At 49.2% G+C, this 59447-nt stretch overlaps 3 protein-coding genes and 1 pseudogene across 4 annotated transcripts; 3 read left to right on the plus strand and 1 right to left on the minus strand.

The window, feature by feature from the left end:
* Positions 1-1313: 1313 nt before the first annotated feature.
* GPR137C (G protein-coupled receptor 137C) lies at positions 1314-21290 on the plus strand (the record flags this gene model as incomplete). Its single annotated transcript, XM_084207635.1, has 7 exons — positions 1314-1646; positions 8755-8798; positions 9466-9694; positions 12074-12223; positions 12748-12870; positions 12965-13080; positions 20759-21290. The coding sequence occupies 7 exons, from the start codon at positions 1314-1316 to the stop codon at positions 20907-20909; spliced, it is 1146 nt and encodes a 381-aa protein (XP_084063761.1). The 3' UTR covers positions 20910-21290.
* LOC311155445 (splicing factor 3A subunit 3-like) lies at positions 16824-18520 on the plus strand (annotated as a pseudogene). The gene has a single exon. The product of its transcript is annotated as a splicing factor 3A subunit 3-like (transcript).
* A 3305-nt stretch (positions 21291-24595) lies between the features above and the next one.
* On the minus strand, positions 24596-44465 carry ERO1A (endoplasmic reticulum oxidoreductase 1 alpha). Its single transcript, XM_084207474.1, has 16 exons — positions 44338-44465; positions 36719-36838; positions 35380-35463; positions 33936-33974; positions 33000-33076; positions 32835-32908; positions 32069-32189; positions 31660-31697; positions 30836-30847; positions 29695-29721; positions 29433-29525; positions 27276-27522; positions 26312-26381; positions 26094-26180; positions 25676-25809; positions 24596-24964 (listed from the first exon to the last, which is right to left on the minus strand). Exons 1-16 carry the CDS (start codon positions 44434-44436, stop codon positions 24904-24906), a joined length of 1383 nt encoding a protein of 460 aa, XP_084063600.1. The 5' UTR covers positions 44437-44465; the 3' UTR covers positions 24596-24903.
* A 4179-nt stretch (positions 44466-48644) lies between these two features.
* On the plus strand, positions 48645-59103 carry PSMC6 (proteasome 26S subunit, ATPase 6). Its single transcript, XM_084207614.1, has 14 exons — positions 48645-48765; positions 49557-49636; positions 49820-49859; positions 50200-50252; positions 52099-52166; positions 52549-52663; positions 53185-53272; positions 54137-54198; positions 54276-54399; positions 54526-54587; positions 55536-55656; positions 55743-55823; positions 57992-58063; positions 58604-59103. Exons 1-14 carry the CDS (start codon positions 48681-48683, stop codon positions 58720-58722), a joined length of 1170 nt encoding a protein of 389 aa, XP_084063740.1. The 5' UTR covers positions 48645-48680; the 3' UTR covers positions 58723-59103.
* The last annotated feature ends 344 nt before the right edge of the window (positions 59104-59447 follow it).

Here is a 59447-nt window from a genome sequence, read left to right on the forward strand (position 1 = left end):
AAACCTCTAAGAGTCCAACCATTCCCCCAGCACTGCCCACCACTAACGCACGTCCCCAGGTGGTTTGTGAACACTTCCAAGGAAGATGAATCCACCACTTCCCTGACAGCATCGCCACATGCTGGAATCACCATCTGCAGGAATCTCCACCTGCTGAATTCCACCACTTCCCTGGTGGAACCAGCATCACCCGCTGCTGCTGCTGCCCCGTTCAGCCTGTCCTTGGGAACCAGCCCCTCGAAATCCCTGGAAAGCAGCCGGCACTGGATGCACATCACCGAGCAAGCTCCGGGCGCCTCAGGGCCGTCGCTTACCTGGTGTCCCGAGCGTTCAGGCCGATGTCCTCAGCCCTGCTCCGCGCTGCTGGGACCGCACCGAGGCGTCCCTCGGCCCCGGCCGCCCCTCGGCCCCGGCTGCAGGGCTGGAAAAGCCGCGATGCCCCAAGCAGCGCGGGGGGATCCGTGCCAGCCGGGGGAAGCGATCCCCGAGCCCAGCGAGGCCTCTCGGTATCCAGGGGCTCCGCCGGAGCCGGGAGCTGTTCGCAGCTGAGCCGCGCCTGCATCCACAGGGATGGCCGCCTGCACGGAAGGAACAGACGGTCCCTGAGCGTCACCCGGACAGCCCCAGCCTGCCACGGGGATTTTCCCGGTCCGTGAGCGACAGCCGGACAGCCCCAGCCTGTGACGGGGATGTTCCCAATCCTGTAAGCGACACCCGGACATCCCCACAGAGCCTGAAGCGGGGATGTTCCCGCAGCCCGACTCTGCCTGCAGGGATGCCCAGATGCCCCCGGCTCCTCCGTGAGGCCCCTCAGCGCTCCCCTCACGGCTCCTCTCAACCCTTCGCCCTCCTCTCTCATCTTTCTCATCCCATTTTCCTCTCTCATCCCTCCCTCATCCCTCTCTCCCCGTCCCTCTCACCCCTCACCGGCTCTCAGGGAAGGAGGGATGGCGGGCGGGCGGCGCCGCCAACCCAACAAGCAAAGCGGCGGCGCGGCGGGGGCGTCGCGCGGGTGATTGACAGGCGGCGCCGGCCAGTGGGCGCGGCGGGTGGGCGCGGCGAGGGGCGTGGCCGGCGGGCGGCCAATGGGGAGCGCGCGCCGCCGCCCCTCAAATCAGCGGGCTCAGCCGGCTGTCCCCGGCACGGAGTTGTTTGGCGGCGGGCGGGCGGGCGGTGCAGCCGGGCGGGCGGGAGGAGGAGGAGAGGGAGAAGAAGAAGAAGGGGAAAAGGCGGGGGTTTCCCCTTTGTTGCATGGGGGTGTCCAGCCGGGGCTGAGGGAAGGCAGGGAGGGGGTCGGTGCCTCCCGCTGCCCCATGGCCCTCGCTGAGGGGGCGGCCGTGCCCTACGCCGTGGAGCTGGGGCTCACCGTGCTCCACACGGCGCTCTACGCCGCGCTCTTCCTCTTCGCCTACCTGCAGCTCTGGCTGCTGCTCTACTACCGCGAGCGGCGGCTGAGTTACCACACGCTCTGCCTCTTCCTCTGCCTGCTCTGGGCAGCCCTCAGGACCACCCTGTTCTCCTTCTACCTTCAGAATTCCCTGCAGGCCCTCCGCCTCCAGCAGCCCTTCGCCCACTGGCTCCTGTACTGCCTGCCCGGCTGCCTCCTCTTCTCCAGCCTCTGCCTCCTCAACCTCTATTTCGCCGAGGTAAGTTTTGCCTTCTGGGCAAAACCCCTCCAAAATTCTCTTTCCCAAACCTCCACCCTGCGGGACACCGGGGCTGGAAGCTCCTCTTCAGCCGCCTCTCCAAAGTTAGAGCGCCCTGGAGCCGAGGCTTTGGGGTGGGATGGGGATGCGAGCGCCCAGGTGAGGGTGGGGGGCGATCCTGGGGGGCTGATCCTTCGGGACAGCCTGAGGGGATGCGGGGCTGTGCCCTCAATCCCGGCTGGGAAGGAGGCGCAGGGGTTGTGCCCTGAATCCAGCCCTCGGTGCAGACTTTGGGACAGCCTGGGGGATGCAGGGGTTGTGCCCTGAATCCAGGCTGGGAGGGGGAGGCACAAGGATTGTGCCCTGAATGCAGGCTTGGGGAAAAGCACCGGGATTGTGCCCTGAATCCAAGCTTGGGGGGGCGGGGTGGGATTTGGGGGGGATGGTGTGAGCTAAAAGTGTGCCCGGAATCCCAGCATCAGGGCTTTGGGGTGCAGGGCTGTCCCCTGACTGCAGACCCCGCATGGGGGGAACAGCCACATGCCCTGAATTTGGGATTTGGGGAGCAGGGGGATGCCCTGCTCCCAGGTGGGCTTTTCCTCTTTGCAACCCACGGCTGGGTGTTTGTGTGTTGGGGGGAGGGAGGGTGTCACTTGAGGGACTGTTTTGCATCTTTTTGGTTTTTTTAATTGATTCCCTTTCTGCAAAGGGGACCAGAAAGTGGCAGCAGCAGGGGCTGCTCTGGCCTGGAGTGATGCCAACCATTACGTCACCAGCCAGAGCCTCTTCTGCTATTGTTGCTGCGCTCCCTCCTTCCCTCCATCGCTCCGCTGCGAACCGGGCTTGTTGTTCCGCAGCTTGTCAGACAAAAAAACCCCGAGATCCCTCACACAACAGCCCGGGGAAGCCGAGGGGGGCCCCTTCCCAGCGCCAGCATCGCTGCTGGGACAGTGCGGAGCCGCTTGTTATTGTCAGCGAGCTGTGTCCCTGCTTTTCTGGGTTTCCCATCACTCGTGTGGTGATTTTTAGCCTCCTTTCCTTAGTCCTTCCACTTGCCTTCATCTCCTAAAGCCCTGGATCTCCCCTCCCCATCCTCCTCGTGAATATTTTGTTTCTGCTCCAGTTTCTCTAAAGCAGCCCTTTGCTCGCCTGCCTCCCGGTTCGCTGCCTATTTATGAAACAAGTCACCACTTTTTCCTTCCAGCTTTGTTGTTGTTGTTGGGATTCTTTGCTCTGCAGCTCTCAGCTGTTCCCCAGCCTCACAAAGGAATGGCTAGCACACAGAAATCTCTCCGATGTGTCACCCACGGGAGTTATGATTTCATTTTCCCCAGGACACCAACATTCACATGACACTTGGAGCGCTGGGGTTGTTCTGCTGTTCTGGTTCTTTTTCCCCCTTCCCCCACAATAAACACCTGGAGGCTTTGGGGTTGAGCTGCCTGTTGCAAAAGATGTTGTTGATGGAGTGGCAGTGGAATAACAAATGGTGCATAGAGTGCACAAATCCATCTTGTCTGCTTAAGGGAGCCTGACCTCCCAGTTGCTCCAGCCAGGAGGGGTTGGTGTCCCTTGAAAGGCAGGGATTCTGTGCTCTGCTCCACAGAGTGGCTGGATTTCTGTTTTCCTCTAGGTCACTGGATTTGACAGCAGATTTGCCTCTCTGCAGGCTTGTTTAAAGGTCCTCTTAAAGTAAATCCAAATAGATTCCCAGGCTTCTTCTCCTCCCACAATATCTGTTTTTCAGTGAACTCTGCATATATCCCACTTCTTTCTCCTTGAAGACCTAGAGCCAAGGGAAATCCTGTCTGAGGAAATAAGAGCTCTGAATCTGGAGTGGGGAAGGATAAAGTGACTTATAAAAATGGGTCTGCTTGCTCAGCTCCAGGGAGGGCCTGACACTTCCCTGGAACAACCTGGAGGGGTGTCCACCACTCCGTGGGGTTTTTGGGAGATCTCAGTGGTGAAGCTCCAGAGGTTTGGAGAAAAAAAAAATGGGAAGCCTGGAATTTTTCTGGCTCCCATGATCTAGAGGTGACTGGTGTGTTCAGTGGTGTGACTCCAGAAGAATGTGCCTATCCATTCCCAGTTTTTAAGGCCCACTTGGCACAGGCTGTGGAAGGACACTGAGCTTCTGCTGCCCTGGGGGTGGCATCCTGAGCTGAGATGTCCTGGGATAAAAGCAGGGGCTGCTGCTGTGCTGAGGGCCTGGCTCATTGTCCCTGTACACAGAGCCTCCTTTGTGGAGATGCTGGAGAAATGGCATCTGGGCTAGAAAATGGCCTGTGCTGATATTTGAGCTGTTCTTGCTTGATTTACAGAGCTCCTCAGGCAGCATAGAGACTGAGGATGGAAAGGTGGTGGAGAAGAAGCTCCAGGAAACAGATACCTGTGGAGAATTGGCATTACTTAACGCTCCAGGCTGTTTCGGGGCTGAAATTCAAATTTGCTAAACTGCCTGGTGCTCCTCCTTTCTGTGGAGACAGGTTGTCCTCTTCCTGTCCCATCTTGGCCCCTGAGATTCCTGAGGGAATGCAGAGACCTGTTAGAATTGGTGTGGGATGTGTATTTCTTTTTCATAGAGTCCCAGAAATATTTTGGGTTGGAAGGGACCTTAAAGCTCATTCAGGGACACCTTCCACCATCCCAGGGTACTCCAAGCCCTGTCCAGCCTGGCCTTGGGCACTGCCAGGGATCCAGGGGCAGGCACAGCTTCTCTGGGCACCCTGTGCCAGGGCCTCCTCACCCTCCCAGCCAAGAATTCCTTCCCAATATCCCACCCATCCCTGCCCTCTGGCAGTGGAAGCCATTCCCTGTGTCCTTTCATTCCATGCTCTTGTGCTTTCCAGCTCTCTTGTAGGCTACCTTGGGATACTTTTTCCACCTGGAACATCCCTTTAGTTTAGGAACATCTCTTCCTTTCTACTTCAGCTTGTACCAGAAGGAATCCTGTCCTGGGAATCTGGGGTTCAGGGTCCATCAGGTCAGAATTCCTCAGATCCACTCCCAGTCTTGCCTCAATAGCTCTGATGTCCAACCTAGGATGCTCCTTTGCCTTTCCTTTGGAATAGCTCCTGTGCTGCTTGAGCAATGCCACCTTTCCCAAGAGGCTGCAACTTCTGTTTTTCTCCAGGTCTTTGTCAGGAGCATGGAAATGGAAATACATGGAAGGAGCTCAGGGTATTTGGTTTGGAGAAAAGGAGGCTCAGGAGGGATCTTGTGGTTCTACACAACTCCCTGACCAGGAGAGGACAGCCAGGGGGGCTTGAGCTCTGCTCCCAAGGGTACAAGAGGAAATGGCCTCAAGCTGTGTCATGGGAGGTTGAAATGGGATATTTGGGAAAATTTATCCATGGAAATGGTTGTCAGGCATTGGAAGGAGCTGCCAGGGAGGTTTGGAGTCCCCATCCCTGGAGGTGTCTAAGGGACCCCTGAAGGTGGCACTCAGTGCTCTGGGCTTGTGACAAGGTGGGAATAAGCCACAGCTTGGACCTAATGGCCTTGGAGGTCTTCTCCAACCCAAATGATTCTGTGAAATGCAGCCACAATGACCTTGATCTTAAAGACCTTGTTGAGCCCTTGGCACCCCTGGTTGTCCTGGGAATCAGCAGGGATGAGTAAGGAATGCTGGCCTGCTGGGGCTGGTGGTGTGGCCAGAGCCCTTCACCTGCCTGGGTTGCTCTAAGTGCTCCATGTGAGGAGATGACATCAGCCCCTTTCATCCCTTCCTGCTCTAATTGCACTGCAGACAGGCATGGAGAGAGCATCCAGCCTGGGAGATATTTGTCTTCACTGCCCTGGATCTTCCTGCCTTCTCAGATGGAAAACTGGGAAAATCTCCATCCTTCATTTCCCTCTTTCACCTTCCCTGTGCAGCAGACACCTGGCAGTGCCCTGTGCCTCAGAGGGACAGCTGGTGAGGGATCTCTGAAACTCCAAACTGCTCCATCCCCTAGCTGATGGCTTCCATGTTTCCCAGATGAACAGGTGGCCCTGCTGGGGACCAGCTATTCTGGGAAAGGAGGGAACATGCAGAATTGCAGCCTCTGTTCAGGAGGGCATGGAATGATCTCAACACTAATAAGAGGATGGTGAGAGATCCTCATGGACAGTTCCAGCTTTTCCTCTGTGGATTGAAGCTGGGGTTTGCACACTTGGTACGAGGTGTGACCCCAAAAATAGTCTGTGCTGTGCTCCCATTATCTTGTGTGGTGAGGAGAGGGATCTGTCTGGGGATGCTCCAGCAGCTCAGCTGTGTTGGGGCAGGGCATGATTGTGTCTTGTGTCTGCAGAGCCCAAATTTGTGTTTATGAAGCAAAAAAAAAGATTTTATTCCAGTGGGCAACAACAAGTTCCTAGCTCTTTCAGGTTTGCTGAAAAGTACCTTGGTTTTGGTCCAGCCTAAGTGCCTCACTGTGAGGTTAAAGATCCTGCCTTGTGCAGGCACTGGGAGTGGTCCTTGGATTCATCTGTGGGATCTGAGACGTGTCACTTTTCTTCCCTTAGCAGCTGTGACACCTCCAGTGCATCTTCTAAGGGTGAGTGTGTCCCTTGAACACACCCTGGGGGCTCTCTGGGCTCTGATATCAGCAAGGAAATCACTTTTATGGGATAAACCCACCCAAAAGCCTCCAGCATCACGAAGGGCTTTGGGGTCTGTAGCTCATTTCAGCCTCACCTTCTGGCTGATGTGGAATGCTCAAGGGATCCATGGCTCTGGAAAGGCACCTGAGTATTCCAAACTGCTCTGAAAGATTTGTTCAGAGTAAATGTTGCTGCTCCTGCTGCTCTGTGCTGCTGAGACCTCTGTTCCCTGTTTTCATGCCTGATTTCTGGAGCTGGCCTCAGCTCAGATTTGAGGGAACTGTTCAGTTTGCAGGGATTGCTGCTCACAGCTTGGCCTAATGCACCTGCTGAAGCACAGGGGTCTGTTTTTCCTGCATTTCTGAAGAACAGGATTGCTCCTGAGCTCTCTGTGCTGGATTTTTCACAGCAGAACCCTCTGCCTGAGCTGTCCTTGGGCTCTGGGAGCAGCAGAGCCCCGTGCAGGAGGCTCAGATCTCATCTCAAGGATAAGAACCCAGAGACACCCTGTGCACTCTGCTGGTGGCACCTCCTGACCCAGTCCCTGGGAAGGAAAAGCAACCTTCAGATAACTTATCAGCCTTAATAACCAACACCACCAAAGCAGAGGTGGCTGTTCCTTTCCTGAAGTTATTCCTATAACCATCCAGGGGCTAATAAAAGTGTAAGGCTGGAGCTGTGGTCTCCCTCTGCTTTCCATGGCAGCAGGCCAAGCATGAGGCTCAAATTGCTGTTGCACTCTTAACCCTGACTCAGCTTTGTGTGCCTTCATCCCTAGGGCTGCAGGGGAGGGTTTGGGAAGAGTGTCCTGCCCAAAACAGCATCTTCCTGTGAGCCAGGGACACTTCCCTGCTCAGCTGAGGGGCTGTGCTCAGCTAAGAACACGACATTCCCAGCTGGAATACAAGCCAGGGACCGTGCAGGGCTGTTCAGAGGCTGAGGTTACAGCAGGAGTGCAGATTGCTCAGTGGATTTCCATGCTGCTGGAATGGGTGCTGAACCAGGAGTTTCCCAGCTGGATGTCACCAATGCCTGTTTTGACAGGACAAAAGGAAACATCCTCAAGTTGTGCCAGGGAATATTTAGATCCTAACTAGATGTTAGGAAAAAAATTCTTCACTGAAAGGGTGGTGAGGTGTTGGAACGGGCTGTTCAGGGCAGTGGTGGAGTCTCCAGCCCTGGAAGTGTTCAAAAAACTCGTGGATGTGGCACTTCAGGGCATGGTTTAGTGGTGAATGTGGTGCTGCTGGATTAATGGTTGGACTTGATGACCTTGGAGGGCTTTTCCAGCCTCAGTGATTCAGTGATTCCACGACACTCCCAAAGTGCCTGAATGTCACCCGCAGCAAACAAGGGAGGATTCAGGGATATTTCTGTTTTGGAGTCACCACGTGGCCCTTCCCAAGGCTCAGTTTCTTGTAGCTGAGGTGAGTTTTTGGGCTCAGAGTGGATTGTGCCACACTCCTGTACTTCTGTGTGCCAGGCCCCGGGTCAGAGAAGTTTGCTGAGGCTGCATACCTCCCTCTGCTGAAGAACCACGTCTCATTCCTCACTAAGTTAAACTCATCCTCTCTCAGGAAGAGGAGCCAGGCAGTGGAAGTGGCTCTTGGAAGAGAATCACTGAAGCTGTCCAATGTCCTTTGAAATGCTTGGAAGCACTGCAGTGGCTCAGACAGCCCTCAGATCCTGAAATGTCTCTGGAAATCCCCTTGGCAGCAGCCTGATTCCTGAAGCTCGTGTGCCATTTCCACCTCAGTGCTGACTTGGAAGCAGGAGCCAAGGAATCCCACCAGGATAAAAGCTGTCTGAGGATGACTGGGAGGAGATGAGTGATCCTTCACTGCTGACAGGGAAGGCTCCTTGTGGGAGAAGGGAAACTGAACCTCCACAGCTGTGCAGTGATCCCACAAGTGCAGGTGGGATCACTCTGGATGTGTCTGTGCCTCTTCCCAAGTTCCTTGGAAGTGTCCAATCAGGACATGAGCTTTACCTGTGGCTGAATGGGACCCCAGCTCTGGGATCCTTTCTGGTGGGGTCTGGAGCTGGACACAACCATAATCCAGTTCCTGAGCAGTGTGAGCACAGGTTCCCTGTGCCTTTGCAGCAGGAATTCACATCTGAGCTGTGACTTGGGTGTATCTGCACCTTCCTAAACTGTCCCTGCTCCTCTCACATGGAAATCCATCCAGGTCCTAAAATAGCCCAAAACATTGGGAAAAGGAGATGTATTTTTGAAGGACTTTGAAGTGCTAAACTCCCTTCTTTTCTTGAAGTCTTCAAGGTGTGGTGTTAACGTGCTTGTCACATATGGGGTGTTAAATATGTTTATGGTTGTTGGGAGCCTGTGTTTGGGCTGGGCATGTACAAAGAGAAAGTACCATTGTTTTGGGTCCAGAGCAAGACTTGGTGCTAATCAATAATCCAGTTTCCTTGGAGATGTCCAGCTGGATTCTGATTTCCCTGTTTATCTCTTGACAAAGTTGAAAGGAAACCTAAAGTAACTCTGTGCAAATCTTTCCTCCAGGTCATATTCAAAGTGAAATGTGCAGCTGAATTCAACAAGTACAAGTAAGTGCTGCTGTCCTGACCTTCCCTTCAAAGCTGGTGCCAGGGGAACTGGCTGGGAATGGGAGGGTCAGGCCCCACAAGCTGAACAGAGCTACCTGTGCTCTGAGAAAGGAGCAGAGTTGCACCTTGGAGCAGGACTGGGAGCTTCAGGGGTGCCAGAGGAGCTCAAGCACTCCAGTTCCCCTGGGTGGACTCTTAGGGTCACTCTGAGCTGTCCCAGCCCAGGAAAGATCTGCAGAACAAGGCTTGAGCAATGGGTGAGCCCCAGGTTTGTGCAGCCCAGGTGCTTCCCAGGGAAACCCAGGGTGGAAAATGCAAGCTCCAGTGGCTCTCAAGAAAGGAGTTGCAGTGGTTGTGATGACTCATGGCTTATTGACTGGAGTTAATGCAGAGCTGGAGCAACACTTAAAATCTGCAAGATAAGAACCTGACTGTCAGAAGATGAGTCTTGTAACTCATGACTGCTTACGCTGCTCATGTGTTATGAGAGCAGCTCCAACAAATCCTCTGCAGCCTTGGGCTGCCAGTACAGCCCCTGAAATTTGCTGGAATGCCTGAGCTTCCCAGCAAGCAGAGCCCTGGGAGGCTCTGCTGAGACAGGAGAGAGGTGCAGAATGAACCTGGGCTTGTGTCACTGACCATTTTTCCCCCCTCACCGTGTCTCCAGGGTCCTGTTGTACCTGGGCTCCATCCTCACCAGCCTCCTGTTCCTGGTTGTGAATTTAACCTGTGCGATGCTGATCCACGGCGAGGTCCCGGAGAAGCAGCTCAGGTGGACGGTCCTGGCCCGGGCTCTGGTCAACGACAGCCTCTTCATCCTCTGTGCCATCTCCCTGGCCTGCTGCATGTGCAAACTGGGAAAGATGTCTTCAGCCAATGTCTACCTCGAGTCCAAGGTGGGTAAATGCCTTGGGAATTCCCTCTGGGACTGCTCAGCTGCCTCTGGGTGTGCTCACTCAGGGCAGCACTGGCCTGGTGGCACCTGAGCTGCTTTTGCTCAAATTCTCCTTCCAGTGTGGAGGTGGCAACTCTTGGATTCCTCCCTTTCACAAAGTGCATGCTCCTGCTGTGGGAATGATGTTTCCTGCATGTTTTAGGGGAATACTTTGGCTGCAGCTTTGGCATAACAGATTTATGAGCTGCTTCTGCTTTTCAGGCATAGAAAATCCCAGGTTTGCCTTGAAGAGAGGGCTCTCTCAGAGGAGCAGATGCAGTTTGTGCTGTGTATTTTACCTGTAGCAGGTGTGTCATGATTCCCTGCTAAGGGGATCCCCCAGAAATCCAGCTTTAGCTGGACTCTGCTTGGGTAGGATGAGATGAACATTTTGGAACGGGAAGAGAAGTTGCTGTAGGTCCTGTCCCAAAGCAGGACAGGTGAGGATCTGAACACACACAGCTCTTTTCCAGCAGATAGAAAAGTGGAAAAGCCACCTGCAGTGTGGCAGGAGGCTGCAGTCAATGTCCACCTGAGTGCCTGGAAACATCTAGAGGAAAAACCAGAGCACCTGAGCACAGCCAGCTGAAGCTGAGGCTTTCTGTAGATGTCTGGCTCCTTAAGCAGCAGAGGGCATCTGTGACCTCCTGAAATCCAGGGGTGTGGGCTGGGTCTGGTGTCCTGCCTGGCTCCTGTGACAGCTGTCCAGAGGCTGCAGGTTGCATCCAGCTCTGCAGTGAGGCAGGAGCAGAGAAGCTGCTCACACCCCGCTGGCCTGGGCCTGGTGCCTGGCTCTGACTGGGTCTGGACGCTCATTAACTCACCAGTGCAGGAACTTCAGTGCAGGAACTTCCTCTCCTCACATGCCCGAGGCTGCCCCTGGGCTGTGTGCAGCGTGCTCCAGGGAATCCTCTGCTCTCCACTTGGATACTCACCCTGCCTGTCTGCTGAAGGTCTCTGCCTCTTTTACCTGCCTTGGGGACATCCTCTGATGTTGTGTGTGGGAAATTGCTGCAGAAACTGGGGCTGGGGATGAGCAGAAATGTTACACAGATGCCCCAGAAGGTTGTCCTGCCCCTGAACTCAAAGGCACACAGCAGGGCTGGAGGCTGCTGCCTCCACACTGAAGGTGGGAATGTTGGAGCTGTGGGAAGGAGGCTGGACTGCAGCCAGCTCCTGTCCTGGGGTCCTTGTGAGCTGTAAATTTGCTTCAGCAGCCTTTGTGCCTCATTGTGCTGGCCTGAGCACCACAGGCTCAGCTTCCAGTGGCAGCAGGATGTGTGCTGGGCTTCAGGGCTGTCACTTGTCTCTTGGCACCTCTCTCCTGCTGACTCTCTCCAGACACTGTCCTGAGCTCCAGATCTAGGAAAATAGAGCTGGGATGTGGAGCAGACCACTGGGATGAACTTCCCCAGCACATTCTCTGCTTAAACACAAAGGCAGCTCAGGTGCTGAAGGGTGTTTGCCCCTCACTGTGACTTGGTGCCTCCTAGCAGCCATTAAAGGGATTCATGGATGGATTTAACAAAACCTGGTTTGCCTCAGCATTCCTGAATGGTTGGAAGGGATCTTAAATCCCATGCAGTTCCAACCCCCTGCCATGGGTTCCCTTTAACTAGATCAGGCTGCTCCAAGCCCATCCAGCCTGGCCTTGGACACTTCCAGGGATCCAGGGGCAGCCACAGCTGCTCTGGGCACCCTGTGCCAGGGCCTCAGCTCCCTCACAGCCGGGAATTTACTCCCAATACCCCATCTAACCCTGCCCTCTGTCTGTGAAACCATTCCCTTGTCCTGTCCCTCCAGGCCACTGTCAGTGGTCTCTCTCCATCTTTCCTGTGGGCTCCCTTCAGGTGCTGGGGTTCAAGCCCTGGGTCTTTCTGCCCACCCCAAATATTTGCGCTTCCTTCTTAGACAAACACTGTGAGCAGTGTTGGGGTGCTGGGTGGCTGCAAGTGAAAGAGCTGGGTGAACACCTCTGCAGAGTCTGGACTGTGAAGCAGAAGTTGATTTTCCTGCTGGTTTGGTCTCATGGAGATTCCCAGAGGAAGAGAGGGGGTGGAAAGCAATCTCCCTGGACCCCCAGTTTGGAGCTGAGTGACAAAGTCCTGCCAGGGACACTCCAGTGCCTCAGATCCTTCCCTGCTCCCAGGCAGCTCTGGCTGTGTGGCTCCTGCAATGAACTCATCACATGAGAAAGCTCTTACCCAGCTCTGAATATTTTAGCAACAACATACAAATGTTCTGGGTCATTCTTGCCTGCACAGCTGCTCATGCATTTAAGGGAACAGGGAAGAACATCACAGCTCTGTATTAAAACTCTCTCTATTTCTTGCTGTCCTAGGGAACATCTGTCTGCCAGGCTATTCTGGTGGGATCTGTAGTGGCCCTCCTGTATTCCTCAAGGGCTTGCTATAACCTGGTAGCTGTGGCCATATCTCCAGACAATGTTCCTGGTCCTTTTAACTATGGCTGGGACAACCTTTCAGACAAGGTGAGTGTGTGACCCCCCAAATCCAGAGCCAGTGAAGTGAGATGCAGTCGCTCCTCATCCTGTGAGGATGAACAGGGGGCTCTGGGCAGTGTCTGGGTAGCTGAATCCCCCACATGAGCTGCCTTTCTGCTCTGCTTGCTCTCTGCACCCAGCCAACCTGAGTCCTCCTCTCCCCAGCCACTTCTTCAGGAAGGATTCCCCGTTGTGCTCTTCCCTTTCAGCCTGCCAACTCTTCTTTTGAGGGAGAGGAGGGACAACTCAACTAGAGCAGAACAGCAATGCTTAATCGGGCATGGCTGTGTGTGAGGGAGAGTCACTGGTGTGGGCAGGAGCTCCCAGTGCCTTGATGGCACCCTGTGAGCAGAACCAGCTCACCCAAACCAGCAGCAGCAGCCAGGTGAAGGTCGCTGTGCTGCTTTGGGCACCCCTGCCTTTGGAAAGGTTTCTCTGCGCTCCCAGTTCCAGCTTTTGGGAGCTCTGTGGGGGGCTGGGATGACACAGACCCCTCTGCCTTGTGCCCACAGGTGCACGTGGAGGTGAGCAGCGAGGAGTACGTGGTGTTTGGAGTGGTCCTGTTCCTCTGGGAGCTGGTGCCAACCACTTTCGTGGTGCTGTTCTTCCGCGCTCAGAGACTGAGCCAGAACCTGGTAGGCCTGAGCAAGTCCCCCTGTGTTGGGAGGATGCCTGGGATGACTTTTTGGGAATGTTTTGCTTCTGGCCTAACTCCTTTCTCCTTGGCAGACTCCAGCAGGGATGGTCAACAGCCACAGCTACAGCTCCAGGGCCTATTTCTTTGACAATCCCAGGCGCTACGACAGCGACGATGACTTGTCACGGCTCGGGGCCAGGGAAGGAGGGTAAGGAAGGATTGTGATGCTGCTCTGCTGCCCTCTGGGGCAGCACCAGAGTTCCTGGCTTCTGCTCCTTGGAAAAACTTTGGTGGAAGAGGCAGCTTGGGCAAGGTAGCTGGGGCAGGGAGCCTCTGACGGAGCTTTTGTTTCCTTGTGCAGCTCATAGGAGCTGTTTTTATTGGGCAGAAGTGACCAACACAGAGAGGTGGATGGTGCTCACAGGCAGTGATTGCAAACAGGAGACCTCATCCAGGAGGGCTGGGATCCGTTTCAGAGGGCTCTGAAATGATCTCCACAGGGGTTTCTCCACTGGGGAGAGCTGGTGGAGTTCTGGAAGGGAGTGGGGACAAAGCTCTGCAGGAAGTGCTGGTGTGGGGGACAGTGGTCAGGTATTCCCAGCAGAACTCTTACAGGGCATCCTGGCAGCCCTGTCACCTGTCTCCATGGAATGGTTTGGGCTGGAAGGAGCCTTAAAGCCCATCTTGTTCCACCCCCTGCCATGGGCAGGGACACCTTCCACTATCGCAGGCTGCTCCAAGCCCTGTCCAGCCTGGCCTGGAACACTTTGCTTCCTTTCTACTTCACTTTGGGGTCCCTCACTGTTGGAATAAGTCAGCTGAGACTCCATTTCCTTCATGCAGAAAGCCAATTCTTTATTCACAAAGTTCATGTTTGTAGGAAATATCAGCGCTGTGTTAAACCTAATTGGTCAGCAAAGCAGTGAAACTCAGTTCACTGGTCAGTAAGGGCTGTTGTATGTGTCTATCAAATTTTCTCTCTGTAGATATGTTTATATTTTTTCCTTTGTGGATTCTCATGGGACAAATCTTTTTATTTACCCAGGTGCATTTGTTTTTCACCCTCAGAATAGATTGTTGTGTTAAAGGAACTTCTGATTCTCAAAATAGCTTCACATGGCAACTTGCAAATTGCTTGTTAGCTGCACTTAGAAGAAATGACAGGCCAGCTTTGCAATTTGATTTCATAAGGCCTTTCTTTTATAATCCTTCTACCTGTCTACAACATCTCACCCTTTTCATTAATTTAAAAAAGGCTCTGTTCTGATCTTAAAACAGCTTGCTCTTGGTAGGGTATTATCTCATTAAGGTTATCACTTGTTATCTATTAGAAATGGGATGAAAGACTGATTATAATCAACAAAGCTTATCAAATTCTATCAAGCCATTGACACAGGGTTTCACAGCATGAGAAAACAAAAGAATAATGTCCAATGCCTCTTAGGGAAATGGAGATAAATGACCATTGTTTTAAAGTCAAATAGTTGAGACTCAGGAGAAAGTCCATTAGCTGGAGATGTTGATCTTTGACACCACTGAATGTCCTCCTGGATCCTGGAACAGGGAGTGACTGAGGAAGGTTAGTAGGAACACTATACTGTGATGATGACATGAGGCTTTTGTTGGCAAATTGCCTCTGTATTTTGCAGACACAGCTAAGCCTTGGCAGTCCTGCTTCTGTTCCTGTTCTGGCCACGAGGGCTGCAGGGTGATGAGGTTATTTCTCTTTCCACTGGGCCTCCTTTTCCCAGAGGTGATGGGTGATTGATTGAACAAACAGGTGACCTCTTAGAACCTGCTGCTGGTAAAACACAAGCACGCCCTCTCTTGAAGTCAATGAATCAATTAGGCTTTTCTAATTGAGGCTCACTCAATTGGGATTTAGATTTTATGATCTTTTTTCCAAATTTCTAATGCAAATATTGCATTATTCAAAATTCTTTGTTGTCTAAGTTTCTAATGTACATATTACATTATTTGGATGTTCTTAAGGGACTAGATTCTCCTTCTTTTTGGTTTTATTTTTTTAATGAGATGTATGTCTTTGGTTATGAGCATGAGGAAACATGAAGGCAAAACCATACATGTAGTGAACAAGAAACTGACAGCAATCAGGAATAAGCCAGCTACAACAATTAAGACTACTTCAGATAATACACATAATTAATAATATGTGTGAAATTAGGTAATTAGGAATCTCTGAAATACTGTACCATCATCCCAGAGTCTGTGAACAGCTGACAAACCTCAATTTAGTGAGGGCTTGGATAATTATTTCCAGATAATAATTCCCAAGCTCACTCTAAAGATAGGTTCAGCTGTCATATATAAAGGGTCAAATTGCCAAGTCAAAGTGACCTGAATCTAGTTTTGATGCAGAAAACATTGGGTTTATTGACAAATTCTCCTTCCAGGTAGAGCTGAGGCCTGGCCACAGCCCAGGCTCAATCTGGGAGGGAATTCCCTAGACACATTTTAAAGCAAGGCTCTCTTAAGAATAGCAGTTATGACTAAAGGCCTTGGGGTTAAAGACTAATCAAACCATCTAGTAGTTGGTTCCCTCCAAAATTTCCTTCAGGATTGAGATGCTTCAAACACAGCAAACTTCTGGAGCACTTCTGTAATAACTGGGAAAATCACAAGACTAGCAGTTCAGAGGAGGCTTTCAACAAAGCTCAGATATCTTTTCTTTAGACTCTGAAAAATACTTAATTATGGGACAGCATTGGGCCAAACATAGAGCCAGTGCAGGGACTAGCCAGAGAGCTAAGCTGGTCTAAGAGATGCATAAGCAGCTAGAGAACAAAAAACAAGGATCCTGAAACCACATGAGTCTTTTAGATAATTGCACAAGGAGATGTTAGGGCATATAAGAAGCTGGCTATAAATACAGTAAAACCATCTTTTGAATGCCTATTATAAAACCAGTAAATTCTCATCATATAATCAATATATCAGTGGCAACCCTCTCAGGAAGTTGAGATAACACCTTTCTAAGCAGTCATGTATCTGTGACAGCAAAATGAAACAAGGGAAAGCACTAAAACAGCTTACAATCCACAACAGCCATAATGGAGAATCATCACTGACTCTTCTGTGTTATCTATGGAAGATAAAACAGCAGAGATTGTAAAGAGCAATAGAATCTTCACAAAATCCAGGGTGAGCACACTGCAACTTCTTTATCCACAAACAGGTGTTTGTCAGCGTTCCATCACAGCTGTTTTAGTCAGAATCATCTCTTAAAAGAAAGCAACTTTATATCTTACGGCATAGAAAGGTAATATTTAACTCTCTCAGATTGCAATGCAAGATGTAACCAGATGTATTCTATCACCATCTGTTAAAACCAGGAGTGTTATCTCTTCCATTACTCATCCCTCAAAACTCCAGGGGAATAGCTTCTCTTAATGGGCCAGCTGTTAAAACCAGGTGGGGCAGTTTTCTTTATCTGTCCCACAATGGAGCCTCCCTCCAGGAGATACCTTATCTTAATGGGCCATTGAGTGTCCCTGCATGGCTGATAAAATCACATCATCCCACTGGGAGATGCTCTGCCCAGGGGGAGGAGCCAAAGCATTCCTACCTGGATATAATCTGAGGCTTGGAACACCACGGCAGCCTTTTGCACTGGATTCCCAGAGGAAGACCAGACACCTTCTTCAGGATCACCCCTTCAACAGAACCACCTTTGTCACTCCAGGAGGGCTGCAGCCACCATTTACTCAGATGGCTACCAACACCCTGACCCACAGGGTGTCAGGTTGTATTCTGACTTTGTCTGCTTCAGCAGTAACATTTTATTTGTGAGCTAATTATTTCTAAACTTTAAGGAGCTGCTGCAGATAGAATTCAAGGTTATAGGGCTTGGTTAAGAAATTAATTGCTGCCAATGATCTTGGGAGAAGAGGAGAGCTGCAGGCACACAGGGTAGCGGGAGCTGTGGGCAGGATGGAGTCGATCCTGGAGCTGCAGCAGCCGTACCATGAGGAGCAGGAGTGGCTCATGGACATGATGGTGAAGGAGATGCTCACCAAGAAGTCCATGCTCCATGACCAGATCAACTCAAACCACTGCACCTGGGCCATGCAGGACAAGTACGTGGGAGTGAGCAGCGACCTGCGGGACCTGTATGGTGACAAGGATGGGGGAGAGCTCAGTGCCATTTCCAGGCCAAATGAATTTGTGGAGTTTTACAACAGACTGAAGCAAATTAAGGAATTTCACCAGAAGCACCCAAATGAGATCTGTGTCCTATGTCAGTGGAGTTTGAGGAGCTGCTGAAGGCCAGAGACAACCCGAGTGAAGGAGCTCAGAATCTGGTGGAGCTCACAGATGAGGAAGGGTATGGACAATACTTGGATTTGCATGATTGTTACCTCAAGTACATTAACCTGAAACCATCAGAGAAGTTGGATTAAATCACTTACTTATCCACATTTGACCAACTCTTCAATATTCCCAAGGAGAGAAAAAATGCTGAATATAAGAGGTACCTTGAGATGCTCCTTCAGTACCTGCCGGGTTACACAGATCGAGTGAAACTATTACTGGACCAGAATGAACTTTTTGGGAAGATTCAGACAGAGTTTGAGAAGCAGTGGGAGAATGGCACATTCCCAGGCTGGCCAAAAGAGACCAGCAGTGCCCTCACCCATGCTGGTGCCCACCTGGACCTCTCAGCCTTCTCCTCCTGGGAGGAACTGGCCTCCCTGGGGCTGGACAGGTTAAAATCAGCTTTGCTGGCTTTGGGGCTGAAGTGTGGTGGAACTCTGGAGGAGCGTGCTCAGAGGCTTTTTAGCACTAAAGGCAAATCCCTTGATCCTTCCTTGTTTGCTAAGAATCTAAAGACAAAAGGAAGCAAGAGAGACTCTGAAAGAAATAAAGATCTTTCATTCCTGGAAGCTCAGATTTATGAGTACGTGGAAGTTCTTGGAGAACAAAGACATCTCACCCATGAGAACGTGCAGCGTAAGCAGGCACAGACAGGGGAGGAGAGAGAGGAGGAGGAGGAGGAGCTGATCATGAGAGTGAAGATGAAGAAAATGAAATCACTTATAACCCTAAAAATCAGCCTCTTGGTTGGGATGGGAAGCCCATCCCATACTGGTTGTATAAACTCCATGGTCTGAACATCAGCTACAAGTGTGATGTTTGTAGTAACTGCACCTACCGAGGGCCCAAGGTGTTCCAGAGGCACTTTGCAGCGTGGAGACGCCCCTGGAATGCAGTGCCTGGGCATTCCCAACACAGCACACTTTGCCAGTGTCACACAGATTGAGGATGCAGTGTCATTGTGGGCAAAGCTGAAACAGCAGAAGGCTTCAGAGGAGGAATATGAGGATTCCAGTGGGAATGTGGTGAACAAAAAGACCTATGAAGACCTGAAGTGCCGAGGGCTGCTGTAGCTGTCCCCAGGTGAAGGTTCACAGAGAAAATCTGCAGGGAGAATGGATCTGGCAGCAGCTCAGACTTCTTCATTGCCTGGATTGTGCATGAATGTAGATTTCAAGAATACTTTATAGAATAGTCATGTTCTAGTAAGCCCCTTAGACATTGTTTTAGATAAAAACCAAAAAAAACCCCACCCAAAACAATAAAAAAGAAAAAGGAGGAGAGGTTCAGCAGCCAAGCCATGTGCTGGGGCAGGGGCAGGCCTGCCTCACCACCCCATATCTACAACAGGTCTCTTAGATGAACAGCAATTAAATTTAGGTCATCTGATCTCAAGTAATGGGCAGGCACTGCCCCAGAAAGGGGGAGGAGGGCTGAGCTGCCCTGTGCCACTGCCAGCTAAGGAAGGGAAAACTCTGTGGCACCATCCTGCATTGCTGGCACCTCTCGTCTCCCCACTAAACACTTCTGGTTGAAAAAGAGGAGGGGGAAAAAAGCAATCAAAAACAAACCCTAAGAACTGCACACCAAGGGGAAAAATACCAAAAGACAAATGTAGAAAACTCTTGAAAGGCACCAAGCACCTGCAGCTCTCATCTTCTCTTTTGGAGTCTGTGAGTTCTGTGGGGGACTGCTGACCAAGGGGCCCAGCCCAGGTGGAGCACCTGGGCCTGGAAAGAAGCTTTGCTACAGAAATGCTGTCTGTGCCCACTGGTCCTGCAGTTTGAGTTCTGCTAGAGGAGGAGACCTGCTCAGATGGCTGCCTGTCTGGACCATCTAGGGGGTAACTTAACCATGACAGAGGTAATTTTGCTTGAGCACACAACTAAGTTCTGGTTCTGGGCTCCTGATTCTTCATTAGTTTCTCCACGTGGTTTGACTCTTGCTGCCCCTACTGCTGTGTCCAGCTTTGGGATGGAAGGGAAATGCCTGACACAGGGACCACGTGCTCCCGGGCACCGTGCGCAGGGACGCACACTGGCACTGTCCCAGAACCAGAGTGTAGGGTCAGGCTCTGCTAAATGCATTTACCTAATCAGGGACCAGCCCCTGGACCACTCAACACAGTAACAAAGCCATCAGCATATAGTTATCATACTTTTCCCAAAATATTTTGCCTCTAACTCACAGTTTGCCTTTCTGTAACGTGTACATTTCCTCGCGGCCGCCGGTCCCCTGTGCCATTTCCACGTCAGGGTTCTATTCCGTGACTTATTGCCCCACACCCAGCACCTGACTGTTCACTCACCGTGGCTCTTGGGATGGTTGTCCCCGTGATTTGCTGGGCCCTTCTCTCTTTGGCAGCTCATGGGCTGCCTCACCTTCCAGGACTCTCTTTTGGCCACGTATCTCCTGAGGTTTGGAGACCGCGTTTGCGTTCTGCCGCTCACAGTTTTGTTCTCACACTTTCTCCCAGGAGCTGTGTTTGCTTCCATGCGCTCCACACCCTCTGCAGCCTGTGCACTCCCCACCCGGGTTCCCCTTCACTGGCTGCCTCCTGTCTTTGCTTGTTCCCCACTGACCCAGGGCTAATAGTAGCTACTTTGTGAATTCACTGCTTGACCTGCAGCCAGTGGTGCTGCCCGTGGTTGTGTCTGTGTGCTGTGTCTCATCTCACTGCTGTCTGCTCCTGCCTCGGCCATACTCATGCCCAGCTCCATCTTCCTTTCATGACTTTGTATATTCCATCTTTAAATCCTGTCTCACTGCCTGGTCCTGGGGTCAGCTTGGCTCATTTCACCTTTTTTGCAACAGGCAGCTCATCTCGCATCTGTCACATCTTTGGGGTCACCATATGTTAGAATAAATCAGCCAAGACTCCATTTTCTTATGCAGAGAGCCAATTCTTTATTCACAAAGCTCATGTTTGTAGGAAATATCAGCGCTGTGTTAAACCTAATTGGTCAGGAATGCAGTGAAACTCAGTTCACTGGTCAGTAAGGGCTGTTGTATGTGTCTATCAAATTTTCTCTCTCTATGTATGTTTATATTTTTCCTTTGTGGATTCTCATGGGACAAATCTTATTATTTACCCAGGTGCATTTGTTTTTCACCCTCAGAATAGATTGTTGTGTTAAAGGAACTTCTGATTCTCAAAATAGCTTCACATGGCAACTTGCAAAATTGCTTGTTAGCTGCGCTTAGAAGAAATGACAGGCCAGCTTTGCAATTTGATTTCATAAGGCCTTTCTTTTATAATTCTTCTACCTACCTGTCTACCACACCTCGCTGCCCAGGGGTGTAGTGAGCACTTCAGAGCTTCTGGCTCCTCTTGACCAGCAGGGCCTGGTGCTCCTCTCCTTGTAGCTGTCTCATCAAAGCCCAGTTCCTCGGAGATATTGTACCTTCAGACTTCAACCCCCTGACCAGCGCTGGCAGCAGAAGTCTGGAGGAGCCAAATTATTCATCCCTAAAAACTCCATGCCTGTATTTTTTCAGCCTCTCCTGCAGCTTGGCCACCTCTCAGTCTGTTTTTTCTGTCTCTCCTGCAGCTTGGCCACCCCTCAGTGCTCGGGCTGCTACGGTTCCCTGGCAGGCACGGACGGCGGCAGCGCCGCGGACAGCGCGCCCTTGCTCTGCGCCGCCGGCGGCTCGGAGATCAACCAGCACCAGCACAGCTCCCACCCTGCCCCACAGAGCTGAGGAGGCTCCCTCTCTTCCCAGAGTGGCACTCGTGTATAGGATTGTAACCTGGTTTTTCCTCTCTTCCTCCTCTCCCCCCGAAGCATCTAACTCATGACACAAACATTCCACTACCTGCCGCAGCGGCGCGCGGGACTGAGCCCAGGGCTGCAGGCAGTTAAGTCAGAGAACTGTGACTTTAAGGTACCATGTAGCAAAGTGAAGCTGAACTCTCTGGAAGCTTTTTTTTTTTTTTTTTTCTCCTTGGTCTGGTCTTCAAGATGTTGGCAGCTAAATGCACCAGAGCTTCCTCACTAGAAAAGAAACATCAAATGCATATTTGCACTTTTATCTGCACACTTGGAAGGAACGAATCTCGCTCGGGCTGTGCTTGGCCTGAGACTGTTCTAGTTACTGTTTTATTGCACATCCAGAGCTGGGAGAGGCACTGTCTTCTGCAAAGACGTGTTCCCTGAAGGACTCTGCATCCTGCCTCCCTGGGCATGGGGAGCTCTGTCTGGGCAGGGCCCCTGGTACTGGATGCTGGAGTTTACTGTGCCATATTCCCACCTGGCAGGGCTGGCTGAGGTCCTGGGGCTCAGGGGCTCTTGCCCTGCCTGCTGGTCCCACCTGGCTGCTGCCCTGTCCCTCCTGGGCCTGTGGCTCAGAGCTGAGGGAGGTCAGTGTTCCTGCTGGCCTCGTGATGACCCCGCTGGCCCGTGGCAGAGGGACAGGGCTGGTTTTTCCCTCCCCTGGCAGGGAGAGGCTGGAGCTGGCTCAGCAGGAGCGTGTGTGCAGGAATGTGTGTGACTCCAGGGCTGCTGCACCCCCTGGGTGCTGGGAACAGCCCTGCTCCCCCCTCCTCGTTGCCCACAGTGGGGCTCCCCTCGTCCCCCTCAGTATTAAATTGCATTTAGCAGATAACCAAGAGTTTTAACCTGAAGTGAATGTGAACTGCTGGGTCCCCACTGAGGTGCAGGGGGTGTGTGACTGCCTGTGGAACGTTGCTGTCGCTGAAGGAAGGGGCAGAAACCACAGGGATCTGATCCTTGGGCTCCTTGCTGTGCCCTCCCTGTGGACCTGGGGCCTCCCAGAGCTGAGAGTGCCCAGGGTGGGAGTGCTGGGTCAGGCTGGGACAGGTCCCTCTGTCTTTCCTTAACCAAAACAGCCGAGTTTGACCTAGCCTGGGCTCTTTGGAGATGAGGCTTGGTGTTATTCCTGGCTTGTCCCTGAGCCAGCTGTGGGCATGAGCAGAGCAGCTTTGGATAAAGGCACTGGTGCAGGGAGGGAGCTGCTCTGACCTTGGGACAAATCCACCCTGGGACTGCTTTTAACCTGCCTGTTCCAGCCCCAGTGTGACACTGGGGGACAGGAATGCTGTGCTGGGACAACAGCTGGGAGCTGGAGGGGCCCTGAGAGCTGTGAGAGCAGCCCCAGCCCCGGGGCATCCTCTCCTCACCAGCGTGGCCCCCTCGCCCCTGGGCTGTGCTGAGCTCGGTGTCACTTGTCTGTCCCACTGCCCTGTCCCTGTGTGTGGCCTGTGCTCTCCCTGCTCACCTCCTGCTGGCCCAGAAAAGCAGCGAGTCCTGCTTCCTTTTTGGAGAAGGCAAAGATGGGAACTCTCAGCGCTCCCCTTGCTCCTGACCCAGAGCTCCACCCCAGCTGCTCCCCTGTCTCCTGGCAGGAACAGGTTGCTCCATCTCAATCCCTGCTTGGCTTATGGCAAAGCTGGTGAAGGGCCAGGCACTGCCACCCTTCCTTCTGCTCCCATAAGTTTCCAAAGACAGCAAGTGACACTCGTGGCCCCTGTTCTTGCTTAAATTCCAAAGCACTAGGAGCACTTTAAGTTTTACTTTGGAGGGAAAGGAGTGTAGTGCAAAAAAAAAAAAAAAAAAAAAAAAAATTAAAAAAACCTACAAAATCCAAGGGCTACAGGCTCATTGTTCCTCTTGCACTGAAGCACACACCCACACTATGATCTTCCTGGATTTTTGGGAGGGCAGGTCAGGGCAGTGAGCCTCGTTGCCGATGGGCCCCTGAGCGAGTGGCCAGGTTTGGGTTTTCCTCCTCTGTCCGGACTGACAGCTCCTGCTGGGGCTGGTCCTGTGTTTTACTGAAGTCATTTATAGCTCAGAAGTTACAAGGACTTTTTTAATGCATAGTTGCCTTTCATTAAACTTTCTTTTTTTTTTTTTTTTTTTTTGTGGGGTTGTTTTGTTTTTGTTTTATTTTTTTTGGTATGGTTTAACGGTGTTCTGGCTTTGCAGGTGGGCAGCAGCTGCTGCCCCAGGAGCTGTGGCCAATGAATGTACCTATTTGTTCTTCACTAAACTGTAACCAAGCACTACTCTGTTGAAATAAATTTAAAAAAAAAAGAACTTTCTGTGCTGGGATGGCTCCAGGGTGACCCAGCCAGCTCCAGGTGTGGCCCTGTTGGCTCCTGTGCCCTGCCAGGACCTGGCACATCTGATTGCTCTGGGATGGGCTATGAGGGCTGAGCTGGGGTGGCACAGGGGTTTTTTTTTATCCTCTGGTGTTTCTCTGGCTGCAGCCCCGAGGGAACAGCTGGAGCTGTGCCAGGGCAGGTTCAGGTGGAAATCAGGAAGGTTCTTCTCCAGAGGGTGCTGGCACTGCCCAGGCTCCCAGGGAATGGGCACAGCCCCGAGGCTGCCAGAGCTCCAGGGGGGTTTGGGCAGCGCTGCCAGGGGTGCCCAGGGTGGGGTTGTTGGGGGTCTGGGCAGGGCCAGGAGCTGTGTTGGTCACTCTGGGACCCTTTGGAGCCCTCCCAGCCCAGGGGGGCTCTGCCATGATTCTGTGTCTCCGTCTTGTGAGGTGCCATGTGCTCAAACCAGTGTCCCCAGAGACACTTGTGGCCAGGGCTGTGCACTGTCCTTCCCAGGACTGGCACCTCCAGACCTGGAGCTTCCCTCATTCCTTCCCCAGCTTTATCCACATCCACACAGCCTTGAGCCACAGAGCAGCAGCTCTGCTGGAGCACAGGCTGCCTCTTCTGCTCTCCCCACATTTTTGGGTGGAAAGCACAGGGGGTTCCACACAGATCCAGGCTTGGAGGGGCAGTTTGTGTGCCCACACCCAAACCTGTCCTCTGTCCCTGCTGGGTGGTGCAGGCAGGGCTGGCTCCATCCCTGTGGGGGAGCAGGAGGAGGGGATCTCACCCTCATTCCTGTGGGGGATCCAGGGGCTGTGCCCAGCCCAGGAGGGACCCTCTGCGCTTTCCAGAATCCCCCTGCACCTCCCCCTGTGCCAGCTCTGAGGAGCAGCAGCCCTGCCTGGCACATCCTTTCCCATTTTAGCTCCCAAATGAGGCCAACCCCACCTGCCCAGGCTGGGAGGGGCAGGAGAAGGCTGGATCAGGCTCCTGGCTGCCCCATGGACACTCTGGCACAGCTGAGGGTGGGTTCTGCTTTTCCTGAAGGAGGAATGCAGCCTCCAGGTGCCACATGGGAAGAGGTGAGGCTCCTCCTTGGAAGCATCTTCCCAGCCTCCAGTGGGTGCAAGGGGCACCAGGAACTCCCTGTTCCCACAAGAAGAGCAATTCTGAAGAAGAGGACTTCACCTGGGGACAGCAGCAGCTCCTACAATCCCTTGGAGTTGTTTTTCCATGCAGCAGGAAGTTGGTGTAGGCACCCTGTGAGTGAGGGGCTGGTTGGAAAGATGGAGCAGACAAGGAATTTCCCCCAAATTTATTCAATGGCACAGTTCTTGCCTCACCTCCAGCTTCCAAAGGCAAAGCCATGGCTCTGATCCATCCAAATAGCACAGCAATATTTCAAAGAGTTATTCCAAATGATCTTCCAATATATAAAATAAAATTTACATTTAGTCCCCATTTTTATACCAAAAAATAGCTTTTTTTCCCCCCCTTGTATAAAATATCTCCTCAGCAGGTTCCAGACAATCATGGGACAGGAGGCCCAGCTAGTGGTTTCCATGGTTTAAGTCAGAGTGGTGCAATGATGGTGTTTGTCCTCAAATCTCTCTTTCTCCACTGAATTCACCTCATGTTTTGTAAGAGATTCCTGAAGTTTTCCAGTTCTTTCACGCTGGTTGAAACCCTGTGTGCAAGGAAAGAAGAAGGGAAATGTTACAGAAACATTCATGTAGTGAATTATTTAAAATCTGGGAGAAAGGGGCTGTATCCAGCAAAGCTTCAAGCAGCTCTTGGGAAGAGAAGATTTGGAATTCCAGCTAAATTAGGTTGAGGTTACAACCAGGCCCTTCACTATTCCCCTGCCTCTTTTTAAAGCAAACACTGGGACACGCAGGGGAATAGGATGTTAAGGAACTCATCCTTGGAAAATCCTGTTTGCCAGAAACTGCTGCTCTCTCAACATCACAAAGAGCTCATGTATAACCAGAGTGTCCTGAAATCCCCTCTAAAGGGATCATTATCCTCCTTTTCTGACAAAAACTCCTCATCCAGAGAGGCTGGACTGAAGGACTCCTGTTAAATGCAATCATGATCTGGGAATAAACTGGGGAGAGGCTTAAGGACAGCAGCCCTTGCCTGGGACAATGTGCTCCAAGGACAGAGTCACACAGTCCCTTAAAAATGATGAAATTCTTTGTATCTTAGCATAAATGCTTCCTTGAATTCCTTACAGAAATGCAGAGTATAAAGAATATTTTAAATCATTCCAACTCTTGTACTCCATACCAGACTATGACCAGAGCAAGAGTCCCCACCAAAACTGCTGAAATTAGAGCTCAAACTGTGTGTAACACAGCAGCTTGTGCAAAAGTAGAGGGGAAAGTCTCAAACTCACCTCCCAAAGGCATTAAATAAGGCCACAATTTCTTGTCTGGTCAGCTGGAACCCATAGGAAGGGCCACTCTCAGGAATCTTCTCGATGAGGTTCTCTGAGAAGAGGATCTTCAGCGCTGTGCCCAAGCCCTGTGTCTGTGCAGGGATCAAAGAGGATCCTTGAACAGCAGCATTCAGACCTCCCTCCTCCTGGGCAGCATCCTCTGAACAGGGCAGGAGCATTTCACTCCAGCCAGGCTCTGCTCCCCTCCCCTCTCTTGCCTCATCCCAGCTCCCCAGGCTGAGCAAGCTGCCATCAGCTGCTGCCTGCTGCCTGCACAGGTGAGGAATCAGCAGCCCTGAGCTGTATCCAGGAGCTGGTTGGTATCCAAGGACCAATCCCAGCCCCAGAGCTCCCAGATATTGCTGACAAATCTCACCTGCAACTTCCCCCACAGCCGACACTTGAAGCAGCCAACACAGTCCATGATCTTGGAAATGTTCTTAAAGTGCAGCCTAAACTCCTCCTGGGGGAAAAGACATTCATGGTTGGGCACTAATTAGGGCTCCTTCCAGGTATTCATCTGAATTAATCCTGGAATTCAGTGGGACTGAGGTACAAAAAGCCTCCTGCAGTGGGGTCCTTGGCAGAAATTACCTTTAATTTAGCAGCTTCCTTTTTATTCCCTGCAAAGAAGGAGTTTTCATCGAAATGCAGCGGGAAGGACCTGGAAGGGAATGATCAGAGTTTGATTTCTGCCCTCCTTGGTTGTATGGCTGCAGTCAGGGCTGGGCATAAACACAGGTGGGAGGCACTGGACATTTCCAGAGGTGTTCTGATCTCATATCCACTCCCAAGGAATGGAATGAGATGATTTAAGGTTCCTTCCAACCCAAACCACCCTGGGATTTTATTTTCTCTTCAAATTTGTATTGATTGGATTCCAATTTGTATTTGATTGTATTTTCCCTTCCAGTTTGAGCTGGCATCTCACTTTGGACACTTTTTCAGCAATTGCTGAATGGTTTTTAAGCAATTTCAGTGCTGACAGACAGAAGCACAGGAGGGTGATGAGATAAATGAAACATTGATCACTTTAGGAGACATCCATTTCTGTCTGGTTCCAGTAGCTTCCATTCCTTTTACTCCAAACTCCATCCAACAGCCCAAACCTCTGTTACCAAGATCTTTAGGATGTTTTTCTAGTTGCAAACACGAAGCCAGGCCTGGTATCCCACAGATGAGTCACACAGGTAGCCAATTTTAGGGCTAACACGTAGGCACTTATTAAATTCAATTCTGCTAAATCCAAAAGGCAGCCAGGGCTATTAAACTGGGGGACTAATTAAACTGTGGGACTAATCACCCAAATTCTGCAATTTGCATACAGATATTATTAATGTGTTAAACTACATGACTGGTTTCATGGCAAGGGGGCTGGACTAGATGACCTTTAAAAAGCTCTTTTCCAACCCAAACCATTCCATGTTTCTGTGATTCTACTGCACAAATGACCTCCAGGAAGAAGCCAGAACTGCCTTTCTAGGAGCTTCACATGTCAGGTGAGGCACACCCAGAGATGGTGGCACAGCCACTGTCCCCAGGCACTGAGTGCAATTACTTGGCCAGGTGGAGAATCTCCAGCAGCAGGTGTTTCATCTCTGCATCCTGGCTCTCATTCCCGGTGTACAGCTGGAAGCCAGGGCGCTCAAAGAAGGGCAGCACTTTGGAGAGGGCCCTCAGCTCAATCAGGTACAGGAAATAGAGGTTTTTGAGTCTTCTGGGCCCTTCCCCATTGGTGAGAACTTCATCAAACCTCTGCTGGAACTCCGTGACGTTGGGGCCCCACTTCTTCTCCGACCACGAATCTGAGACAGAAACAAACCCCAAAGGCATCAGAGGTGCAGGGCTTGTGTGGGAGCCCCCCAAAGGTTCTTTTGATGGGGACATCCCTAAAAATTCTGTGTAAAATTGAGACACAAATGGGACTTTTTGTTTTTGATCTTTAGGTTGTTGTTCATTTTTTCTCTTATCAATAGTTTGCATACTAGACTTCGTGTACAAAGAGAAAGGTGCTAAAAAGTTACAGGTTAGGTTGTTTATTTTTTAATAACTAAAAAGTTACAGGTTAGGTTGTTATTTTTTCTCTTATCAATAATTTAGTATGTTGTTTACATACTAGACTTAATGTAGAAAGAGAAAGGTACTAAAAAGTTACAGGTTAGGTTTATTTTTTCTCTCATCAATTTTATTTTTCCTCTTACCAATAGTTTAGTGTGTTGTTTACATACTAGACTTGGTGTACAAAGAGAAAGGTGCTAAAAGGTTACAAGACACAAAGGTTTAAGGTATTTTAAAGTGATTTTGTTCAATACACTTTTAGAATGTATTTTATTTCTACCTTTCTACTAACAGCTAATTATTTGTTTGTTCACCCAATATTTGTGTTGTGGGTCTTTCAAATCAATTACTCTGTGTTATTAATACTGTAGAAAATGGAGTAGATGAAGAACAAGGAGATCAGATAATGCTCAAAATATTCCAGCTCGTTTTCTATCTACCTCCATACTAAAAACCCAAAACTCTGAGTTTTGCACCCTGTCATAAACTACACTAATATTTATTCATGTACTAATTCACTATACCAATATAATTTGTACAAATAATTTATACCATATAATAAAATATATCCATAATATCATATTCTATTCACAATATTATATTATATTCATAATATATAATATACTCATATAATATAATATAATATTATATTTATGATATAATATAATATAATATAATATAATATAATATAATTCCTGATGATATGGAAAAACAAGAATGGAGGAAACTGGCCTCTATTTTTCATTTTCAAGCCCACAAAGAATATTTCTATTGCTCATTTTACCATGTATTAAAGATTATTCTATAAAATACATAGTGGAAGATATAAAAGTCACCCCAAGCTGATGCTGCAGCCCCAGCTCATCTCTTGTCTCTGATGCTTCCCACATTATCCCATCTCCCAACTCCAACCTGGCCTGACTCACATCCAGGTGAGGTCCAAGTGGGCTGTAGACACTTAAATACAATTATTTAGTTAAATCTAAATGATTTTCCCAAATTCCAACAGCAATCACCTTGATTTTCAAGCCCAGGGTTGAAATTGGGATTCCTCAGACAGATATTTATGGACCAAAGCATGGGAAGGGAATGGAAATGGAATGGAAATGGCCATGGAATGGAAATGGACATGGAAATGGCTGTTGGAAATGGAAATGGAAATGGACATGGAAATGGCTGCTGGACATGGAAATGGAATGGAAATGGCCATGTAATGGAAATGGACATGGAAATGGCTGCTGGAAATGACTGCTGGAAATGGAAATGGACATGGAAATGGAAATGGCCATGGAAATGGATCAATGGCCTTGGGAAAGCCCAGCCAAGCATTTCCCAGTCCAGGTGAGGTTCTTGCTGGACTGACCATCATAAAACCAGGCTGGGAAGGGACAGCCTCGACCCACAGCTAGAAACTCACTCCAAAATAACCTTGGAGTAAGAACAGAGGGAATATTTGCTGGAAGTGCTGGTACAGAGCCTGGCCCAGCCCCTGTCAGACCTGGAGGCACGAGGCAGCTGCATCCCTAACCCTGTCACAGCAGCTGGGTGCTGGAGGAGCACCAACAGGCCTGAGTCCTGCTGGAACAGGCTCCAAGCAGCATCTGGCAGTGTCAGTGTGGAGGGAGGCAGGAGGGCTGGGGCAGGAAGCAGGATTTACCTTGCAGGAGGTACCTGGCACTCAGGTGGATGTTGATGCTGGCGTGGAGACCAGAGATGAGCCTGTAGAAAGCTCTTTTCTCCACACAGACCCCTGCAAAGAAAAGGGCAATGTAAGACACTGAAAGCACCCACTGGATTGTCAACCCTCCTGGCTGTGAGGCAGGAATCCAATCCCACTGAGAGTGGCCACTGATCCCACCCAGTCCTGGCCATTTCCCGTCCATCCCAGGAGGAGCAGCCACGCTGAGAGCAAGGATTACCTTTGAGCCACTTGTAAAATGTGTGCCCTGCAAAGAAAGGAAAACACATCAGTGAGGGTACAGCCCGAGCCTGATGCCCTGAATCCACCTCCAGGCTGGCCCCAGAGGCTCCTCTGCCCACTCCAATTTGCAGAAATTGGGAAAGGAGCATTAAAAGAGCATGAAAAGAGTTTTGCTGCCCACCCTTGTGAGCGATGCTTCTCTAACACGGCGTGGCAGCAGCTCAAAACAGCACGTGGGCTTTCCCCAGGGGGCTGGGGGGGCACAGCAGCCCAGTGCTGGGAAAAACAAGGATCAGAGATTGCTTTCCTCTTCTGGGCACAGTGGGGAGAGGGATATTTTTGTAAAACAAACAAACCAACCAACCACAAAACCACAGAGTGCAACTGAGCGTGCAGAACGCCTCGAGCCAGGGCTTCACTGCCCCTGCTCTGTGCAGGGAAGGGATCTGAGATCAGGGTTTGGGGATGGTCTGGAGACAAGGAGATGCAGAGAACAGCCCTTCCCAGGACACCCCCCTCCTACAGCTCCAGATAATCCCAATCTGGGATTGTGAGTCTCTTCAAAGCTTTCTCAGTAATAAGCACTGAAAAAAGGCCAGGACAATTCTTGTTCCCAAAGGCTTCTCACACTTGAGTGACTGCCTTCAGACTGGACCTGTGCTGTTAAAAAAATGCTGGTGGACTTTTTAAGGCCTTCACAAGAGGATGGGCTGGGACAGGGAGCTCACAAGGATCTCCTCTTCACTCTGCTGAGCAGGGACAGGACCCAGGGAAGGGCTGGAGCTGTGCCAGGGGCAGTTTAGGCTGCATATCAGGGAAAGGTTCCTCCCCCAGAGGGTGCTGGGCACTGCCCAGGCTGCCCAGGGAATGGGAACAGCCCCAGAGCTCCAGGAGGGTTTGGACACCACTCCCAGGGATCCCAGGGTGGGATTGTTGGGGGGTCTGTGCAGGACCAGGAGCTGGACTCTGATCCTTGTGATCCCACTCAGGATTTCCTATGATGCCATGCCTCCAGTTCCTGGTTTGCCTGATGAATAATTTTGCTAACCAGGTGCATTATCTAATGCACAGCCTGGGACAGCAGGATAAGGACACCCCACTTGTTTCTGTTATCAGGAAAAACAAACAGTGCCACTCACCTCCGTCATCTCCTGGGGGAAAAAAGGACAAGTGGTGGAAGGAGAGAGAGAAAAAGAGGATAAAAACATTACACACAACCAAAGTTAAGCTCCAAAGCACAAGCACTGCTCTGCTCATCTGCTCTGACAGGAGAAGGATCCTCTCCAGGGAGCTTTGGAAGAGTTCTGAACACAGAAACCCCAAGTGCAGCAGTGAGGACACGGGGTGAGAACGGTGCTGAGTAACCTGACCAGTGCAGGAGGGATCAATAACTGCAAAGGGAGTAAAAGCTGATATTTCCAGGGACACTGCACATCTCCTTCAGCAGGAGAAGAGCCACTCCTTCACACCAGGGTGACAGGAGGGGGATGAGCACCTCCATGATTTAGGGGGAAATGAGGAGATGGTGCCAGAGGGTGCTGCTGGAGGTTGATGTTGATGCTCTCCTGTTTCCATTCCCTGCTGTCACTGACACTGCCTGGCCTTGGCTCGGGGGCAGAGCTGCTCTCTGGGTGGTTCCAGGGAGGATCCCAGCCAGGCTCTCATTTCCATCCCTCACAGGGGGTTTGGCACTGCCCAGGGACCCAGGGAGAGCTCAGGGGTCAGCCCTGCTCCCAGCCCCTCCAAAACTCACCTGCTTTCCAGGACTGGAAGATCAGACATGCTTTTTCCACAATGGATGCTAGAAAAACCCACTTCCAGGTGCCACAAAATTCTACACTTGGTCAAGAGCTACAAGATATTTCTGCTCCAGCAGGAGAAGGAGCCCAGGGAACATTTACTGCTCCTGGAGCTGGGATCAGTTCACTACTAACCCACTTAGTGAGATAAATAAATGACTCACCTCTGCCAGATGCCAAAGGTCTTTTTACATTCTGAGGCCTGGGAGGGGAAAAAAAAAATTTAAATAAGAGATGTACTGTCTCTTGTGTGCACAAACAGAGCAGAGCAGAAGCAGCTACTTCAAACAGCCTGAGGGGATCTAAAATCCTCTTACATGCTTTAACTTTGCTGAGGAAGGGAAAGGATAGGGCAAAATGTGGGTTTCTGTGGGGGTTTGGCGGTGCTTTCTCCCTTTTTTTTAGAAAAAACAGGCAGAAAAACTCAATTCTCTTCTTTTGGGCAGTCACATGGCTTGTCCCAGGTGCATCCCACCCTGCACAGGCACTGGAGCAAAGACAGGAGGATGAGGATCCATTGCTGCCCCTTTGCACAACCCTCAGGTTTGTGGGAGTGTCCCCCAAAGCACCTACTTGAAGCAGTTTTCCTCATAAATGCTGTTCCAGATCTTCCAGGCATCGGGGCCCTTGTAGCCAGTGTAACGTTCTGGGTTCAGGAGCAGATCCACGTACTCAGCATCAGGAGAATGGATGTCTGTGGAGCACAGCTGCCTCAGGGACTACGATTTTCTCAGGGAAAATGACATTTTCCAAGGCTGGTCCAGCCACCTCTGCCCCACCTTGCTAAACACAGCAAGGCCCAGAGCAGCAAGGAAGCTTTGTCAGAAATATTTGTGTGTAATTTTCAAAATGCTGAGGTCAGGGGGGTGGGAAGGAGCAGAAATGCTGTTTTGATGAAATATTACACTGGAATTGGGGCTGTTCAGCCTGCAGAAGAGGAGGGTGTGTAGAGCCCTCATAGCAACATTCCAGGATATGGAGAGGCTGCATGAAGTGGGAGAGGAGCTCTCAGTCAGGGAGACAGGGACAGGACACAGGGAATGGCTTCCCAGTGCCAGAGGGCAGGGATGGGTGGGATATTGGGAAGGGATTCCTGGCTGGGAGGGTGGGATGCCCTGGCACAGGGTGCCCAGAGCAGCTGTGGCTGCCCCTGGATCCCTGGAGGTGTCCAAGGCCAGGCTGGACAGGGCATGCTGGGCTAGTGGAAGGTGTCCCTCCCATGGCAGGCAGTGGAATAAGATGGGCTTTAAGGTTCCAACCCAAACTATTCCATGATTTTAAGTCCTGCAGGAGTGCATAAACCCCATGCAAGCCCTGGCAGCCCTGCAGGTGCCCATACCATCAGCCTCACAGAAGCTGTCCGAGGAGTCGTCGTGCTGTGCCCACTGCAGCACCGCCTGCCGTGTTTCCTTGCTGCAAAAAACGTGGGGAAAAGCTCTCAGAGAGGGCTCTGAGCCCAGCTTTCCTTCAGGACAATGAAGGATTATGGCAAAAGAAGTCAAACCTCAAAGAATCATCAACAGCTCCGAGCCTCTTGGCTTCTTCACACTCCTCAGCGAGGCTGTTGGCTTCTTCCGAGTACTGGGGTGGACAGCAAAGGGGTGGGGAGGGATGAGGATTAAAAAGGAAATTTTTTGCTGTTTTAATTTACCCTTCAATGCACTATTAACACAGGTGAAGCCCCAGGAAGCCTTTCATGGTTCAGCCCCACCGTGTTTGCAGAGATGTCTGCAGCACCCCAAGGTTTGTGCCATGCAGGGACTCGGGCACTGCCCCGGAGCTCTGTGTGCCTGCTGACACATCCCCTGGAGAGAGGGCAGAACCCCTGGCTCCAGCACAGCCACCCCAGAGCCTCTGTGCTCTCCAAGCACTTGAGGAGAGCAGAAATTCAAGTCTAAAGAACATCCTGACATTTACTGAGCCACGCTCAAAGCATGGGGGCAGATTTGGGTTCCTTGCGACAAAAAAGACTTTGAGGGGCTGGAGCGTGTCCAGGGAAGGGAATGGAGCTGGGGAAGGGTCTGGAGCACCAGGAGGGGCTGAGGGAGCTGGGCAGGGGCTCAGGCTGGAGCAAAGGAGGCTCAGGGGGCCCTTGTGGCTCTGCACAGCTCCTGCCAGGAGGGGACAGCCGGGGGGTCGGGCTGTGCCCCAGGGAACAGGGACAGGAGCAGGGGAAACCATCTCCAGGGCAGGTTCAGGTTGGATACTTGGGAAAATTCCTTCATGGAAAGGGTGGTCAGGCACTGGAAAAAGCCTCCCAGGGCAGTGGTGGAGTTCCCATCCCTGGAAGTGACCCAAACCCACAGTTTGTGGTGTGTCACTGGTGCAGTGACAGCTGGCTCGATGATCTTCCAGGTCTTTTCCAACCTTGTCCCTTCTGTGGCACAAAACTGACCACAAAACAAACCCCCCTCATCCTTTTGTGCTCAGCCACACCCACCTTGTAACTTCCAGCTCTGATTCCATCAGGGACTTCATCCTGAAAGACAAAACAAAGCAAGTGCCACATGTGGGGCTGGTGAGACCCCTCAGCCCCATCTCTGGGAAAGGTCTGGGGTGTCAGAGGTGACAAGGTGACCACAACACTCAGCCCAGCTTGAAGCACATCCAACTCCTCACTCCTCCCCAGACCAAGGAGAACAAACATTCCTAGTGGTTTATTTGGATTTTTTGGGTTTTTTTGGTGAGATTCCTCATCTCCCAAGGTGTGCAGCCTTCCACAGCTGCTGCATCAGGTTCTGCTTTGCTTATCCCAGCAGGAATTTGGGGAGCCAGGCCTGGCATCACCTTCCTGGCAGGAGCTCAGGTGCCTCCTCCTATTTTTCATCTACCAGCCCCTGACACATGACATTCCAAACTTCCCTCTGACCATTCCATCATGGAATGCCAGCCCCACACAACCAGCCCCAAAAACTTCCATTTTCTCCAGGAGCAGGAAGGCAATAGAACCATTTCTACAACAGCAAATGCTGATGGCAAAAATAAAAATTAAGCAATAAGAGTTATTTTTATTGATTTCAGGATGAAATGGACCCAAATCAAAATAATTAAGAACAGCAGGGACAGTCAGTTCTTAAAATTAGAACAACTTTCAGCTAAAACTTAGGTAATTGTAACAGAACTCCATCACATTACTCATAATCACTACCAAAAATAGATTTTTTTTTAAGGAAGAAAAAGTATTTAAACAACATTTAGGGTTATTTTGAGGTGTAAAATAAAAAAAAAAAAAAATCATCATTCCATTTTAGAACCCAAGAGTGAGGGAGTAAGACAGTCTGTGCTGGCTGTCAACACCAAAACATGAAATGTCCCCAGAGGGGCCACCAAGCTGTGACTCCCTCACCTTCTCACCCCCTTTTTCTGGGCAGACATCTGCAGCCTGTGTTTTCTTACAGCTGAGGGAACAAAACCCTTTTGTCCAGGATACAGGGACAAGAGTGCCCCTGGAAATGGGGTGCTCAAAGAGCCATTTCTGCTACAACAGGGCTGGAAAGCTCTGAGTCAAATTCATCAGCCAAAACTAAATCACAGTGCAGCTCATGGGCAACAAATTCTGTCAATTAACACAACAACTATAATGGGTTTGCCCTAAAAACTAATTACTAATGGAAAAAAAAAAATTAAAAGGACCAGGAGATGTTTTTGGCTGTTTGCAGAGGGTCAGCTGCTAAAATCCCAGCCTGCCTTGAAATTTTAATTAGTATTATTACAGAATTTAGGATTTTGGCCTTTCTTATGGTACCAGTGTTGTTGCACCCATGAAAGATTCACCAGAGCCCCAGTTTTGCTAAAATGACAAGATTCAGTCACTTGCCTGCTGTTTCCTCTTGCTCTGCAAAAGTTAAATTTAAAGAAAGTAAAAGAATGGATTTGGTACTTACAGAGGGGCAGGGCTGTACAGCACAGTCTCTCATCCCACAGTGACTGTTGTCCTCCCAAAAAGGACAAGGTTTCTGTAGGTTTACCTGCAAATAACACATCACCCCTTCAATAACACATCTCCCCCTTGCAGCCAAGCCAACCTTCCCCTCCCCAGCTTCCCAAGAGAAATCCAAGTTCTGCACTTGGTTGTTTCACACCAGCAACTCCCTGGTGAGCCAGGTTGATAACATCCCTCACAACCTTGTTATCAGCACAGGTTTAAATCCTTTTAATCCTTGCCTGGGTCTTTCTGCTGGGGCTTTCCCACCCAGACATTTCCATAATTCCAAAATGTTCTGAGGGCTGGAGCTCCTCTGCTCTGGAGCCAGGCTGGGAGAGCTGGGGGTGCTCACCTGGAGAGGAGAAGGCTCCAGGCAGAGCTCAGAGCCCCTGGCAGGGCCTGGAGGGGCTCCAGGAGAGCTGGAGAGGGACTGGGGACAAGGGATGGAGGGACAGGAGCCAGGGAATGGCTCCCAGTGCCAGAGGGCAGGGATGGGTGGGAGATTGGGAACTGGGAATTCCTGGCTGGGCTGGAATTGCCAGAGCAGCTGTGGCTGCCCCTGGATCCCTGGCAGTGCCCAAGGCCAGGCTGGACAGGGCTGGGAGCAGTCTGGGACGGTGGGAGGTGTCCCTGCCATGGCAGGGGTGGCACTGGATGAAACCATTCTGGAATTCCAGGATTCTACACTTCATTCAGACCAGTCTCAGTATTGCTGTTACAAATCCTAACCCTGGGAAGAGAAAGGACATGAGCTTCTTCAACAAATCCCAAATTTTCTCCTCCCTGAGTTGGTACCAAGCACCATTCTTCCAAAACAATCAACACTGAACAAGATTTGGTGGGTTTGGAAGAGAGGGGCAGAAAGGGAATCTGACTGAATGGGAGCAGAATCCACCTCATGGAATGCAGTCCATGGAATGTCTGGCAGCAACAGCCATCAATGAACCTGAGGGTCTGGAACTAATGCAGGTTTTCCACGTGAAATCCTCTCATTATGGATCACTGGTCATCAGCATCTTTAAATCACAGCTCACCAAAGGAAGTCCTCTCATTAATGTGTTGCTCAAGAGGGGAAAATGGGCAAGAAAATATCTTTGAAATCCTCTTAAAAGTACATTGCATCTTATTGAGATTCTCCTCAGAACAGAAAGCTCCAACTGACTGACTGCACCCTTAAAAGATCAGGGTTAAAATGCAGGTGTCTCATTTTAAAAAGATCAGCAATAAGTTCACAGGAGATTAAAAAAAAAACAAAAAAGACAGCAGCACAATTACAATTCTTGCAAGAAAAAAATGACCTTGTAGTATCTAAAATAGTCACTTTGCAGGAGTTCATTCAGTCTAGGAAAAAGTTTGTAGTTGTTGAAGGCATCGATGGTTTCTACATCACAGGTGCAGTCATCTAAATAGCCAGTAACCTGGGGGAGAAAAAACCAATATAATCAAAATCAACAACATCAAAAACAAGAAATCAAATATAACAACTAAATATAAACAACTAAATATATAACAAATAGAAACAACTCAGCCAGGACTTTTCAACACTGCAGACAATAAAATAATTCATCATTTTCTCTCCATTTCCCAGCAAGCCAAGGTAAGTTCAAGCAGAAGAGACATGGCTGCTGTGAGCACGGGCTGCAGCTCAGGTCCCTCCTGCATGAGCCTCAGGAAGGACAACACAGAGCTGAGAGCTGCAGTCTGCACGTGGGACCAGGTAGGCAACAATGCCACAATGTGCAAAGAAAGTCCTTGTGGTTCATCAGCTTTGGTCTGGTCTGGTTTGGTCTGGTTTGGTTTGGTTTGGTTTGGTTTGGTTTGGTTGGTTTGGTTTGGTTTGGTTTGGTTTGGTTTGGTTTGGTTGGTTTGGTTTGGTCTGGTTTGGTTGGGTTTGGTCTGGTCTGGTCTGGTCTGGTTTGGTCTGGTCTGGTCTGGTCTGGTCTGGTTTGGTCTGGTCTGGTCTGGTCTGGTTTGGTTTGGTTTGGTTTGGTTGGTTTGGTTGGTTTGGTTTGGTTTATTTTCGTTTGGTTTGGTGTGGTTTGGTTTGGTTGGTCTGGTTTGGTGAGAGGCAGAGCAGAGTGAGCAGAGGGCTGGAGCAGCTCTGCTGCCAGGACAGGCTGGAGAGCTGGGATTGCTCACCTGGGGAAGAGAAGGCTCCAGGCTGAGCCCCCTGCAGCCCCCAGTGCCTGAGGGAGCTGACAGGAGAGATGGGGAGAGGGGATTTAATGGGATGGAGGGACAGGAGCCAGGGAATGGCTTCATTTGGGATGGATGGGAGACTGGGAACTGGGAATTCTTTTCTATGTGGGGCTGGCCCAGGGTGCCCAAATTTGCTGAGGCTGCCCCTGGATCCCTGGCAGTGCCCAAGGCCAGGCTGGACACTGGGACACCCTGGGATAGTGGAAGGTGTCCCTGCCATGGCAGGGGTGGGATGGGATGGGATTTAAGGTCCCTTCCAACCCAGAGCATTCCATGATTCTGTGATTAAGGGCAGCAGTCCCTCTGCTGGCCTCAGAGAGCCATTTGACACAAAAACATCTGTTCTACATCTGATGGATCCTTCTTGCATCATCCTGAACAACTCAACAGGCTTTGTGCAAGCCCTGAAGAAAAAAAAAACCAGCAAAGGAAGAAGCAGTACAAAATCAGCTGTGGTTTCCTGACACATCCATTACTGGCAAATGACAAAGTTGCTCAACACAGAAGTAGTTTTGCTTCCCCCACACCCCCAGTGAGTCCTTGGGGAAATCAGAGAATCCTGGAATCATTCAGGTTGGAAAAGATCACTGAGTTCAACCATTCCCCCAGCACTGACCATGTCCCAGGTGCCACATCCAGAGAGATTTTAAATCCCTCCAGGGATGGGGACTCCACCACTGCCCTGGGCAGCTGTGCCAGGGCTGGGCAAACCTTTCCAGGAAGGAATTTTCCTAATATCCAATTTAAACCTCCTCTGCTACAACTTGAGGCCGTTCCCTCTGCTCCCGTCCCTGTTCCCTGGAGCACAGCCCGACCCCCCCGGCTGTCCCCTCCTGCCAGGAGCTGTGCAGAGCCACAAGGTCCCCCCTGAGCCTCCTTTGCTCCAGCCTGAGCCCCTGCCCAGCTCCTCAGGGATTCTCCAGACCCTTCCCAGCTCCCTCAGCTGCTCCTCATAATTCAGCAAGAGCTACACAACAATTTAAATAAAATTATATTTACCACCATGGAAATGGAGCTGAGAGGAGGATGGCAGAAATGGAGCACAGAGTCACATGAAATGGGGAGGTGGGGGAAAAAATAGCCAGAATTCCCTACCCCACTGGAACAACTCTGTTTTGTTGAGGCAGCATGATTTGGAGGCTCACTCATATTTTCAGTGTTTACACTGCAGCTCAGTGTGTCACCCTCACACATTTACTGAATTCTGTCCTGCATTTTGCACAGTAATGAAGATTAACAGTGATTTAAGATTTCCACTAACCTGAATCACCCTTGTAAAAACAAACAGCAGCAATTTGCTAATCCAGTTACCCAATTTAAAGCTGTTGCAAATTTATATATGCATTTAAAAAAAAAACACATCAAAACAACAAACCACAGCAAGCCACCAACCAACCACATTTTTATTTCCTGAAATACTGGCATCCTTCAAGGCAGGAAGCTTTAAGGTTGGGTCTAAAAGTGACCTAAAAAAAGATTTGGGGATAATCTTCAGCTGCTCTCTGTATCCAAAGGAATGACATCCCTGTAAAAGGGGGAACACTGGAGCTCCCACCAACCCCCTCTGGCAGCACCATTTGGGCCAGGTCTGGTTTTGTTATGTCTGGTGACCAATTCAAGCCAGTCCCAACCTCATCCTGAATATAATCCAGAGATGCAAAACTAACACCACTTTTTTTCTTGTCAAGCCAAAAGAGATGACAGTAGCTCACGTGGACTTACTTTTATTTGGTTTGCATACCCTGCAGGGCAATTCAATAATTCACTTTGCAGGCTGAACACGGCATGGAACTACACACGAGAAAGATTCTTGACTGAAATTACATGAAAGTTATACACTGAAAGATCTGAGCTTGGGGCTTCAGCTGAAACCTTGTAACCCAACTTTGTCTCCTTCTAGTAGTAAGAAAAGATGTCAGAAAACAGGACAACAATGTAAGAGGAGCTGGGAATAAATGCATTAATGGATAATATCACTGTACTGCTTTTTCCACCAGGAGCTGTTTGTGCTTTACCCCGCCAGGGAAGCACTGCAGATGATCCCAAATCCTTAGGACTGGATGGGGGTTGTGCTTTGGAGCTCTCCAAACCCCAGTTTATTGGTGGGATCAGCCTCAGGGTCACCCTGAACACAGCTGTGGGGGCAAGGGGCAAAGGGAAAGGTGCTGGGAAAAGTCCACATTTGCTCAATCTCTCTTCCTCCAAGGATTTCAGCCAGAATGGGTAAAAATGGGCAATTTCCCCAGGCTGTGTGTGCACAACCTACAGCTAGAGGAGCACAGAAGAGAAGCAGCACCAAGAACATCCAGAGGCTCCTCAGCCCTGGTGAAAGCCCCAGTGATGCCCCAGCAAACAGCTTGAAGCTGAGCCACTTCAAGACTCATGGACGTGGCAGTGCCAGATCATCTGGCAGGACTTGTCTTCATTTCAGAGGTTCTCTCTTGCTCCATGACCCCCCCAGAACCCAATTTTTCAGCCCTCACTTGGTTTGGGACTTTACCTCCTGCTGCCAGAGCAGCTGAGCTCCGTGTCAAACGTGCCCTCCTGTGGGTGGTACCTTAAAACACTTCCTTCCACCCCACAAACAAAATATTTACCTACATCCTCAGCCTGTGCCAAGGAGAGCAGCTGTTTGAGATAAACCAGGGATGGATCCAGACCCCACCACGTGCCATGAGCCTGCTGGCACCGTGAATCACCCAGCTGAGGGGTTTGCTCCACCTGCCCTGGGTGTGAGAAGCTGGCAGGAGGCTGAGAGGCAGGGCTGGGCTGGGCTGGGCTGTCCCACTGGGACAGAGCAGCAGGAGTGGCTCTGGGTGCTGAGTAAGCTCCAGGGTGACATGCCACAATCCCAAAATCCAACCTCCACCTCGTGTGCTGGGAACACCAACAGCAGGGACTGTGCAATCCCTGGGCTTGGCCTCTGCTTCAGCCTCCTTCCCTTCTCCAGGCTGCTCTTCCCACCTCCTTCTGCTGCCCTGAGTGTCACAGGAACATCCCCTGAGCAGTGGGTTTTGGGATTTCTTCTCGCTGTGTCCCACACCACAGCCAGGCAGGAAAGAAGGAGAATTTTCCCTGCATCTCCCACTACAGCCACAACAGGGCACAGGGGAGGGAATGCCACAGAGGCTGAGGGCTTTGGTTTAGCCTGTACCAACTTCCCTGGCACTGCCTGCTCCTCTGGACAAGTCCCAGGCTGATGGTGAGCAGATGCCTTCCCTGCTCCCTCAGCAGAAGTTTCCTGGCACAAAGGAGTTGGACTTCCATGATCCTTGTGGGGTCCCTTCCAGATTCTATGAAATTATTTCCCTTTTATCCTTGCCAGTGCACTTGGAGCACGTTGCTGGCAGCCAGCTGAGGACAGTCACTCCTGCACCTGCCCTGGAAGCATTATCTGCCACTCCAGCTGCTTTGTCCCCATCTTCTGCCCAGAAAACAAGGTCTAGGTTTTCCAGAACTCACACAGCAGCAAATCTCACATGGGAGCATCAGGATGGGGTCAAACCAGGGCCTGAAGGGCTGTCACAGCATCCCAGAAGGGTCTGGGTTGGAAGGGAGCCTAAAGACCATTTAGTTCCACCCCCAGCCATGGCAGGGACACCTTCCATCATCCCAGGCTGCTCCAGCCCTGTCCAACCTGCCCTGGGACACTTCCAGGGATCCAGGGGCAGCCACAACTTCTCTGGGAAAACTGAGCCAGGGCCTCCCAACTCTCACATCAGGAACTCCCAATTCCCAATCTCCCATCCATCCCTGCCCTCTGGGAGTGGAAGCCATTCCCTGTGTCCTGTCCCTCCACCCCTCGTGAATGCTCTCTGTTCATCTTTCCTGCCATCTCCCTTCAGGTATTGGAACGTCACAATTAGGCCACCCTGAAGTCTTCTCCCCAACTCTCCCAAGTCTTTCCTCCCAGGAGAGCTGCTCTGATCATCTTGGTGGCCTCCTCTGGACTCCAACAGCTCCATGTCCCTCCTGTCTGCAAGGACCACAGAGCAGGACACCATTCCAGGAGGGATCTCACCAGAGCAGAGCAGAGGGGCAGAATGAACCCCCAGAGATCTTCTCTCCACCTGGAAACTCCTCCTGAAGAGAGAAAAGTTCCTCTTTCCCAGAGAAATGGGAGCTGTGCTAGGAATGAATCCCTGCCCTGGAGGTTGCTGAGTGAACACCAATCCCACAGGAACACAAGGACAGCCTGAAAACCTGCCCAGGTCCCAGGGAGGAAACTCTCCATGGCCAGACTCACCCCTAATGACAGCATCCTGCCCACAGAAACATTCCCAAAGGCAACCAGCCCTCTGCCAGACAGGAAACCTTCACAAAATCCCCTCTGCCAAACACCTGCAGCACATCCTTAATACAGCTACATCAGCCTGTAAACAGCAAATGAACAATAATTACCAGGAATATAGAGAAGACATCCATGGCTGACTAAAGCTGTGATGCAAACAGGAATATCTCGAGGGGAGGATGAGCTGCCTGTAAAATTTGAGGGGATTTTGATATTGGAATGTTAATCAGAGCTTGGGAAGCAGAAAGCAGTATTTGAAACACCAGTGTTTGTAGCAACAGATGGATGTTTCTAATAAAAGTTTCAGGGCTGCTTGGTCTCTAAGGGAGGGAGGTAAAATAACAGTGACAAAAAGCAGGTGAGGCATTGCCCTGGGTGCAGGCAGACAGGAGTGCAACACCCATTCCAGAATCACAGCCTGCTGAAATCAGCACTTGGAATATTGCTGGAGCAGCACTCCCAAAAGTGGCCCTTGTCACCTCAGCACAGGCTGGCAGACAAGTCAGAGCTCTTCCAGTCACCCACACTGAGGCTTCTGCATCTCATGAGACAGCAGGAGGAACCAAGAGCTGCACCAGGCCTTCAAGGAGCTAAACAAAGGAGGGCAAACCAGATCATTGAAGGCTGGCCTTATATTTTCTTTGGTGGCAAATAAAAACCACCAGACCAAGGGGATCAGCAGATTATTTGTAACCAAAAGATGAGGCAGCCTTCAGGTGTGATTTAAAAGGGTTGGTGGTTAGAAAGGCTGAGAAATGCTGCCCTACATGACACCTTTTCCTAAAGGTAAAAAAAAATCCTGCCCTAAACATTTGTAGGGAAAACCAGGCTGCTCCACAGAATGAAAATTGCATTACAACAACCCAGCAGTGCACAGAGCACCACACCAGCTCCTCCAGCCCAAGGAAAAGAGCCTGGCAGTCACTGCCATGCCAGAATGCCAGTTCAGTTAGTGGTTACAGCTCCTTATCCCATTCCACACTCCTGACTCAACATTCAAACCTCTCTGCTTACAGGAAACTGAAGGAAAAGCCCTGCAGAGATCCAGAATGCATGTTTTTTCAATTCTTTATCAGCAGAGTTTTTATTTACCATTTCCACAGGAAGCTGAAAGTGTCAAGAGCCACCCCATAAGGCAAAGCCAAAGCCAAGAGTGTAATTCCATTTGTTTTCTTTCTCCACTCTCAATTCCTGACCCACATTTAGGGACTAGAAATTTAATACAGCAAGAGTAGCCTTTATAAAAGCTTCCTGTTTTTCAAGGCAACAAAATAAAGGGCTAAAGACATTGTGACATCTTCACTCCTTGATCTTGCAAATGTGCTTATCACAGGAATTATTCAGGCTGCAAGGGACTTCAAATACCATTTTATGTCACCCCCTGCCATGGGCAGGGACATTTCCACTATCCCAAGGTGCTCCGAGCCCCATCCAACCTGGCCTTGGGCACTTCCAAAGATCCAGGGGCAGCAACTTTGCTTGTGCAAAGTGGTGTCAGAAGGAACTGCAGAGTGATCTCTTCCTTAAATCCAGGCTTGGTACCCAGTTCTCCCCTTTCTGTACCTCAGCAGAAGCTGCACTGAGTGCACAGTGACACCCCTGGCACACAACAAGAGGAATTAACCCTGGAAGAGTTTTAGGGAGCAGAGCAGCCCAGCTCCCACCTGGGCATGGCAGGGCAGGAGCCTCCCAGACAGCAGAGCTGGGAGAGCAGCAAGGCAGGAGAGGGGATGAAGCAGCTGCCAGGGATAGCAATGATATCCCTGAAACATCCCAGGAGAGGCACCTGGGTGGCTGGGGAAGAAATGGTCAACAAGTTGGAGCACTCCCCTCTACTGATGGGAACGGGGAGAGAATACAGTTAAAGTGGCATGGAAAAGAACCACAGAACCCTGGAATGGTTTGGGTTAGAAAGGACTTTAAAACTCATCCAGTCCCACCCCTGTCATGGCAGGGACACTTTCCACTATCCCCGGTTGCTCCAAGTCCTGTCCAGCCTGGCCTTGGGCACTCCCAGGGATGCAGGGACAGCCACAGCTTCTCTGGGCACCCTGTGCCAGAGCCTCACCACCATCCCAGGGAAGAGTTCCTTCCCAGTCTCCCATCCCTCCCTGCCCTCTGGCACTGGGAGCCATTCCCTGGCTCCTGTCCCTCCATCCCTTGTCCCCAGTCCCTCTCCAGCTCTCCTGGAGCCCCTTCAGGCCCTGCCAGGGGCTCTGAGCTCTCCCTGGAGCGTCCTCCATGTGAACACCCCCAGCTCTCCCAGCCTTTCCACCCAGGAAAGCTCCCGCAGCCCTCGGAGCATCTCCGAGCCCTCCCCCGCACTCTCCCCACGCTGGACACCCCCGACCTGCCCCCCGAGCCCACCCGCCCCCCTCCGAGCCCAGCCTCCATCCCGCCGCCTCCCCGTGCCCGGGCCGTGCCCACCTGGCAGAAGCAGCTGGGCTCGGCGCCGCGGGGCAGCGCCAGCAGCCCCAGCAGGACGAAGGGAGCCCGCAGCCCCGGCAGGACGATCCGCGCCGCCATCTCCGTGCGCGCCCGGGCCCGGAGCTCGGCGGGGCCGCCCCGCTCGCACCGCCCCGCCCGGGGCGCGGCCCCGGCGGCGACGCGCGGAGCCGCACGGAGCGAGCGGGCACGGCCCGGCCTCGGGAGGCACCTGCGGACACAGCGCGCACCCTCTGCGGGCCGGGCTGCCGAGGGAAATGACAGCGATAATCCAGCTGCTCGGAGCACGGTCTGGGGGGTTTTGACTCAGAGGCGTTTTAAAAAGTTTGATTCTATTTTTAGTTTCGTTTGAAGGATGAGATAATGCAGATGTTATAATTCACGCTATTACATTCAGAAGCTAATTATTTCTTAATTGCACTATAATATACATATAATATTACTGATATTATATTAAATATTTCATATCATATCATATTATGATATATATGTGATATATATAACATACGTTATATATGTGTGTATTGTTATATGTATATATAATGTACATATTGTATTTTATATTAAATTATATTATAATAATTACTATATATAATAATATATGTAAAATAATTTATATAACATCATATATGTAATATATTATGTATAATATATATGTATTATTCTATATATATATAATGTACATATTATGTCATATTCTATTCTATTCTATTTATTACTATGTAGTAGAATAGAATAGAATAGAATAGAATAGAATAGAATGTAAGTGTATTATTATCTGTATATAATATAATATAATATAATATAATATAATATAATATAATATAATATAATAGTGTATTATTACCTGTATATTATATTATATTATATTATATTATATTATATTATATTATATTATATTATATTATATTATATTATATTAATTATATTATATTATATATTTCTTAATTACACTCTACAATACACCATAAGCGTTTCTTGGCCTATCAGTTTTGGCCACACCATACTGTAAATGTTTTAAAGCTAATAATTTGAAACTACTTTTTGTGGGTCCTAATACAATGTATCTTTCATAGTTCCATTTTTCTTAAGTATTTAATTTTTTTTTTGGTAAGGCTGTCCTTTAAAACTTATTTCTATTTCTCTCTTAACAATATCTCTCCTATTCCATAACATTTCTAAATTAATATTTCTTACCTTAAAATTCATATACAAATAGATACTATATAAAAAACTTCAATCAGGTTTAAAAATTTTCTACAAATCTACTTCTTACGTGCTAAAAGGACAATATTCCAGCGCTGGGGTGCTCCTGGCCAGCAGCCAAAGGGGTGCTCCTGGCCAGGAGCCAAAGAACACTCCGGTGTGTTATCTTTATCCTGTTACCTTGCTGAGGTACATGCATATTCATGTGTTCATGCATTATTCAAACATTCTTTCAGACTTTCTGATCTTTTAGGAACTCCTTTGTTTGACTTCTTCACACTCTGGCTTATCTGCATGACATCCTGGGTGTCAGGTCAATGTGTTTTATTTCTTCTTGTGTCTCCATCCTGCTGTTTCACATCCTCTGATAAGGATTTAGTATTAAATTAAATTAAATTTAACATGGTATTCTCTAATTGCTCTGGTTTGTGTCATGGTTATCACCTGGACAGGTTGGTCAGTGGGTGGCCTTACACAGTTTTTTGTTACACAAAAGTCTTTTCACATGTAGTACAATACATTCATCACACCATTATTTCCATAAGTGATACATAGATTTTAGATTTCTGTTCTATTATATTCATAGGTATTATATCTCACAACTATTTCTGTGAGCAATACTTGTGCATACTTAAACTGATTAGATTATATTAACAAGCAGCTAAAAAGAGTTATAACTGATACTTTTAACCAATTATAATAATAATTTTTTATTTTAATAATAATAAATTAATTTAATAATGACAATAATTTCCTTATAAACACTTACAACTTGCAAAATGGAATACATAAATGCAAAAGCCAATATTACCTGGTCATTTTTCAGTCACACAGTGCCACTGGAGGGACATGAGGCTGGCAGTGCCCCTGGCCCCACTCTGAAAGGGGGGATTTGGGGTGCAGCCCCCCAGCCCTAAGGGGTTGACAGATGAAGATCAAATCAAAATTTTTATTATCAAAAATATTAAAACACGTGCAAGGTCCCCAGTGTGTTGTGGGTTGTTTTGTCTCCACCAAAAAGTTCCAGCACTACCAGCTACAAAGGGAGAGAGGAGCAGGTGCTAATGTAAAACAGGGATGTGCACATTACAGAAGAAAAAACACTTCACCCCACTAAGGATGAAAAGCAATGCTAATAATCCAGACCAAAGCCAACTTTAATGAATATTCACACATATTAATTACCTGACAGTGACAGCCAACCATTTGGTATGTTTGTACCACAGTTCATTTTTTGCCTTCACCATGACTGGAGAGAGAAAATTAGGGAAAAAAACAAATTTACTTCATTCACTCTCTGAGTTGTGGTTCAGAATTATCCAGTGTGGTTTTCTGCCAATAATCTGATCACCAATACTTTAATTCTTTGCTCCTCAAAATCATTAAGCAGATTTAAATTACAAGAACTTTTTATTTTGTGGGCTGCCCCGTCCTGGCAGTGCCCAAGGCCAGGCTGGACAGGGCTTGGAGCAGCCTGGGATGGTGGAAGATATCCCTGCCATGGCAGGGGGTGGGATGAGATGGGATCTAAAGTCCTTTCCAGCCCAATCTGAGATTCTAGGACACCAAACCTTCCAGGTTTCACCCAGAGCAGCTCCACTCTGAGGCAGAGCATGAGGAGAAGGTGTCTGATCCCTCCCTGGCAGTGACAGCAGCCAAAAGCCCTTCCATGGCACCAACCTTCCCTGGCACAGCATTTGGGATGAGCTCCAGGGGTAAGGCAGGATTTGGGGGAGCAGCTGCTCTGTGACTCAGGGCCCTTGCAGAGCCATGGGAATGGGAACAAAACCCCAAAGTTTTTCTTGGCTTCCCACTGCCAGAGGGTAGGGATGGATGGGATTTTAGGAAGGAATTCCTGGCTGGGAGGGTGGGCAGGCCCTGGCACAGGGTGCCCAGAACAGCTGTGGCTGCCCCTGGATCCCTGGCAGTGCCCAAGGCCAGGCTGGACAGGGCTTGGAGCAGCCTGGGACAGTGGAAGGTGTCCCTGCCATGGCAAGGGTTGGAATGACATGATCTTTAAGGTCCCTCCCAACCCAAACCATTCCATGGTTCTGTGACAGGAGACAGCTTTTCTTGGACTTACAGCCAGCTCCATTTTCTTGCCCAGATGGACAAAAGTGCCTTTTTGTCTCCTCAGCCCTCATTCCCAGCTGGCAGTGCTGACATTGGTCACTTTGTTGGTGACTTTATTCTCTGCAGAGCTCAGCTCTTGCTCATCCCTCCTTGCTCTCACCCTGACCTCTGCCTGCCCTGTCCTGCTCTGATGCCCCCAGTGAGGCTCTGGGATTTTCCAGACCACAGCAGCTGTTGGTCTGCATTGGGACTTGTTAAAAATAGTTTAGAAAGTGTTGTAAAATGGTTGATAAATGGTTAAGCATGTACTGTTAGTTTGGTTATTATACTGTAAAAGAGGTTAAAAGGGTAGTTATGAGAAATCTGGTGCTCAGTGTACCATAAATACACCTCAGTGAAGTGCAGCATGAGCCAACCTGGGCAGAACTGTAATGGACAATCGAGCACCTTAAACCTTCATGCAAATGAAGGATCCAAAAAGAAACCAATCCAAAGGGACAAAAAACAGGATAAAGAGGGAATTCTGACCCACTGAGTCAGTGCTGGGACATCGGGGCCATCGCCGCTGAGCAGCCCCAGCGCCGGCGCTGCTCCATCCTCGATGGGATCGCTCCTGCTCTGCCTGCGGGCGCCCTTGCTTTAGGCCTTTCTTTTTTATAATAAAACTGAAATCACTTTAGTACTGGGAGCCTGCTCTCGTTTTTACCAGGAACGTCCCATAATCTGCCCACAGTAGGAAATGGGATGACCTTTAGGGACCCTTCCAACCCAAACCGTTCCGTGACTCCTGGAGCTCCATGAGGTCTCCCCGCACCTCCTCGTCCCTCCGCCTCTACCCACACTCCGCGGCCGCCCTTCAACCCACGCTCTGAGCGCTGGCACAGCCCGTGCCCATCGCAGCCGACGTTCGCGGCCCCTCACGACAGCAGCCGCCTGTCGCGATAGCCGCAGTCCTCCGCGGCGGCAGGGGGCGCTGCGCGGCGCTGAGGGCCGGCGCCGCCGCCATGGCCCTTCCCGGCATTCCCTATGAGCTGCGGCTGCTCATCATGGCGGACCCCAGGGACAAGGCGCTGCAGGATTACCGCAAGAAGCTGCTGGAGCACAAGGAGATCGACGGCCGCCTCAAGGAGTGTGAGCGCGGGCACGGCGGGCCGTGAGGGGATGGCGGGTGGGCGTCTTGAGCGCCCCACGGGGCCCCGAGGGGGAGCGCGGCGGCCGCGGCGCTGCCCGCGCTTCGTCATGGGCCTGGCCGGGCCCCGGGGGCGGACGGGGCTGGGCGCTGCCAGCGCCGCCGCTGGGTCCCGGTCCCCTTGGGAGAGCTGCGGAGGGCCACGGAATCACGGAGTCATTTAGGTTTGGAAAGATCTCTGGGATCAGCGACACCAGCCTGTGGCTGTCACCACCTTGTCAGTGGACCAGAGCATTGAGTGCCGTGTCCAGTCCTTCCTTGGGCACCTCCAGGGATGCAGACTCCACCATCTTTCTTGGTAGCTTTTCCCCAGTGGCTGACAACCCTTTCCGTGAAGAAATTTCCCCTAATATCCAATTTGAACTTACCCTGGTGCAGCTTGTGGCTGTTTCTCTTTGTCCTGTCCCTGTTCCCTGGAGCACAGCCTGACCCCCCCGGCTGTCCCCTCCTGGCAGGAGCTGTGCAGAGCCACCAGGTCCCCCCTGAGCCTCCTTTGCTCCAGGCTCTGCCCCTTCCCAGCTCCTTCAGGGATTCTCCAGCCCCTTCCCAGCTTCCTCAGCCTCTCCTGGTGCTCCAGACCCTTCCCAGCTCCTTTCCCTTCACCCCATTAGCTCAAGGGTCCTTATTGGTTTCCCAGTCTCACTCTCCCTGCAGCTTTGCTGCTGGAAAAGACTCTGGTCCTGTGCTCTTGTGGGGTTGAACACCAAAATCCTGTGTTTCTTTCCTCTTGTAGTAAGGGAACAGCTGAAAGAACTCACCAAGCAGTATGAGAAGTCAGAAAATGATCTCAAGGCCTTGCAGAGCGTTGGGCAGGTATGTGAGAGAAACGAGGTGTTGGCTGTTGAAGTAACCTTTGCATCCATTTTTAGCATCAGGAAAGTGGGAATAGTGCAGGTAAAACAAGCAGGAACTGATGGCTTAGGGATGGTTACAGGGTGTCTGAGTCCTGCAATGTTAATTTCCCTTGAGGCTGATGCTGGGTTTACTCTTTTACAGATTGTTGGTGAGGTTCTTAAACAGCTGACAGAGGAGAAGTGTGAGTACACTGAATTCTTATATTCTCTGAGATTGTGAGAATCATGGAGCCATGGGATGGTTTGGGTTGGAAGAGACCTTAAAGGGCATCTCATCCCAACCTTCCAGTATCTCAGGCTGCTCCAAGCCCTGTCCAGCCTGGCATGGAACACTTCCAGGGATGGGGCAGCCACAAAATAATAAAATTTTAAATTTTAAATCTTGTTAAAATTATGGAGAAGTAAAGAATTAAAGTGTTGGTGATCAGATTATTGGCAAAAAGCATTCTGGTTAATTCAGAATCATGGCTCAGAGGATAAATTGAGTAAATTTGGGTTTTTTCTCCAATTTTCTCTCTCCAGTCATTGTGAAGGCTACAAATGGACCAAGATATGTGGTTGGCTGTCGCCGTCAGGTAATTGAACTCTGTGAATATTCATTTAAAATTTGCTTTCTGTGGAATATTAGCATTGTTTCTCATCCACTGGGTCATTAGTGGAGTGGTTTTTTCTTCTTTAATGTGCACACCACTATTTTACACTGGTACCTGCTCCCCTCTCCCTTTGTAGTGGTAGCAGTGTAACTTCCTGGTGGAGACAAAATAATCCACAGCATTCCCAGGGCCTTGCATGTGTTTTATGATATTTATTGAGTCAAAACTCTGTCCTTCTGCCTGGTTTTAGACTGTCTGAAAATTAATGATTATGAAAACTGGTTGTGTAATTTCACAGTTGCTGTGCTGTGACTGTTGCTGTCGTGATGCTGAGTTTTAGATTTAATGTTATTTCACTCTGTATCATAATCATGGAATGGTTTGGGTTGGAAGGGACCTTAAAGATCATGTCATTCCAACCCTTGCCATGGGCAGGGACACCTTCCACTGTCCCAGGCTGCTCCAAGCCCTCTCCAGCCTGGCCTTGGACATTGCCAGGGATCCAGGGGCAGCCACAGCTGCTCTGGGCACCCTGTGCCAGGGCCTGCCCACCCTCACATCAGGAATTCCTTCCCAATATCCCTTCTAAACTGGCTCTCTGTCTATCTAAAGCCATTATCTTTATCCATATTTTTATTTTTTTTCCTCTTTCTGGAGAGAAACTGATGTTCATTGCAGAATTTTGGGACATAAGTAAACTTAATTCCAGTCTGGGGCATATGAGGTAATCTTGATGTTCTGTGTTGAAACAGAGCTGAATCCTAAGGGATAGGTTGTCCTTGGATGAACCAGCACTTTGGAGTTTATTTTCCACTAAAAACACTCTTTTATCTTAAAAGATCCTTGATTTGCTACCAGAGGCTCAAAAAAACCCCCAACAAAACTAGAACAAAAACCCCTAATGTTTTCAAAATGTCAAAATATCAAAGACAAACAATTTCTCCTGGACTAGAAGGACGAGTTTTTGATCAAAGCCCTCCTGGCTGAGCTGCTGCTCCTCAGGAGGGAGGAGAGCAAAGCTGTTTTAAGTGGGAGCAAAATCACTTCCCTATCTCAAGTGCAGTAGCTAAGAAGGTCAAGTGGTTTCTCTTTGTTTTCTTCTCACTGCAAAATAACGTCAGTCTGTTGGGCAGAGTTGAATCTGAGAGAATTCCAAGGTGTTATAAAGTTCTTTGGATGAGGAAGCTGGAAAGAGGCCTTGGTAGTGACTCCAGTAAGAGAGAGGGGTCAGCTTGATCCTAAATCCTTGCAGAGGGTCAAAGACCCACATGGCAAGGGACCTTGTAAATCCCCCAGCAGGGACAATGGGAAACTTCCAGCAGTCCTGGAAAAGGATTGTCAAAATCCTCTTTTAATTCCAGCAAAATTTTGTAGGTTTTACTGGAATGTGTTTAAAAATCCCATAAAAATGGAATAAGCAGACAAAAACTGCTGAGACAGGAGAGGAGGCATCCAAGGTGAAAGATAATAATTGAGCAGCTGACTTCAAAGAGGGGAAGTAATGGCACAGGAAAATGTTGAACTTTTTGTGAGGGTTGTTTAGTTATTCTGAAACTGCTGTTCCTGTGTGGAGCAGAGGGCAGGATTAGATCCCATTGATGCAGTCAGATTGACAGCAGTAAAATTAAAAATTAATGATGGACTAGAAAACAGTCTTTGTTTTAAAAGAGGTGGAGGTAAGTTAATGGCTGCTTGGTGTGTCACTCCGTAGCCTTGTTTTTTCTTGTGTGTGATGGAGCAAAGAGTGCCAACTGCAGTGAACATTTTGGCTAAAATCAGGGATTTTATTGGAGTGGGGTTCTAACAGAATTCTTTTTTTTGGGACTAGCTTGACAAGAGTAAGCTGAAGCCAGGGACAAGAGTTGCTCTGGACATGACCACTCTGACTATTATGAGGTAGGATTCTGCTCTTCTTGTCAAACATTACACAAAGGCTTGAATAATCACTTCTGCAATGTTTTGTAAACATTTTCTGCAAAGCAATGCTTAAGTAAGGACAGTTATTTTGAGGGAAGACTTGTGTGTCTGTTTTACATGATTTAAAAAGAATTGGTTGTTCTTTAGAAAAATAATTACAGTATTTTCAGCCATGTTTTAAGCTGTGTTTTAAAACTTAAAAAAGTTTGCTAGGTTTGGGTTTTTTTCTGTTTCTTCAGCACATGAGATGGGAAGATAAGAAATAATCTTCATATTGCTGTACAATTTATGGGAATGAATTTATGAAGCTATAAAAGTGTCTACACCATACAAATATCTCCTCTTAACTCTTGTTTTCCAGATACCTGCCCCGGGAAGTGGATCCACTGGTTTATAACATGTCTCATGAGGACCCAGGAGATGTTTCCTACTCTGAGATCGGAGGCCTGTCGGAACAAATCCGAGAGTTACGGGAGGTACCCAGTGCCTCAAACCCCCATCAGATCCCGATCCATGCTCTCAGTGAAGCTTTGCAGGGCAAAACCACCTTGGGGCTGTTCAAGGATCCTCTCAGATCAGTGCTTTTCATGTTTCATTTGAAGTGCTTGGGCTGGGATTAAAATGAAGATGATCCTTTAGAGAGGAGTGTTTAAAGGATCCAGGACCCTTTAGGCTGTGGGAGTACCTTGAAGTTCAAGTGGCAGGGCAGCAAAGCAGACTGGAACTTTGCTCAAAAACTACCAGGATTGCTCTGGGGAATGGAGTTAGGACAGTAGGGATGTGATTTGAGCAAAGAGCATTGAGAGGAAGCAGCAATTGCAGAGCCAAGGCAAGGGAGTGGATTAATCCATAGGATATCTCACATTTTCTTTTTAAACTGTTTCTCTCACAAAAATGCTGCCAATAAATAATGCAGCTAGGTGAAAAACGGGCTGGCATGTGCATCATTAACTGTTTTAAAACTCAGAGGCTCAGGTTGCTCTCTGTCCCTTCACAGGTCATTGAACTGCCACTGACAAACCCAGAATTATTCCAGCGTGTGGGAATTATCCCTCCAAAAGGCTGCCTGCTTTATGGCCCCCCTGGTGAGTCTCAGCAAAGGGCAACAAGTGTTTGGTTGTTGTTTTCAGGCTGTGGCAAGAGCCTTCTTTGTTTCTCCTTCTTTCCCTTTTTATTTTTTCCTTTCCTTTTTTCTTTTTCATTTTTCTATTTTCTTTCTTCTCTTTTTCCTTTCTCTTTTGTTCTTTTTTCCTTTCCTCTCCGCTCTCCTCTCCTCTCTCTTCTCCTCTCTCTCTCCTCTCTCTCCTCCTCTCTTCTCTCTCCTCATCTTTGGATTTTCCTTTCCCTTTTTTCTTTCCCCTTTTTACTTTTTTTTCCTTTTCCTTTCCCTTTTTGCTTTTCCTTTCCCTTTTTGCTTTTCCTTTCCCTTTTTGCTTTTCCTTTCCCTTTTTGCTTTTCCTTTCCCTTTTTGCTTTTCCTTTCCCTTTTTGCTTTTCCTTTCCCTTTTTGCTTTTCCTTTCCCTTTTTGCTTTTCCTTTCCCTTTTTGCTTTTCCTTTCCCTTTTTGCTTTTCCTTTCCCTTTTTGCTTTCCCTTTCCCTTTTTGCTTTCCCTTTCCCTTTTTGCTTTTCCTTTCCCTTTTTGCTTTTCCTTTCCCTTTTTGCTTTTCCTTTCCCTTTTTGCTTTTCCTTTCCCTTTTCTCTCTTCCTTTCCCTTTTCTCTCTTCCTTTCCCTTTTCTCTCTTCCTTTCCCTTTTCTCTCTTCCTTTCCCTTTTCTCTCTTCCTTTCCCTTTTCTCTCTTCCTTTCCCTTTTCTCTCTTCCTTTCCCTTTTCTCTCTTCCTTTCCCTTTCTTTTTTTCCCTTTCCCTTTTTTCCCTTTCTCTTTCCTAAGTGTCACTGGCAGGCAGTGTTGAGCCAGTAATTAAACAGCTTCAATCTCTTGTCTATCCAGGCACAGGAAAAACCCTTTTGGCCAGAGCAGTTGCCAGCCAGCTGGATTGCAACTTCCTCAAGGTGTGTAATGGCACTGCCCCACACCCATGGGGTCTGTTTGCTCCTCATCCTCCTAATCCTCCTGTGTCCTTCCCAAGGTGGTGTCCAGTTCCATAGTGGACAAATACATCGGCGAGAGCGCTCGGCTGATCCGAGAGATGTTCAATTATGCCAGAGATCACCAGCCCTGCATCATTTTCATGGATGAGATCGATGCTATTGGTAAGGCTCCTGGCCTGGGCGGTGGCTGGGCTCTCCTTTTAAGGCTGGAGTCAGCTGTAAAGCTAATTCCCCCCGTTTAAAAGGCAAAAATCAAGTAGCAGAACTGATGGGTTTGGTGTGCTGCAGGTGGGCGCCGCTTTTCCGAAGGCACATCAGCTGATAGAGAAATTCAGAGGACTCTGATGGAGGTGAGTGTCCAGTTCCTGACTGTGACCTGCACAGCCACACCAAATAATAGCACAGGTATGAGTTGTTACCTGGGATCTGGCTTTGCAGAACCTTTTCTGGGTTAATAAACTAGAAGTGAACTAAGTGCTGCTTTTACATAAGGCAGCTGCACATCCTGGTAACTCAGCCATGAGTTCAATGTGGAGACTAATTGAATATTTTAAATTGCTGAAATGATTTGGCATATTTTCTTTTGCTTACTGCTGCTCCCTGCATCTTTGAAGGTTTGCAGAACACCCCTTTCTGTCTCTTTTAGTCCCAAAGACAGTCTATAATATTTTTGGGCTGTTGCAGTTGGATTTTCAAAGCTAGGAGGAGCACTTGTATTTCTTTGTTTCTCTATTCATTGCTTTGATAAACTGGGTTGTGTGAAGAGAATATTAAAACCACTGGTGACAATTAGAAATTCTGAAGCTAATGGGAACCTTCCTTAGCCTGTGTTTGCAAACAGTTTGCCTGATTCAAAAGAATGTGTCTGCCTTCCATAGAGAATTAAATCACTGTGATCAAAGAGCAAGCGCTTTGAGTGTTCACAATGAAATGCCTTCCTGTGTGTGGATTAGTATTCCAGAAGCTGTTCTTCAAGTCTAATTGGAAAGTCCTGGCCTTGGTGCACTACAATCCAAATGTGTCAGGCAGCCATTGGCTCCTTTAGTCCTTGCAGTATTTTCTTTGCCTCATTGTTTTAGTCAAGTGTTTCACGTTTGAGCTCAGCTTTGCTCAATGTCCTTTTCTGTGGGCAAAGCTCTTCATTGCTTGGGATGGAATATTCAGGGAGCTCAAGGCCTTGTAGGATTTTTTTTTTTACTTCAGAGCTTTTCATCTTGGTGAAGAATACTTAGGCAGGAAAACAAATCAGACTGGGAAGATTGGGGGTTGTCTAAAACCAAAGTTCTGTTCTCTGTTAGTTGTTGAATCAGATGGATGGATTTGACACTCTGCACAGAGTTAAAATGATCATGGCTACCAACAGACCTGACACCCTGGATCCTGCCCTGCTGCGGCCCGGAAGGCTGGATAGAAAAATCCGTGAGTTTCTGCCAGTGGCTGGGAGGAGGATGTAATCCCTGGGAATTGTGGGTTTCTGCTTTGATTGAAGCTCTGATTCTTTCTAGATATCGATCTACCAAATGAACAAGCCAGATTAGATATTTTGAAGATTCATGCAGGTCCTATCACTAAACACGGTGAGATAGGTAAGTAGAAGTTCCTGGATGTCATTCCTGCTGCTGTTTGTAGGGATGGGAAGAGGGTGAGTTGTTACAGTGATTCTGACTGTATTCCCACCTTTATACTGCCCACACAACTTCCCCTCTTGGAATTCCACTTGTTTTATTTTTAAATGCATCCTGATTAAACTGTTGTTAAGTCTTTGAAAAGGAAAACTGAATATAAACCCTTGAGCCCAGCTGGAAACTGGAAAAGCAACAAGGTTCTCATCAGGCAGTTTCCTGTTTCTAATGGAATGGCTTAGTGCAAGTAAAGAGTGTTTTCATTTACCCCTCAATGAAAGAAAGATTGCTAATGAAGGAGTCTGAAAGCAATGATCTTTAAAACTCAGGGAGAAACCTTGGAGTTTGGAGATGGCATAAGCAAGATTGTTGTCTGGTAGTGATGTGGATCATTCTCTCAGGATTGTAAAGGGAGAATAACAGGATAAAATGGGGAGGTTTTATTTAAGGTCTGTGTTACTCTGAGCTGCCCAGAGTCCTGCTTTCACAGTGACTCCTCCAGCTTTCCCGGGGGAGGCTGGGGCTGGGCTTTGCCTTTAAAGCAGCGCTGGCTGCCTGGGAGTGCAGCAGTGCCCCAGGGCCCCGTGCCACCCCCACCCCCTCTGTGCTGACAGCAGCAATTCCTGCAGCCCCTGGAGCTGATCCCAGTCACCATCTGGCTGCATCAACAGCTGCAGCTCAGCTCAGGGACAGCAGGAGGGAGCTGGGGGAGGGCCAGGGCTGGGCACTGCTTTTCTTAGCAGCAGTGCTGGCTTAAACCTGCACGTGGCTGCAGGCTATGGAGAGAAGGAGCTCCAAAGCAAATCATGAGCCTGAGGTAAAGTTCTTGGAGAGAAACTTCTGACAAGGCATGGAGTGACAGCACGAGGGGGAATAGCTTCCCACTGCCAGAGGGCAGGGAGAGATGGGGTAGTGGGAGGAAACTCTTTCCTGTGAGGACAGTGAGGCTCTGGCTCAGTTTTCCAGAGAAGCTGTGGCTGCCCCTGCATCCCTGGAAGTGTTCCAAGGCCAGGTTGGATGAGGCTTGGAGAAAGGGAAAGCTGCCCCTGGCCATGGCAGGGGTTGGAAGGAGATGGTCTCGAAGGTCTCTTCCAACCCAAACCATTGTGGGATTCTGGAATTCTCCTTCATCTGATCTCGTGTCTTTGGCACTGCAGTGGAGCAGGTGGGATCATTCCTTTTGCTGTTCAGCAAACTGAGGTGTCAGGTCCTTGCTAAATTCCTGCATGTGATGTGGAAAGACTGTGATGCTCAGCTTTGATACTGCAAAAGGAAGGCCTGAACTTAGCAGCGGGGTGAGGTGGAAATTGGATTAAAATGCAAAGATAAGGATTTGCTCAGGTTCCAGCGTGAGATTCTCCTTCAGTCCTGCTGTCTGCTGAAAACCCTAAACTCACAAACCTTGCACTGTTCAGCCTTGTTCATTCCCCTCACTTACATTTTTTAACTTTCAAATTATGAAAATAATTTTTAATATGACATTGTACTATATGGAATTAAAGTACAGCTGAAGAACTAATCATCTTTAGGAGCTTTTGGATTCTTGAGATAAAAACATTCAATTCAAATGTTTTGAATTTTTTACAGAAGGAAAACTGAAAAGTTTTCCAGGGAGTTAATAATTTTAATAAGCAGCCTTGCAAAAATCAGAACTTGTTGGAGGCTCAACAGTGGTTTAGAAATTGAATTACAACCATGGCCACTCTTTTAGCAAATATATGTGCATAAAACATCAGGCTTAATATATTAAGACGCTAAGTGCCTGTAGTAGATGGAGTGTTGGACGTGGAAAGGGACTGAGTTATGACCACTTGGAGAAAAGTTTTCTGGGCTTTTACAGCATTTAAATGATAAGAACATTGCCTTGATGGAGCTTTTGCACTTCATGTTGATTCTTCTAACCACAAGTTGGTAACTTTGGGATTTAATTGTATAACGTGAGCTTTTGGCTGCCACACATTCTTGTTTTAATGGAAGGGCTGATACAGCTGCTGATTCCAGTTAATTTATCAGCCCAGTGGGCAGCTCTGTTTGCACTGAAATCCAAGTTTGGTAGCTGGATGTGTATTTTATTGGCATCCCTAAGGGGAAGGGTGATTTATTCCTAACGAGTGCTGGTGTTTTATGAACAGATTATGAAGCAATCGTGAAGCTTTCAGATGGCTTCAACGGAGCAGACTTGAGAAACGTCTGTACTGAAGCAGGTAATTCCTTAACTCTTCATTTGGATGTGCTAAATCTTGGATAATGCTGAATCTTGGAGCTGTTCCTCTGGGGATTAAGCCTCGGAGCTCAGAAATGTTCTGCTGGAACATTTCACTTGAGCTGATCTGAGCCAGCCACTTGTTGGCCGATCTTGATGTGTCCCAGTGTCTCGTTAGAACCAGATACATTCCAGAAAAGGGACTGAACCCATTTTTCTCCTTTTTGGAGAGAATTCAGGGCTCTTGGTACCCATGTGCCTGCAGAGTTGATGATGCTATTTTATGCTTTTTTGACATGAAAATTTGTGCACTTGGGGTTTGCCTGCATGGGCAGGCTGAGTAACACAGTCAATGCACACTCAGAGTTTAAACAAGTTTTCTCTTTAGCACTCCCTTAGTTCAGAAAGGTGAATTCCCTCCTCTTCCCAACATCCAGGACAGGGGAAGGTCATGTAGATAGTGTAACCTGGATCAGTTTTTATTTGAATTTGAGTGAAACTTCATGTTGTGTCTCTTCACCCTGTTAAATCCTCCCCCCAGGGATGTTTGCGATCCGTGCTGATCATGACTTCGTAGTTCAGGAAGATTTCATGAAAGCTGTCAGGAAAGTGGCTGATTCCAAGAAGCTGGAGTCCAAGCTTGACTACAAACCTGTGTAAATTAACCATAGAATTTGTGATTGATTGTACACATCCTACTGGGTTAATGCATAAAAAAAAAGGAGAGAAATAATGTACCTCTTGATTATCATTGTAAGGTGTTTGTGTAGCATGTAGCTAGTAATTTTGGGAATGCTAGTTGCAAGTTGGCTACAGGAGTGTGTTTTCTGTACAATTCTGAAATGCAATGTTCATTACAGCCCAGGCTCAGTAAAAATGTGTGGAGATGTGTTGTTCTCTTAGCAATTATGGTGGGAATTTATAAACGTGCCTGAAGGGATTCACAAACAGAAGAAAGTCAGTTCATTTCTTGACTTTTTGTATATCAGTAAATCTCCTTTCCCCAAACAGTTTATGAATAAAACCTGTTCAAATCTGTTTATCCTGGTGGATTTTGTGTGTAGCTCTCACAGAGAGGTGAATTTTGTGTCTTCTGAGTTGGAGGAGCAACTTTTCTCTGGTGTAAGGATTGGAGTCCTGTGCCTGCTATACCAGAGGCAGCCTAACCCTCGGAGAGAGAAGGAACTGGTGGGGTCTGGACAAAAACCCTTTCCATGAAGGAATTTTCCTTAATATCCAATCTAAACCTCCCCTGGCCCAGCCTGAGGCTGTTCCCTCTGCTCCTGTCCCTGTTCCCTGGAGCACAGCCCGACCCCCCTGGCTGTCCCCTCCTGGCAGGAGCTGTGCAGAGCCACAAGGGCCCCCTGAGCCTCCTTTGCTCCAGG

The sequence above is a fragment of the Fringilla coelebs genome (assembly GCF_963513975.1).
Source record: "Fringilla coelebs genome assembly, chromosome: 6".
Classification (NCBI taxonomy): domain Eukaryota; kingdom Metazoa; phylum Chordata; class Aves; order Passeriformes; family Fringillidae; genus Fringilla; species Fringilla coelebs.

Bases quoted from the DNA above. Each gene is read 5' to 3' on its own strand.
- PSMC6 (XM_084207614.1), top strand. From the start codon at position 48,681: ATGGCGGACCCCAGGGACAAGGCGCTGCAGGATTACCGCAAGAAGCTG. The intron at 49,860-50,199 runs GTGAGTACACTG...TTCTCTCTCCAG, and splicing joins ACAGCTGACAGAGGAGAAGT to TCATTGTGAAGGCTACAAAT. The intron at 54,588-55,535 runs GTGAGTGTCCAG...GTTCTCTGTTAG, and splicing joins TTCAGAGGACTCTGATGGAG to TTGTTGAATCAGATGGATGG.
- ERO1A (XM_084207474.1), bottom strand. From the start codon at position 44,436: ATGGCGGCGCGGATCGTCCTGCCGGGGCTGCGGGCTCCCTTCGTCCTG. The intron at 33,077-33,935 runs GTGGGTGTGGCT...TGTCCACCCCAG, and splicing joins TCAGAGCTGGAAGTTACAAG to TACTCGGAAGAAGCCAACAG. The intron at 27,523-29,432 runs GTAAATCCTGCT...TTTCTGTCTCAG, and splicing joins TGCCAGGTACCTCCTGCAAG to ATTCGTGGTCGGAGAAGAAG.